Source organism: Phascolarctos cinereus, unplaced genomic scaffold, assembly GCF_003287225.1.
Source record: "Phascolarctos cinereus isolate Bilbo 61053 unplaced genomic scaffold, phaCin_HiC Scaffold_1;HRSCAF=81, whole genome shotgun sequence".
In the NCBI taxonomy this organism is placed as follows: Eukaryota; Metazoa; Chordata; class Mammalia; order Diprotodontia; family Phascolarctidae; genus Phascolarctos; species Phascolarctos cinereus.
Window position 1 is genome coordinate 273,324,938 of NW_027555514.1, and position 72,089 is coordinate 273,397,026.

Genomic DNA, 72,089 nt, shown 5'->3' on the forward strand with positions numbered 1-72,089 from the left:
TCCAAGGTCATTCAATGCATCTGCAGCCATCGCCTGTCATCCTGACTTGTGTCTTGCCACTGGACTTTGATGACTCTGGCAGAGGGAGGCTGAGGACTTTGTGCAGCTCTGCCTCACTGAAATCCAATTCATGTGTGAGTCAAGACATCATCCCATGATGTTTACTGGTCCTCTTCGAAAAACGAAGGATGAACAACCCAAAACTCTACTGATGCAAATTACTATAGCCCCAGAACCCAAATGAAAAGTAGATACTCGAGAAAAGTTTAGAGCCATCCCTAGTAGTAGGGGGAGGTGGTAGGAGAAAGACCCATCCCTGCTGGCTTTCACCTAACATTAAGAGTAGACCTGCGGAGCACACAGGCTGCCCACCAGTGATCTGTCACTCTTGCCATGCGACCAAGACATCTTTCAAATAAAAATTTTGAATTGAAAAGCAAGTCATAATCTGGACAATAGAGAGTTTTTCATCCACTTGGCTTTTCCAGTGTGGGTGGTTAAGTCATAACCTTTGGAGTGGTAACAGATCTCTCCTAGGTGGCTCTGCAACATCCCCAGGTCTGATCTGTAAAAAGGCGCATCTGGAGGACAAAGACCCAGATGAGTCCAGTCCCTGCCTTCAAGGAGCTTACATTGTATTACAGTCATACCACGGGACGTAGATAAATATATACAAGGTGGGGGCAGCTAGGTGGTGCAGTGGATAGAGCACCGGCCCTGTATTCAGGAGGACCTGAGTTCAAATCCGGCCTCAGACACATAACACTTATTATAACACTTACTTAGCTGTGTGACTCTGGGCAAGTCACTTAACCCCATTCATTGCCTAACCAAAAAAAAAATACTCTAAATATATACAAGGTAATTTGAGAGCATGAACAACTAGGGGGTCAAGAAAGGAGTTGGCCCCTGAGCTGAACTTTGAAGGAAGCTAAAGATTCTGGAACTGTGAAGTGAGGAGAGATTGCTTTCCAGGCACAGGGGATGGCTTCTGCAAAGCTGAACAGAGAGGGGAGAGGGAATGCTGAGTTTGGAGAACAGCAAGTTGGTCATTTGGATTAGGAAGGAGAGTAGATGAAAGAGATTAGCTTGTGAAGGAAGAGCTTTAAAAACCAGGCTAACGAGTTTGGTTTTTATCTACAGACAACAGAGAGCCATCTTTGTGACTTCAGAAAAGTCACTTCACCTCTCTGGGGCTTCAGTTTCCTTGATGTGTAGAACGGGGTGGCTGGACAAGATAATCTCTAAAGTCCCTTTCTAGCTCTTATGATCCTAAGACATTTGAGCAGGAGAGTGATGTTATTAGGACTACTTGGTAAAACCTTGCCTGCCCGTCCCAAGGTACTAAGTGACATATATTGGACTCAAAGTTTCATAGGAATGATTGGAACGTCTTTACTTAGGGGAAGGGCAGATTGGAAACAAACTATCTTAAACTCTTTGTGAACTCCCAACTCCTCCCCTCCACCAAATCCTTATCTCCTGCCAACTTCCTTATTTTTCTTGAGGGCAGCATGTGCTTTCTAATTGCCCAGAATTGGACACTAAGTCATCTTTGACTTTTTCCTTCTTCCTCTTCCAATCCATGGCCAAGTGGTGTAGATTCTACCTAGATATCTCTTACTTCTGTCCTCTTTTCTACACCCACTACCACCGTCCTATTCACCTCCGGACTGAATTTTATGAATAGGCTCCTAATTGATCTACCTACCTCTTTACACTCTTCATTTCAGTCACTTTTTCACCCAGCTGCCAAAATAAAGGGTTGGTGTAATTTTGTCACTGCTCAGAAACCTTCAGACTTCTAGGAAGTGGGAGGACCAATTCACAAAATTCAGGTCTCTCTCCTACTCATTAAGGTAAAGGCAAGTCTATAGACAATTCTCACCTCCCTCCTACACTCCCTTTCCCACCTTCCCCCAGGATGTCTGGCAGAACTGAGTCAGTGTTCAGAATGAAGTGGTGAATTTCTGCCTGTACTCAGATTTGTTCAGACCACACCTAAGAGTATTGTGTTAGGTCCAGGGGCCTGCCACATTTTAGGGAGCATTTTGACAAACCTTGGAGTGTGTCCAAAGGACATCCGCCAAGAGGTGCCTCAAAACCATGCTGAGAACGGGCTCCCCAGCCTGAGGATATTCAGCTTGGGGACTTGGAGGGGGTTGGAGCTAGATGAGGTCGAGTGTTCAGGCATTCGACTTATTCTGCTTGGCTCCAACAAACAAAACAATGAGCAATTGGTGGAAAATAGTTCTGATAACTATGTGTTATTAGGCATTTCCCACGCTCTTCCAGATATCTAGATGTGGCATGGGATGCCTCTGGAAGAAGTGGGTCCCCCCCCCCATTAAATGTCATCGAAGCAAAGGTAGATGACCACAGAGGGTCTGCAGGGTTTTTGACAGCACCGAGAATCTGATTCTGGAACAGGCCAGCCTATTCCGGTCTCAGGGTAGAAAGATCTGAAAGCGGAAAGTTGTGGTTGCCAGTGGTAGGATGAGCAGAGCTGCTGGATTAGAATTCCTAACATTGGTTGGTCAGGAAAGTGAGTTTAAAACACCCTCCTCCCCAAGGTTAAAATTTATCAGGGCTTTCAGATTTCTACAGCTTTCCAACCCCAGGCAGACTGAGTATTTCAGTATACAAATCACTCAATGGATGACCAGCATTAACACTGCCCTGGACATAAAAGTCAGGGCCAATGTCATCACCTCCGAGTTCGCCATGTGGAATCTAGGGAGTATAATATACTTTAGCTAGATGCTGTCAACAAACATTGGAGGGGAGCCAAAGAAACCAGTTGGGAGGGTAAGTCACCATGGAGACAAATTCCTCTAGAACTCCAGAAATGCTTGTTTTGATTATGCCTAGAACTTCATGTTTCTAGAAAAAGGTAAGACATCCTATGTAGTGGGGGTTCCCAGCCTGTCTGGTGTCCTAGCTTCCTTGGGCAGTGGGTCTGGCCCTCCGCAGAAGCAGATTTTAAAATGCATGAAATAAAATATAGTCCCTGGGGCAGCTAAGCGGCAGAGTGGATAGAGCACCGGCCCTGGAGTCAGGAGAACCCGAGTTCAAATCCGGCCTTAGACATATAACACTCACTAGCTGTGTGACTCTGGGCAAGTCACCTAACCCCAATTGCCTCACCAAATAAATAAACAAATAAATAAAATACAGTCCCACATTTCGTCTCAGGGAAGTAAAATGACTTGTCCAGTCAAACCAGATATTAAGTAGTAGAGCCAACATTCAAACCCACAGCCTCTGGCTTCTCCCACTTCGTCATATGCTCATTGCCAGCTGCCCCCACCCCACACCTGTCCCCTTGGTATTGCTGCCAGCTCTGTGGAAAGCTCTTCCTCTGTTCTTATCCAATGTTTCCCCTGCTGTCTCTGCTCCGCCCATACAGCATAGGGAAAAAAAGACCCTCGACAGGGCTTAGCCTGGCATTGTAGCTTCATTTACAGATGAGGCATTGAGGCTCAGAGAGGCTGGTCAAGCTGCCAGTGGTCACACAGCTAGTTGTGGCAGAGGCGGGATGTGAGTCCAGGTGGGTATTTCTGATTCCAGGACACGATAGGTCTACATTGTTCTCTTTACTAACGGAGAGGGGGCAATCTTTTGCAGCTAAAGCGAGGGTTTGTTCACAGCTTCCAGACAGGTGAAGGGAATATCGGAGTGTTGTCCAAGCCTGGCTGTGGGGTGGCCAAGTCTTAGGAGGAAAGGGGGGGAAAAGAGCCTCAAAGGGGTGAAAATTGAGGCTAGAGGAAGGCTGATGGAGAGTGGAGCAGTTTGGTGTGGAGCGAACATGTCAGCTACAAAGGGTTTGAGGATGAACCAATGAACTTTGACTGGGCCTCCTTCACTCTGCCAAGTGGCATTACCCGGTTGAGTTTGGCAGTGGGGCTCCCACTGGCCAGCGCTTCCTACAGCTGCCGGCTCCTGTTATCAATCAGTCAGCGAGAGTGAAGGGGACAACAGCTGGCCTGCATTAACGGAGATAACTTCTGAAAAGTCTCATCTGGAATTCTCGACTTGTGAAAGCTTCACCGGGCCACTGTTCCTACGCGAATCGGGGCTTTTATCCCTGTCAAGTTGAATTCCAGCCCACACTCCTTTCTGTAGGGGCAGCGTCTTCCTAACCCTTTCTAACCCAAATTTGCACGTTTATATCAGCTTCCCCTTGCTTCATTCCTCGCTTTACTCTTGCACGAGGCCCTTGGGGACTTGGAACCAACTTGGAGGAGCTGAAACGTTGGCTTGTTTTTGCCACGTCTTCTCGGCCAAATAATTTGCACGGTACTGTATGGGGAAGTGTTGGCAAGGGATCTCCTTCCTTTTGAGGGAACAGAGGTCAATGGCTGTTAAAGAACGGATTTTATATGAAAGGCTGCCTTTGAAATGATACAGAGAACAAACAGGGTTAGCTCTGTTTGGGTACAGGATTCAGAGAAGTGATGGTGCAGTGGATACAAGGCTATACGAGTGACAACCTGGATTATCTAAAATCCGTCTCTGATACTTCCTTAGCTGTGTGACTGTGGGTAAATTATATAACCCCTTCGAGCCTCTTTACTCAACTGCCCAATGGGACTGGTACCCATCTTGCCTTCCTCAAACTCAACAGTGCTGTGTCAATAAAACAGCAATGACTGTCTTTTCTTCATGTTCACCTTCTTATCCTGAAAGGTAACTTTTTCAAGGCTCAGAGAATACAGCTGTAAATGCTGGGAACTTGAATGTGAAATATTAAAAACATATTTTACCTACAATTTTGTAAGACTTGAGAATGCTGATTAATCCAATAGCCAGCGCTCCTGCCAGGTGATGGGCTCAGGCTGCAGAATGAGACATCTATTGTTTGCATGTGACTAATGCAGGAAGAGATATTTGTAAAAAGGGCTTAGCACAGTGCCTGGCACAGAGCAGGCACTATACGTGCATATTCCCTTCCCTTTGGTTATGCATGTTTTACAAAGGCTCCCCTCCCCCAATTGTGGGTGTGGAGGTGAAAGGGAGAGAAAATAAATTTTTGTTCATTGAAAAAAAATGTTTTTAAATAATAAAGTAGGTTAAACACAATACACACACACACACGTGTATGTGTGTGTGTGTGTGTGTATAGAGAGAGAGAGAAGGAGGGAGAGGGGGGAGAGAGAGGAAGAGGGCAAAGAGAGAGAGAGAGAGAGAAGATGAGGGAGAGAGGGGAGAGAGAAAGAGAGAGAGATTCACAATGTCTGGGCAGGGGCAACGGCAGTTGTGCTGTTGCCTTAAATCAATCAGCCCACGCATTCTTTTGTGAGTGTTTTGTTATTTGTCTCCTCCCCCCCCCCATCACTGGGGTCTGTGAAGTCTTTTGGGTTCAATTTCTTACAAAGGTAACCCAGCGGATTATAAGTGCATGAACACCACCCCTGGTTTACCTGCCTGACCCCGAAAACATCCTGCTCTAACTCACCTGAGCCCAGAGATCTCTGTGGGACCAACTGTCCGGTGACCTAAGCAGGCAGCTCTAGAGAAATAACCTTTCGCCTGGTGCCTTGGTCTTTGGAGAAGGCTGACCTCTAAAAGCACAATATGGAAAATCGTGAGTGGTCATCCTTGGGTGTTGGGACAGTCAGAGAAAGCCCACCAATACCATTACATGCGGCATTAGAGGCGTTGCCTCGTTTTTCACCTACAGGACCAGGGCTCTTTCCACTGTACCTTGTTACTTCATGTGGGATGTGAAATCAAAGGAACCTGGGTTCAAAGCCCAGCTCTGTTACTCCTTTTGTGTGACGTTGAGCAAGACATATTTCCCTCCCCTGTAAACGAGGGGGTTGGTTGCTTCCAGCTCCGCTTCTCAATCAATCATCCATACAGGCTGGTGTGGTCCGAGGGAAAAAACACCAGACTTGGGAGTTAGAAGGCCTGAGTTCTATGAATCTGGCTCTGGCATTTACTAGCTATGTGATCAGGGGCAAAGAAGTCACCTAATCTCTCTGACTAATCAAAACCAGCGGAACACTTTACATCACGACCACAGTAATCTGCAGTGAAAAACCTCAAGATTCTGACTAATGAAATGACCAATCGTGATTTCGTAGTACTGATGGTAAAGCACGCCTCTCACCTCTAAACCGAAGGGTGGTAGACTAGGGGTGAGGAATGTGAAATACATTTTTCAGACAAGAGAAGCTAGGTAGTATAGTGGATAAAGCCCCAGTTCCAGCTTCTGACACTTAGTAGATGTGACCCTGGGCAAGTCACTTCACCCTGTTTGCCTCAGTTTCCCCATCTGTAAATTGAGCTGGAGAAAGAAATGGCAAACCACTCCAGTATGTCTGGCAAGATACCCCACGTGGGATCACGAGAGTCAGACCTGACTGAAAAAAACAACTAAACAATAGGATCTCTCTGAGTCTGTTTTCTCATCCGGAAAATGGGAATCAATCGTGATTATTGAAGCTTCAAGGTACCGTGTAAAGTGACTTGTAAGCCCCTAAATGCTGTAATCATTCCTATCCATGGCAGGTACTGAACAATCCCTGTGTGCTTAGTCTGAAAACTATCAAAGCATTTGTGGTTGATTAATACATACTGCCTACAGGGTAGAAACTCTTGTTATTCAGTGAGTTAGCGAAGTCAGAGGAGGTCCAAGGGCCCACCCACAAAGTGCATGTGGTCAGAAGCCCCCGAGGGCAGCGCCACCCGACCGCTGTGCACTGGCACAGCACTGAAGACCCAGGCGGAGCAAGGAGATCTGTAAAGCCTGCCTTGGGCACAGCTGTTTGACCTCTTGGCTTTTCTGAGTCTGTTTCCTCATCTGTAAAAACAGGACGGAAAGGAGCCTGGTATGAGCACTAACAAGGTGGTTTGGCGACTTTTAAAGCACTAGACTGGTGCTGGCCATTATTATTAGCCAAGCTTTGGACAGGGGGCTGGTACTGGACTGGGGATAGCAGGTCGGAAAGGGATGGCCAGAAGCCAGAGCAGGGACTCCGATCTCACCGCTTTCTCTACATGTGTCATATGGAAGAACTGAGGGGGGAAAGGAGAAGGGGAGACCCTTCAGGCACTGCCGCTGACTGCTTCTTATCCCACACGATTAACGTTAACGCGATGCCTCTTCCTAAATCTGACTCCTGTCTCACCCTGAGCTTGCTGGGTAGACTGGGGTCGGAACCACCAGACGCTACACCTACCTCCTGGGGCAGCTAGCCGGGGCAGTGGATAGAGCTCTGGCCCTGGAGTCAGGAGGACCCGAGTTCAAATGCGACCTCAGACACGTGACACTTTCTAGCTGTGTGACCCTGGGCAAGTCACTTAACCTCGACTGCCTCACCAAAAAGCAAAAAGACAAACAACAAAACTACACCTACCTCCAAGAGAAATGACATCTTGCTTGGACTGGTAAGCCAAAAAAAAATCATTTTTCTTGCACTTTAAAGGCTTACAAAGTGTATTCCTCACAACAATCCCATCAGCTCATCTTGAATTCCCAACCCAGGCCAACTCTAAAAGCATGTGGGGGTGACCTCCCCAGCGTGGGTCTCAAAGATTGTATCTGAGGTGGAATTTGAACCCAGGTCTTCCTGACTTGGGGGCCAGCAACCTATTTCCTAAGCCATGGTGTCCCTACATACATTGTTACTAGTGGTAACTCTTGATTTCATTCAGATTCCTAACTGGCCCTGGAAGGAAAAAGATTAGGGGGATCGAGCCATTTATTAGGGCAATGGCAGAAATCATGTGGTCTAAAATTAAAATGTAAATTATTTTAATAGCTCCCTAATGTTAACCCCCAAATCTTCCTTTCACCCACTGTACTGTTGATATATGTGAACTGAACCGTACTGATAATGTATAACATATATTAAGAGCAGTCTTATCTATCATCTACCCATCAAACTACCAATCATCTCTCATCTATTATCCACCAATTCATCATCTATATCATCTATCAACATCAGCTATCCATCTCCCAATCCATCAACTATTGATATTTCTGACCAGCATTATCTGCAGCCGTCACGGTACTATCAGACTGCCATGTCCATTTCCCAAAAGAACAGAAGACTGGATCCTGAAAGCCGGATATTATGGCAGTCCCCGAGTCTAGCGTGTCATCCAAAGTGACATGGCTGTCACCTGTTATTCCCATTTTAACATCCTGCATTTAGCACACGGCAATAATGATGCCTCGATTTCAGTCTGTCTATAAAATAACAACGGTAAAAATAGAATCAGCTACACCACTGGAATGTACTGGCCAAGGTTCAGTCCTTGGCAAATGGTGATTTTGTATTATACCATAACTATACACATACATGTGTTTTTATTCTATATAATGCACATTCCTGACTAAGAGAGCTCCCTACACTTATGAAAATCACAGGTCTAGTCAAACTATGGAATTACAAATTTTTATGTTAGCTTTGCTTAGACATTATCCCAATAATTTACCCTGGTTTCTGTGCATATATGTGTATATGTGTGTATGTATACACACTAATATAAAACATATATATACACACACACACACAGAGATACATATACGTGTAAACATTTTGTGTTTAAGAGCTATTTACATGGAAATATTGTTCCCAGGGGTACATTTCTATATAGGGGAAATATTTACAGTTGGGAGTTTGCTTATTCTCCAAAAGAATAACTATAAAAGCTGTCTCCAGTACCCTTTTAATGTAGTTTTGAGATGGAATAAAACCATCCAATCACCCATAAGGCAGGGAGTAAGAAGATTCCATACGACGTTTATGTCCAGGCAGCATGAAGCTGCAATGGGAGTCAGAAGACCTGCGTTCAAATGCTGCCTCAGAAGGACAACCGGTACCCTTGTGACCTTCAAGTCATTTCCCTTCCTGGGTCTGTTTTTTTATCTGTAAAATGAGGGGGCCTGGGTGGACTAGATGTTGGCAACAATGACCTTTGACCAAATAACAAGGCAATGGTGACTGCTTTTCAATGAAGAATTTGCTTTGGGGGGGGATTATGCAATTGTCACAGGTCAGGTGGCAATCCCCACCACAGATGGACACAGATCTGAAGGGGGTGGGTGATCCTGGACAAGTCACCTAACTTTCCCAATGATCTTGTCAGTATTTGCATTCCAAACACTGATGAAATCCCAGCCGTGTTCCCCAGTTAGCGGCAGGGCTAAGGAGGCAGCCGGTTCCCTAGGACTAAAGTTGGAGGGTGTCAGACTGCACTGAGAGAAGGCTGACCAGCGACCTACCCTAGGTTACAAGCACTGCCACCCAGAAGGTTTTCTCCTGCCAGTGTGGCCAAGGATAAAAAAGGAGAGAAAGTCCCCATTCGACAAGAGTGAGGCACCGTCGCTAGCTTTTAACGATCAGCTGCCATCTTACAATCAATCGGTGGCCCTGTGGGCCAGTTCCTTATGTTAAGAGAGGAGGACCAGGCCCAGAGGTTAGTGCTCTGACCAGGGACTAGAACCTGGTCTCCTGACACGGGCCAGTGATCCATGTCACACCACAGAAAGTCAGGACGCCTCACGAGTTTCATTTTGGGAGTGTCATGGGATGGGATGGGCACACGTGTGCCATAGATACATTGAAACGGTAATAGATTAATGACTCAAAGGGCACTCTGAACCACAGGTAAACTAACTATTCCCTGAAGGCCCTTGAACAGAGCAGGTGTAAAATCCCTTCTCCCTGCATGTGTGAATCCCCTTCTTTAAAGATCTGTTAACTTGTGAAACATCCATTAGCCAAAGTAGATGCCTGCTCTGTTCTAATATAAAAGCAATTCTGCTGACACCACTAAAGCAGGAGCTACAATTAATCCCTATCCAATAAAACAGGGTGGAAAATATAAATCCCCATTAGAAAAACATGGTCATACCCTCAGATACCAACACCCCTCCCTCCCCCTCCCCCCAAAAGAAAAGAAAGCTAAGAACAAGCAGTTTGCTAAGTTATACCAAGTTCCGTTATCTAATGAGTTTATTGCAAAGACAGAGACAACAAACCCAGTCCGAGCCCTCTCTTTCCCACTTAGCACTCACCTGCCACCAGTACATTCATTCACTCATCGACTCATTCACTCACTCGCTCACACATGCACTAAATATATCTGTACACAGGGTGTCGTTAACGGTTCTTAAAGTTCCCCTAGTATAACAGGAAACTTGAACATTTCAATTAAAAAGTAAAAAAGGGCTCATTTGCCACCAGATTATAAAACTTCTCTTCTAGAAGAGGATGTTGTTGTATTTTAAGATTTTGCTCTGAAAAAAACCATACACAAAATGAAAAGGATGTCACTTCAATAGCACTATGACCAAATGAAATTTAACATATTAATGAGATAAAATAATATTCATAAATTAAAGAAACTCAAAGATAAATCTGGCCAAACGAAGACCTTCAACGACTAATTCAAAATAACATACTCTATTAACAGGCACAATAAACAGTGTTGCTAATTGCAGAAACACTGTTAATGGGCATATGGGATCTTTAAATGTAATAGACTGGACAATGCTTGGTTAGGGATTAACATTTAGTCTTCAAAATTACACAAAAGGCCCCCGGCTCTCTCCCCCCAAACATTTGTAGCCACTCAAGTTGTAAATGGTTTACTGAAAAAAAAAAGGAGAAAAAAAACCTTTAAAAATTAAATTTCAATAAATATGTCAACAGCTAAAAATCTCGCTAAGGTTATCATGCACGACATTACACAACCAAGACCAACTGAATTTTATAATAAAGGCAACTTGCATTCAAAATGAACTCTACCCTCATACTTTATTAAAAGGGCAAACATCATGAATTAACCCAGCTGTTTACTTGAATTATACAAAAGTAACATGATTCAATATGAAAATAAGAAACTGTCTACAAATCTCCGACAGTAATAAATCGCAATATACAATGCATACAGGAGTCATACAGAGCAACAAACTCTTGTACAAAACAAAAATATTTTAATACCTTTAAAATCCAAATTTTTTTTCATTGAAATCATTCATGAAAAAAGATTCTCCAGTCGGAATTCACACCTCAATTAGTCAAGCATCAGGGAAGCTACATTAGAGCTATTTAATATACAGAGAGACATTTCTCTTCCCCAAGGTGTTGCATGTAATGTCTCTGCTTTAGAACTGTCCACTTCTCTCCCATCTTTTTATATTTTCAGTTCCAACTTTTCTTGAAATCATGAGAATTGAATTTGTTGAACACCAGAAATCTAAAAAAGAGAATTACTTTTTTAAAATAGTCTCCATTCATAGCAAGGCCTCTTTTTTGCTAAATGAATTAGAAACAGACACTATACCTGTTGATATGATGTTGTATACACCATAACATTCTGTTGCTGGCCATCTGTGGTTATTAAACCGGCTGGTAATTGATTAGCTATAAAAGACAAAACACATTTTTAAGGGACCCATTTTACAGCTGTGTTTCTAGTCAAGTTCCAAGATCCCACAGTTCCAGCTCAAAAGCCCCAGGCTCTATTTCCAGTCCCCTCAATGGCCGTGTGATCTTCCACGAGGAAATTAATCCCCCATTTAAAACACTTGACCCCTCCTTTCTTCCTATGTCACATCAGGGTAATCCATCAAGAAACACTTATTAAGCACCTACCACATACCACGTGCCAGGCACTTTGCAAGGATCTGGGTAGAGAAAGCCGAAAATGAAATGTCCTACAAGTGGTGACATTCTCTCAGAGGAGATAACAAATACACAGATGTGGAAATATAAAGCGCTGCCACGCCCCCCCCCCATAAGTTCTTTGAGGACGGGGCTGTTTTACTAGTGAACGACTTTATGTGCCAAGTAGGCATTTGTATCTGTTCCTAGGCGTACACCAGTAAACCTATCGCCCTTAGTATCAAATACAATTCCCTCTAGAGATGCTTAATTCTGAGGTCTGTATTTTAAAAATATTTTGATAACTATTTCAATCTAAGTGGTTTCCTGCATAACCCTTTATTCTAGACATTTATAAACACCAGTCTGGGGAGGGCTCCACAGGCCTTAGACTGTCAAAGGGGTCCAAAGGCTACAAGGTAGCAAGTAGAAAACACGACCAAAAATGGACATGGCCTGGACTACACTTTGGCAGCAAGTCAAGATGGCTGGAGAGGAAGCCTTGAGTCAGGAGCCCAAGCAGGAAGCCACGTGTAGAGAGGAGGGGGCCCGGCACCAGGCAGGTGAGAGAGAAGAGGATGAACGTTAACAGACGTGGCGGGGAGCAAGCAGACCCATGGGGGAGGGTTGCTGAGGCCGCCAACACAAACAGGCAGAGGATCGGCAGTGCCCAGGCAGACACCAACAGAGAGGAGGAGGTGGGGAGGAGGTGAGTGTTCTTTTGTTTAGACCAAGTGTGGGATGTCCAGTTCCATGTGTTCAGCAGGCTGCTGATGGCATGAGCCTGGAGCTCAGGAGAGAGATGAGGACTAGATTGTAGTTCATTAAACCCACGAGAACAGAAGAAGCTGCCAAGGGCCCAGAGGCACCCCCAGTGAGGGCTTAGAGGGCATACACACACACATACGGGAAAACCCAGAAAAGGAGGCCGAGGAGTCCTCAGAGGGAAGGAGGATGACCAAGAGAGCACAGAGAATCCTTAGGAGGGATGCGCAGGCCTCCGCCAGGCCAAATGATGCGACTGAGAGGGATGCACCAGACGTGGTCATGCAAAGATCCCCGCTCTCTCTGCAGAGAACAGTTTCATCTGACTCGTAAACAGACATTTTACTCTACAAACATTAAAGTATTTGGTGCTTTTTTCCTTTCTCTTTCATTCTAAGGAAATTATGATCCTAGTTTAGAGGGTGGGAAGTTTTTCTCCTTACATTTTTCTTCACAAAAATCCCTACCCTAAGGTCCAGCTTGAAGGCACTGCAGTCAGACTCCACGCTTCACTCAGCACAAGGAGGCCCAGCCCACCGCGTGGCTGGGAAGAAGGAACAAGAAACGTGCTCTCCAATTACGCATGATGGGCCGTTAAAACTCTCAATTCCACTTGCTCTGCTCAAAACTTAAGGGATAATGAAGTAAGCTTTAAATCTCCTAGTCAAGATAGATTATGAGCAGATGAGATGAACCTGTCTTATCATGACCACAGGCTCATCCAGTAACCCAGTAAAGTTTTGGGCAGCACTGTAGTGCACAGAGCGCTGGGCCTGGAGTCAGGAAGACTTGTCTCCCCAAGTTCAAATCTGGCCTCAGACACTTACTAGCTGTGTGATCTTGGGGGAGTCAGTTAACCTGTTTCTCATCTGTACAATGAGCTGGAGAAGGAAATGGCAAACCCCTCCAGTATCTTTGCCAAGAAAACTCCAAATGGGGTCATGGAGAGTTGGACACGACTGAAACAACTCAACAATGGGAAAGCCTGGTAAATCCTTCTCAGAATGTGACTAAATGCCTATTATAAAATACATTAAGATTACAAAGGAAGCCAATTAATGTTGAAATACAATTAACAAAATATGTTTTAAAGTTGAAAAACCAAGTTCTTAGCCCCAGGTTAAGCAGCCCTCAATGAGGGTCTGTGACTGAACTTCCTCCACAGAGCCAGCACGTGAAATGCCAGGAACACAGCCAGCGCTCATCACTGCCCTTCTCAAGGTTTCCCCAAGGACCCAGGCATACCTGCTGAACTGACTCTGAATAAGGCCATGTGAGAACATGCATTCAAAATGATTTGGTTCCATCCAGTTCTGTCTAAACAAGACCCTATGATGCTTCCCACCATCTCAAGACCAGGACACGATGACAGCCATCAGACGGGGCCCTGCAGGGGACTTACTAAAAGCTTCTTCCGTGAGCTCCTCACTCAGCCCGTCTGTGGTCGTGACTGCTCCGCCGATCCCCTTCTCTCCTTTCATTGCCTGGGAGAAAAGCCAAATGTAATTCAGAAAGAAAAGACCCTTTGCAAAGGGACTCCTCCACTGACTTCTTCCTTAAAACCAGGCATGGGGCGGGGTGGGGGGAAGGGGTGTCGGTTCACCAAGATACAGCATGTAACATTTCCTAATGACTGACTGATGATGAGACTAAGGCCATTTTTAACACAAGCATATAATCACTTTGAGATCCTTCTAGCAATCCTTTATTGCTTTTTCAGATTTTTGAAAATAAGATTTTTGCTTCCAGACCAGGACACAAATACTGACTTTATTCAATAATCAGGAAGTTCACTAATTCATTCACTATTACTCAAAGGCCAAATGCGCACCCTATCCCTCCAGCCTTGGAATGTGTTCCCTATGTCCATATGCCACGGTGACCCATGTCACAAAGAGCAAACTCAGCGTGTGGGTTCCTAATTCCCTCTACAGAAACAGGAGAGCTAGAATCTCAGGCAGTTATTGTGAGTTTCATTTCACAGCGACACGCCACAAGTCCCAATTATACATTCTAAATGGCAGCTGAGGACCACATCGACCTCTAAGGACCCTGCCAGGTCTGATGGGTGATCCTCAAGTTCTGGGCAACTGCTACATGTGGAATCCATTTTCCTCTTTACATTTGATAACAAGAACCTGGGCCTAAGAAGTAGCACAAAAGTCATCAGTGATTCCTAACCAAAGCAGGGTGTCTTTGCCAACAAAGACTCATGGGTGGAGAGGCTGGGAGTCCTGTAGGATGGAAGGCTGTGAGCAACGGCCCTTGGAGGGGAGCACGCCCTACTAAGAAGCCAATCACCGTCCTCAGGACATGCCGCCGGCTCCCGGGGGACCGAGGAGGGAGCCAGGAGACTGCCACATTAGAGCGTAACCAAACCTTTGGGTTTTTTCCCCTTCTTTATTTTTAAAGATTAACTTTAACTTCCAGGGACAAATACCAGTAACCAAAACAAAAGCATGAGAAAATTAAACAAATTTAAACCACAAAGACTGCTAATGTTCATTTGTCTTCTCTCAACTCCCAAGATACCTACACGACACTGTGGAGGAATACCCATGTTTGCAGCTCCCAGATCCCTTCAAAGATCTTTCCTTGTTTTCTGAGGGTTAATTAATGAGACTGTTTTGTAGGAAAAGTTTGTCAGTCTTGGCATTTTTCACTTCTTTTGTGCTTTGGCGCAACTGACCCTGTTTCATCGTGGACTTGAATGTTCTTCAAACACATGGGTATGCCCTACTCTCCAAGAGCCGCTGCAATACTAATACTTCTAACAGTCACTCAAGTGTGCTCCTCTTCAATGGCTACAACTTTTGCATGTACCTATTCTTTAAAAACCACAGAATTTAAAATAGAACAAAAAAAGAGCAACGAAATGTATGGCGTATGGCACTTAACAGACAGAACTAACTTCACTCAACCTGGCTTCATCTAGTCAAAGTCAAACGTTCTGAGTCAGTCAACTGTCAAAAGATGTAGACCCACCTGCACATGCTGTCAAAATTTCAGTTTGTTTTTACCACTGAGGCTGGCCCAGAGAGGTCACATGACTTACACAAGATCCCACAGCCTGGGCATTAACCTCTGGTCCTACTGCTCCAAATCCAGCATGCTTCCATGGCCTACGCTGCTAATAACCTTCTGGGTGAAAGGGCAGGCACACACCGTTGAAGCTCTGAAAGCATGATTATTCTATGGAGCTTTCTAAAAGGGAGGACCAACACAATGCCCCTGGGAGCATTACCAAGGGCCTGCCGATTTTATCACGGCTGCATCTCGAATAACTGTGCTCTTTTATTTATCTTTGCAAATCTGATGGGTGCCAAATGGATCTCAGAGTTGTTTTAATTTCCGTTTGTCTGATTTAATAAGGCTCTTTCCTTTCAGACTTGCTTATTCATATCCTTTTCATCACTTATCCGCTGGTGAACAGCTCTTTTAAAAGTGCGTTCCTTATAAACTCTAAATATGACTTTCATTGAAAGTTTAATGCAAAGATCTTCACCTTTCCTCTCCTCCTCCCAGCTTGTTTCTCTCCTTGTCTTAGAGGCATGCAAATACTTTTAAATTTTAATGTAATCAAATATACTCTATATAGCTAGAGTAAGTCCTATCCCCTTCATCCTATAGATAAAGAAACTGGGTCCAAAGGAGGCCAGGCCAAAGAGGTAGTTAGCCATCAGAGTAGGTCTCCCGATGACAGAGTCAACGCTTTTCCTAGTGCACTGTCTACGTTACTGCTTGGTAAGAAGATACACCCTTCTTCATAGTTGTGAAAAACATTTTTTCTTGTCCTCCAGTTTTCCTGGGACACATTATGTGGCACAAGAAAATTAAAAGACTAGAAAATATAATTTCTACGTTATTTAATTTACTTGGAATTTGTTGTGGCAGATGATAGTATGAGATTACTGGTTTATTCCCATTTTCCACCATTCTACCATTCAGTTTCCCAACAATTTTATTGAATAAATGACATCCAAGTGTTCTGAGACTAGATATTCTACACTAGGCAGTTACTTTATATACAACTGGTTTTAACTCACTAGTCTAAATCTAGTTCACTGATATCCATTTTTAATTTTTTATCCAGTATCAGAGTTTTTATCATTATTGCTTCATATTATGAGTTGAGACTCTACTATAAAGGTATACAAAGTCCTTTGCTTTTTCTCTTTCCTACTCTCCCTTTATATTCTCGATCTTTTAAAAGTTCTTCTGTATCAACTTTGTAATTATTTTATCTAATTCTACAAAGCATATCCAGGAAACGTGTTGATCATGTAGCATGAAATTTATAGATCAATTTGTGAAGGATGACATCATGTTACAAAAGTATACATTATGCTCAATCTCTCAAATTATCTGGTCATTATTTTAGTCGTACTTATTTTAAAGTTGATCTTATTTATGAATCCTGTATTTACACAAGGGAAGTTAAATTTATAGGTACTTATAGTTATGATTTGAAATGCTATGTCCTTATCTTTTTAAAATTTTTATTGGTGACATAGAAATACTAATACTAACACTAGGCTCTTTCTTTCCTCCTATGGTATATAATCCAAAGATCTCAAGTTTTCTCCCTGAACATTTGGCCCTTCTAAGTATGTGATCTTTGCCTGCGAAAAGCTTTTCAAACCTTATTTCAAGTCACTTTGCTTTGCTGCACATTTGACTGTTTCTGCCACGTTGTTTTCAGCATCATTTGACTGATCCCACACTTTTAGTTAAGTGTACTACTGCGTTCCCCATCCTGCTTTTCTGTTGCCAGTTTGTCTCTTGTCCCGCTTTTAATAATGCGGCTCTCTCATAACCAACACGATGTCTCCTGACCGGAAGCCAAGTCTCCTTTCTTTGCATTTTAAAGATCTGTCTGCTGTTGTCTCAGGCTAAATCCAGCTTCATTTCTGGGATCAGCTGGAATCTGTCATCTTTTCTGTTGGACAGTCTCAATTCTCACTCTGCCATCCTGTCAGAACCACACAAATAGGTTTTCATACAGAAGATAACGTTGTGGGAGAAGAGACTGCCCGCCCCCAAGAGAAAACCTGAAGTGTCCAACTCCCTTTTTGGAGCTGGAGAAATGTACATGATCTCACCAGTCTACCTGCGTGGGCCATTAACAAAAACTATTCAAATGAGAGGACGAGCAACACAAAACCAAAACTTGTAAGGAAGACCATATCGAGGTGACAACTTCCCTAGCCTCCTGTCACAGAAAGAAATGAATGACCAGAGGCAGACGCTGTAACTTTGCCGTTCAACTCAGTTTTCGCCTGAATAAGTGAAGATAAAAGTAAACATCAGTGACAAGACTGTGTCTAAAAAAGTGCTGTGTATACTGTTGGTTATGCAAATTGGACTTTTTGATATGCATATGACAAACAGAAATGTCAAGGCTGTATTGACTTTCTTTGCTGGCAACACTTAGGAAACATTTTCCTCACCTCTCTGAATTTCTGAAGGTAAAGCTTCAAAGGTTCCACGTAACTGTCAAAACCCAAAGTCGACATTGCAAATAGAATGTCCTCTCCATTGATGGTCTTCCGCTTTTCCTGGTGACACCTTTCACTGGCTTCTGATGTGATAAAGCTGATGAATTCACTCACACACTCTTGTACGCACTCCTTAGCATCCTTAGCAATCTGACAACGAGGGAAAGTCAGGGTAAATCTCTGCATACATCTCCCACGCCCCTCCCAACCTGCAAAAGTAAAGGCCTATGCAGCACAGCGACACATTATTCAAATCATAGTTAGTGCCTCTATTGCCCTGTGAACTGAATTTTATTAAGAACAACACAGTGTGTGCTACCTGCTGCTTTCAAGGCCAGGGGCATATAACATATGAATGCAAATGGTAGGGAGTCTCAATAGTCCTATTTACAGAAACAGCTATGAACAGAAGAACTTACTATCAGACAGCAACTATGACATGTCATCAACTGCCCCTCTAGGAGGTAGCTCAAATCATATTTTCTTTTTTTTCCCTTTTTTTAGGCAATTGGGGTTAAGTGACTTTCCCAGGGTCACACAGCTTGTAAGTGTCAAGCGTTTGGTCTGAGATCAGATTTGAACTGACTTATCCACTATGCCACCTAGCTGCCCCTCAAATCCTATTTTTTAAAGAGGCAAAAGAGTCCCACATGTCTTAGGAGCAGAACCATTCTGTTATGTACCCTATAATTCAAAATGCTGGGCTCTGGAATCTAAAATCTCTTAAAAAGTCTAAATCTCTTCTTTTTACTGGTTTTATGAGAAATACAGACTGAAATGTGAATTCACTGACATTTATGGTAAAACTACCTCCTATGACATTAGTGAATTCACATTTTGGTCAGTGTTCATGATAATCTAGAGAGACTATTTAGAGAAGAGTTTAACTTGAGGTCCATGAACTTGGATGGGGAAAAAAATTACTTTTATTTTCACTAACATCTAACTGAAATTTAGCATTATTTCCTTTAAGGTTACAACTGTACCTACTTGAGGTCCATGAACTTGGATGGGGAAAAAAATTACTTTTATTTTCACTAACATCTAACTGAAATTTAGCATTATTTCCTTTAAGGTTACAACTGTACGTACCCAAAGGGCTCATAAAACTGTGTATAGCCTATATCCCAAAAAGATAAAAAAACAAAAAGGAAAAAGACCTATATGTAAAAAAATACTGAAAGCAGCTCTTCTTCTGGTGGCAAAGAATTAGAAATTGAAGGGATACCTCAACTGGGGATTGGCTGAATAAGTCACGGTATATGATTGTGATGAAATACTATTGTGCTGTAAGAGATGATGAGCAGGATGCTCTCAGAAAAACCAGGAAAGACTTACATAAACTGATACAAAGCAAAGTGAACAAAACCAGGAGAACATCGTTCACAGCAAAACTGTAGGATGATCAACTGTGAATGACTTAGCTATTCTCAGCAATACGATGAGCCAAACAATTCCAAAGGACTCATGCTGAAAAAGGCTATCCATTCCCAGAGAAGGAGCTGATGGAGTCTGAATGAAGATTGGAGCAGACTTTTTTTTTAAACAGTTTTTATTTTTTCCAATTACATGTAAAGACCATTTTTAACATTCATTTAAAAAAATTTTTGAATTCCAAATTTTCTCCCTCCCCTCCCTAAAATGGTAAGCAATTTCATATAGGTTATAAATGTGCAATCAGAAGCATCCTTTTTTTAAACTTTATTTTTCTTAGGGTTTTTTTTGTCTATGTTCTCTTTCACAACATGACTAATATGGAAATATGTTTTGCATGACTGCAACACATACAAACTATATCCAAATTGCTTGCCTTCTCAATGAGGGGGGAGGGAAGAGAGAGAGAGAATTTGAAACTCAAACATCTTAAAAAATAAATGTTGAAAATTGTCTTTACATATAATTAGGAAAAAAAAATATTAAAATTTTTTTAAAAAAGAATGTAGGTCACCAACATTATGCTGAGAAGTGGTTCACAGATTTGAATGGCCAAAGAATCTAAGAAACCAAAAAAGTTCAGAATCTTTGATTTGGAGCCAGAAAGGCATCAAGAGGTCATTTACAGTCTGACAGATGAGCAAGCTGTCCCCTGAGCTTGAGTGACTCTGCCCAAAGTCACACAAATAACAGGCACCAGGGGTAGGATTTGAACGCAGGTCCTCTGACTTTAGGGCTGGTGCACTCTTGTTCCTCTGCACCAATCCTCCGGTGGCTGCCCAGCCCAAGGGAAACATTTCTGAGTACAGAGACAGGGACATGGTTGGAGATGGGGTCTTGGACCATAAAGCACAACCAAAACAAGTGGGACCGCTCGGCTTCTCCCACCACACATACACAGTGCCAGCAAAAAAACCAAATCAAAAAACAAGCCACACAATTGGAACAGCTGGTGTCATCTCACACCCTTTTAAAACAGGTGCTTTCCTCTCCTTTCAGGGCTCAACAAGTGGCTGAAGGATGCACTTCAAGAGAACAGAATTTCCTGAGTGGATCAGGGACGACAGGAACTGAGCTTGGCGAGATTCTCCCTGGAAGTCCGGGGCTCTGCCATGGGCTGCACTGCTCAGGGGTCCTCCCCAGGCGTGGCTCTGAATGGTGGAGGGGGTTCTCCATGAACAGATGGCCGGGGGACCTCAACACATACTGGTCTGACCACAGACGACAACAACTCTTGCCCACACACCGCTTTTTCAAGTGTGCACCTCTATAATGACTCAATAAAGTAAATCATCACTGCACAAATACAGAATTGGCCAAAGAAAATTCCTAGAAAAATGGGGGTTGGAAAGCAAACCACCAAACCAAACACTAGAACCACCTGAGTGTTTCCCCCCACTAAATGCAACATAACCAAGTCTATTCAAAAGTGTCTGGGCCGCTCTGGCTCCCAACAGCAGCTGAGCACTCATCGAAGGCGGGTTGTGGCTGTCAGCCAGCAGGTCTCCAGTTATCCTCAAGTAGCTTTCTTTAAGCATAAGCAAGAGACACGGTCTTTCAATCAGGACCTGCAACCACAGGTTTCATGCTCCATTTTCAATCAGGAGAGACATTCTTTGAAATTTATCAATTTCATGCAAAAACAGCAGGACAAAATCACCAAGCCATACTTTGGCAAATGTATAAAAAAAAAAGGCATGCAGTCAGAATCATGGATTCTGGGAGCCACTGGGAACCACTGGGTTCAGGGAGGAAGCTTTTTGAGAAAGAAAAGCCAGTTCAAAGACATCCTCCCCACTCTGGATGAGCAAGGTCTGTCTCAAAGTTTCGGCCTGTGGGAATCAGAAGCAGATCTCGGTCCACGTACAGTCTACCAAAGACTCAGAAACTATGTCACTCATGTCATGACACACTCACCATACTCGAGGTACTGAAACTGTATCAAGCCTTCACACTTGCATAAAAACTCATCTATTTTTTATAATACTTCTTATTTCAAAAAAGAACTTCACTGGGTTTTCAAAAAAAATTTCCCCCCCACTACTCGAACCAAAGGTTAAAGGAAAACAGAACATAACCAAAATAGAATAAAACTAAAAGGATACAGTGGGCTGTTTCAGGGAGACTGAGTAATCCTAGCTTTAAAAAACTCTTGTTTCGTGTAAGGCTGAGTAACTAAACAAATGGCCTGCGGCTCTACCAAGGCCTCGCTCACCTTCCCCGTCTGAGGTATGGCGTTCTTCATTATCCTCGCGACGTTGGCGATGGGAAGATAGATGTCCTGTTCTCGAAAGCTCTCTTTGGAACCATTTGTGTCTTCATGATCATTCATGCTGTCTTCTGTGTCTAAAAAAAATGAGACAATTCAGAACCAAAGGTCATTTCAATGTCTGACACAGTGGAAGAAGACAGTCTTCGAAACGGTTTCAATAATCAAGTTAGGAACTGTGCTGGCTTAGTTCTTGACCCGTGGAGCAGAGCTAAAGATAAGTAACCATTCATGCTATTTTCTCAGCCTCACAAAATTCATGCTGTTTCCTTTCCCTAGAATTCCTGCCTCCCTCCACCTCCATCTCTGCCTATTCAAAGGCCTGCCACCCTCCCAAGCCCAGATCAAGCAACAAGCTCCCTATTGCCACAATCCCTCTTCATACCAACTGGCAATAGTCTCTCTCTCTCTCTCTCTCTCTCAACTCTGAACTGTCATCATGCCTACTGACCGCACCATTTATAGAGTGGACAGAATAATACTTGCATTGTCCACCTCACTAGGTTGTCATGAGGGAAGTGCTTTGTGAATTGTCTCCCTCTCTTCTCTTTGACTGGAAGGATGCTGCGGCACCTTGACTCATGCCTTTACATATGCATTCAGTTCAGAGTTTTGGAAAGGATCAGTTAGCTGATGTCACATGCAAATGATTCTATCACAAGAGGGCTCGGACGTGAAAACTAATTACAGGCTTACAGGTTTGGCTAAGGCCAGATATCAGATATAACGATAAAGACACAGGACAATGGCTTGGGTTGTTCCTGATTCAGTTTTCCATCTTTTCCCAAAGTACCACCTTGATTTGGGGGCAGAGTATGAATTTTAAAACAATAAGATTATAAACAATTTTCTTTTTTAAAGAAGACATGGGGCAGCCAGGTGGTGCAGCGGATAGAGCACTGGCCCTGAAGTCAGGAGGACCTGAGTTCAAATCTGGCCTTCGACCAAACACTTGACACTTACTAGCTGTGTGACCCTGGGCAAGTCACTAAATCCCAACTGCCTAATTAAAAAAAAACACAAACAAAAAAACCAAACACAACGAAGACACACAAGTCAGAAAGGAAGGGTATTCTAGTGGGTTTTGAGTTCTCCTCAATAATATGTAACCCTTGGTGGGGCAGGATAGGATTAAGGGAAATAGAGTTGGTTTTTCACAACACATCTACTATGGAAGTGTTTTGCATAACTGCACATGTATAACCTATATTGAGTTGCTTACCTGTTCAATGAGGGTGGGTGGGGAGGGAAGAAGGGAGAAAATTTGGAACCCAAAGTTTTAAAAACACATGTCTAAAAAAAATATTTTCACATGCAACTGGGAAATAAGAAATACAGAAAATGGGGTACAGAAGTCTATTCTGCCCTACAGGAAAATAGAAGGGGAAGGGGATAAGAGAAGGGGGGGAGAGATAGAAGAGAGGGCAGACTAGGGGAAGGGGTATTCAGAATGTATGCCATCTTGGGGTGGGAGGAGGGACGAGATGGGGAGAAAATTTGGAACTCAAAAACTTGTGGAAGTAAATGTTGAAAACTAAAAATAAATAAATTTATATTAAAAAATTTTAAAAAAATTAATATGTAACCTTCCTGGCGGCAGGGACTATTTCATCAGCTTTGATTCCCAGTGCTTAGCACATAGTAGGTGTTTAGCACACAGCAGGTATTTAATTTTAACTGAAAAGAGGAAACTGTTTATAAAGTGCTACTCAGGCTTTAAAGAGCCTGTCACAAACACCACATAGGTAACTGCCAGATATCCCTGGGTTTTATTAACCAGGAAGGAAAAATAAAGAAAAGGCAAGGACGAAGAGAAAGGACAACATTATATTAATGAAATGAAGTTTACACTTTTTAAACAGCAGTTTTCTTACCATCATGAGGCTGTATCACATAGTGGCTGCTACCAATGTAGTCTGAAATTCCTAACTGCGATGCATCTGTGGTCGAACTATCTCCATCCATCTATTTGAAAAAAGCAGCAACAAAAAAAGCTCTTTCAATGCTCTACGGGAGAGATTACTTTCCAAAGTACAAGGTGGGGGGCAGTGCTCTTAAACTGTCAGCTGAGTGGTCAACTGGACTTGTTCACAGCTTTAAGCCTAACTAAACACAAATATTGGTGATTTTCCACTGGGAGGCCTTTTATTTATTTCCTTACCACTAGAGACTTCCTGATCTTGGAAAATAAGAAGAATGAAATCAGAAGAAAAAGTAACCCCTTTCCTCTAAATAACCTGTGTCCCCTAGTATTGCCACGCCTGCCTCCATCCCCTTTTCACGTGAACACCCGGCTAAGTTGATGTGCTAGCAGGTACACCTGAGGCAGCTGTGTGCTAACCTGGAATAAGAGCTCTGCCTGGAGTCAGGACAACCTGGGTTCAAATCCAATCTCGACACTTAGTAGCTGTGCGGCCCTGGGCAAGTCTATCGGTCTCAGTTTCCTCAGTTATAAAACAGGGATAATAACAGCGGTTGTGAGGATCAGATGAACCATCTATAAAGTGCTTAGGATGGTGCCTGGCACAGGCACGCAACATCAACTTAATAAATGCTTGTTCCCTTCTCTGCTGTCTCCCTCTGCTGCCCCCAGTACCTTCTACACTTAAGACAAAAATGTTTCCTGTTGTGCAGATAGGCCCCTGTACCCTAGCAGACTCACAGTACTACGAGGGGCAAAGCATTCTTAACAGATTTCTAGCTCTTGGATCTAACACAGTCAACAGGCACCTGCTTTTGATTTCTTTCCCAAGGGTGACACCTGACATGATCAGCAGCTAGGCAGAAATTTCGTGAAGGACAGAATATCAATATCTAAAATTTCACTTAGAAGTAGATAAAGGATTTCTAACAAGGCTTTGTAAGCCATTAAGAGGCTGTCTGCATTCTCCAAAGGACCTTCTAGATCAGTCTAGCCTAGCAGTAAGCTTCTTCAGAGCAAGAACAACGTCTGATCTGGCTTTGTATTTCCTTCAGAACGTTATAAAGAATCAATGTTTATTGAAGGAATCAAGAGGCTGCATGAGGTGCTTGGAAAAGGGACAAGGTTATGTATGGAAAATGCTTCAGAAGTGAGGCTAAACATCCGAGTCACCATACTATCTCTGTCTCCCAGGGATCACAGCGTATTTTACTGTCTTCTATTTCCTGGTCAAAAGTGAATTTCTCCTGGGAGGCAAGGGCTAACAGAATTAAGGACCAGAAAGTAGACTATTTGTAGAGATTACAGGAAACGGAATCACTTAGCTATTTCCACCCTACTTTTAAATACCACTCAACCCTATTATCAGTACCTCTCAGATATTTAGTTGAATAGTATGATTTCACAGAAAAAAACTACCATCAAGAAAAGTGGTAGAAACCTTTCAAAGTTACCTAGTTCAAGCCCATCATTTTATAGGTGAGGAAAGTGAGTCCCAGAAAGGTTAAGTGACTTGCTTTAGGCTATACAAGTGGTATGAGCAGAGCAAGAATTCAAATCCAGCGCTCATTCAAAAACAAAGCCTGTAGTTTAAAACAAACAAACCCAAAAACAACCACAAAAAAGCCTTATAGCCTAGATGGAAAAATACAACTGCTAGAGACAAATCTACTAAAAAAAAAAAAGAGAAGCCTCTTTAATTTGGTTTTTGGCTAACTTCAGTCAGAAACATTTAGAGATTTCCTGGTCTGGTGCACAGGAGGATAAGAGAGCCCTCCAAATTCACTTAAAGGGACATCCTTAGCATAAGTCAATGGACACATGTCTGCTGTAGCCACAGCATTTTAATCGGAACCCTAACAACACCTTTGTACCTTAATTTGCTCAGCTAAAGTTTAAAATAATAACAGTATCTACTACATTGGGTTGCTAAAATGATTAATGAAATACTTTCACCTTATTAAAAGGCACTTTAAAAAGTATTTAAAAGTTAAGCCAATCCCCAGTGGTTCAAATCTAATAGCTCTTTCACTAGTACAGTGTAGGGCCCTAAACACGTCACATCATTTTCAAAGGCTCAAAGAATCATAGATTTGCAGCTGGAAAGGGGCCTCAGCATTCTTCGTCAGTCTAATACTTTTATTTTACAAAGGAGGAAATGGAGGCCCAGTCCTCTTTCCAGTCTCCTTATCCTCATTCCAATTTACTCATCAGCAAAATCACCACCGTGAAATGACAGAAAAGTCAAAACCCTTCAGGACTAAAGCATTAATGCTTTTGGACACCTCTAACAAACACATATAAAGAGACAAAGTAACACACAGTAGTATGATACACAGGATTACATTTAAAAGCTATGGGCACCAGAGCCCTACACTGTTTTTTTGGGAGTAGTCAAAGGCATGTTGACAAAGTGGTCCTTTTTGCATATTCCCCCATATTTCATTAAATGCAGATTCTTTAAAGAAATGTTAGAGACTGTAGTACTTCACTGCAAACACGATGATTTTATTATTTCAATTATTTGCTAAATATGTGGCCTGGGTTTCAGAACCATGCCAACAACCCAAGGCTGACACCATCTCCTCCGTTAACTCAAAATGTGAAGTAACCCTGCTAATTCCAAGTGCTTGATGGAAGATATAATCAAAAACCAACTGACCTTTAACACAGGCATAAATGAGCTCATCTGTGATCTACACACAGTGACTGGAACAGTCTTCTAGGTGTTCCTAGCTGGAAATGCTGCAGCTGGCAGCTCACTTAGAGGAGTAAAAGGCAAACCTGCAGGCATGCAGCAGAGCAAATAATTACTTCACACAATATAAAAAGGAAGCACAACTGTTCCGAGGTCTAGGAGGCTTTCTTGTATCCCCCTCAGGCTGCCACGGGGCTCGATGATAAAACTCTAGGCCCCTTCCAGCTGCCCTGAGTGAGTTACTCCTTTTGTCTCTCAGAAACCCATCCACAAGCACACTAAAGGTTTAAAATCAGCATTTTAAATTGGAAACGCACTGCACAAATTATTCATTATTCTTTGGAATTATTCTACAACCCATGCCTTAATCACTGCTACTTCATTTAGTGAACTTCATCCAAAAGGGCTGAATACTGGTACTGCTTCAAAGATCCATTCAACGGTAGAGTCTGAACCGGGACTCAGTGCCCTTTCTTGGTTTTGTTATTTATCCTCAACTGCCACTGGAATGTGCCAACGCCTGGCAGGACTGTGGCGCCCCCAGAGTCTAGCACTGGGCCTGGCATCCAGCAGGCACTGGAGGAGTACAAACTGAACAGAACCTTCGAGGCAACGCTGAAAAGTGTCCGGACACCTGCCAGTATCAAATGTGAGCCTGAAGGTCAAGATTACTCCCGGTACCAGCTCGGAACTTAAGGCAGAATTAAGCTGAGGGTCAGAAAACCTTTAATTACCTAATCTATCTATTCTTTCTCCAGTCATTAACTGTTAATCAAAGCTCACTGAAAGTATTTAAGAAATGTCATTTATGGACATTAGAGGCCTGAAATGCAGCCAGTTTTTAAAACATAAAAAGCCTTATAGATAATAACAGAAGATATGTGCTGCACATAGTAGAATAAAACATCATGGTATGAGAAACAACATTAGGGACTGTGCCGGGTCTAGAGCCTTAAGTCTTATACCTCCATGAAAATCTCTTCTGATTAATTCTCATCCACTTTATGATCTCCTCCAGCCCAAAGCAGTCTCTATTCTTTGGGAAGGACACAGACACTTATTACAACAGGGACTGGGCCCTTTTTGCGTCAGGGATCCCTTCTCAGAATGAGGTTTTTCAACGCATGGGATTACAAAAGAAACTGCTTACAGCTGCCAACGTTTTTTCAAAGTGCCCAGACCCCAAGTGAGGAAGGTGAGAAGGGAAGCCCTGAGAGCTCCATCATCTCCTCCTCTAGATCACTGACGCATTGCTTTGCTCATAGTAGACACCTAACAAAAATGTGTCAAACTACTCAGGGAATGATCTTTTAAAAATCTGAAGTTAACAGAAAGATAATTCCTATAGATGTACGATGACTTTCAAAAATGTGCAAAACAGGCTGTGTTGAACCTTACTGAAATCAATTTAAATCACTAAATCTTACTCAAGTTTTCATTCTAATAAATGATTTCCTTCTAAAAATATTACTTGAAATAAACAGATCTGAGGCTGGGAAATCACTTCAGTTTTGTGGTAGCAACATTTGATCTGTTATAGAATGACTTCTTTGGGGATGCTAAGTTTCATTCTAGACTGAGGTAGCACAACCTCTGTCTCAGCCATCTCTCTCTCCTTTAGACTTCCATCTCTAATAGTCTACTTAGACTGCAACTCTTTACAAATAACACTGAAGCCATCAATTTCTCAACATTCAGAGGGTCTAGTAATTTTCTTTATTCCCTTCAGGTGAGATTCAGGGCAAGAAAGCTTAAAAAGGAAAAACTTCTTTAACCTCAGAATGTGAAGATTTGAAGTTAAGGAAAGTTGAATACTATGACATGTTCCATTTTAGCCTCATTCATCTAGCACTTGCTTCCATGGTTCCCCTCTCAGCCTTCCCTCCAATCATGGAAGAAGAGTTCTCTTATTCTGCCCACTGGAACCTAGCCACAGGACAGCAGCACCTTTTCTTCTCCTTCAGGGCCTCAGCCCCACACTGCCCTTTCTATTTTCTTAATAAGAGCTGAGACTCCTATAGCTCTTTAGAGTTTGCAAAACACTGGGCAAAGATTCTTTCTCTCCTAAGGCTCCAACCTTTCTTCCCTCAAATGTGTGATTCTAGTGGAAAGACCACTGGTCTGAAAGGCAGACAACCTGCATGTGAAGGTCAGACCTAACACTGACCACAAGCAAGAAAGTCACTTGACTGCCGAGTTCCTTAAGTTCCTGATCAGTAAAATGGGGATATGAATACTTCACTGGGTTGTTTGAAGAACAGCACTTTTGGTAAAAAGCTCAAGTTCTGCATGAACAGAAATTGTTTCTTTTTTCTAAGCAAGGTCTTCCTGCTGTTCTTCCAACAACTCCTTCCTGTCCCCTGGAACAGGAGGGCTCACTCCCTGCCTCATTTCTGACCTCCACCATGACCCAAAACGAGCCAGTGAATCCTGGCTCAATCCAGTGGTCAGTGGCCACAGTGCTCATCCTCAAAACCTCCCTAGCTGGCCATGAAGCTGCCCCTTCCTTTCTCCTATCTCCCTGGCTAGCACCTTTCCTGTTTGCCCCTAAATGTGGCCAGCCTTTCCCTTCTCTTTTCATGTTGACTTTGCTTGAATTCATCCAATTTCATGGCTCAAGATGCCAAATCGAGAATTCCCTGCCCCAGTCCAATAAAATGACCATCGCTCACATTCAACAGTCCCAAATTGAATCCACCTTCCCTAACAAAACTAGCTTCTTACATTCCACCGTCCTTTCTGTGAGTTGCACAAGAGACAAGCTGCTCCTTCAATCCTCGTCTTGACATCGAGCTCTTTTTTTCATGTGCCCTTTGAAATTTCTCTTGGTTTCAGGGGAGGATTCAACTGGGAGAATGATCAAATGAGTGGGATGTACAAACAAAAGGCATCCAAAAGACATGTTTTCAGCTTTTCCTCTTCATTCCTCTGAATCACATCACCCCGGCCCTGCATCTTCTAGCTGGTCTCACCCATTCTAGTCACTTCCTCTTCCAATCCACCTTACTGTGGAGAGGCACCTTCCCAGAACTAGTCATCATGTCAGTTCCTGATTCCCAAGACCTTGCAGCAGCCCCTTTGTTGCTCTCCTCTGCCCATCACATGCCCCCACCCCAGCCAGCCATCAGTATTTCCTGGCATTCCCCAATCCAGTGCTGTTCTCTAGTGGGGAAGATCTACTCACTAACTTCCCACCCTTCTCCCCCGAACAAAACATCACCCCTTCCCTACCTCTGCTTACATACAGCCTAACAAAAACCTGCTCAAGTAGGTGGCCAAAGCTTTGTACCAGATTAAGAGGTCAGGGAGTTAACAAGTGCTGTTAAACTTGGAAGAGGAGATTGGAACCCAGATCTCTCCCTCCTATCTGCTCCAACTCTGAGCCTTCAGCTAGCAAATACTTGTATGGATTTACAGGAACAACAAAAATCTTCTAGGAACTAAACTTATCTTCATAAACAACTTTAGGAACCACACAGCCCAAGGATGGTGAGCTCAAGAGTAGCTGGGCCTTGAGCCAGATATGAACCAACGTTTCTCCAGCATCTATTAATAACAAAAAGCAGGAATCCATGCTGAGGATGGACCTTTATTTTTGCTTTCTGTTCTTCCTCAACTGCGCTGCATGTCTAGAATGGTACCAGTACCCAGATCAGTACTCAAATGTTTGCTGAATAAAGACACTTTTAGAGAAAATGACACCCATAAAGTTATACTGTCGTGCCAACAAACCTCTGGATTTTCTTCCTGCGCCCACCAGAGGCAAAGGGCAGAAAGTGAGAGAGCAATGACACAAAGTCATAAGGGAACTTGGAGCAGCAGAAAGCTAATCAGACTGGGAGGTAAGATACAGGAATTCTAAGGCCCTTTCACTTCACTGGGCCTCGGTTTCCTCAAATGAAAAACCAGGTGGTTGGTGTAACTTTCTCTAAGGCCTTTCCATCTCTAACAATCTACTTAGAGTTCAGCTGTTTATAAATAACACTGAAGCCATCAATTCCTCAACATTCAGAGAGTCTAGTAATTTTCTTTATCCCCTTCAGGTGAGATTCAGTGCAAGAAAGCTTAAAAAGGACAAACTAACCTCAGAATGAAGATGTGAAGTTAAATAAGTTCTTATAAATGAGAAGATTATGTTGCTCAAAGAATAAAACAAAATAACAAAAAAGGAAATTAAGCTTATGATTTAAAAGTAACACTTTACTGTACTATGGACAGAAGTGACCTCACCAGCCCCTTGATCTCAGTACAAATAGCAGAAAGATTAGAATTAGAACTGGATCTTCCCCATTTTTCACTCCCATTTCAAATGTAAAACTAGCTGGAAACTCCTCTCTCTTCCAAATACACAAAGATCCAACCTACATCTCTTACTGTAATATAGATTCTTCAGGCTTTATTTTTTTTAGTATGCATTCATCAAAGAAGCAAAACCAGACAATTTTTGTCTTACCAAATGCTCTAACAAAGGGCTAGACAGCAACTCATGGCATTCTGAAACGTGCTACAGAGGAAAAGGTAATTTCCTAATTGATTATAGAGTAATGCCCTTTTCATATCTAATTGTCCAGGAATTGTCCCCCTTACCTCTCCCCACTCAACTTCCTCGGCCAGAATACAATGCTGCTTCATCAGCTAGCCAAAACATTCCCAGAACAAAGACCTAAAAACTAGTGAAGGGTTTTACATTTAAAATAAAAAGACTGGGGGTCAAATTAAGGCTGATTCCACCTGCTACCTTGTGACCTTGGACAAGTCATCTCACTTCTTCCAGAACTGTTTCCTCCACTGTAAAATATGAGGGCTGGATTCCATGACATCAGAAGTCCTTTTTCTCTCTATACTTGAATAAAAAGGCCAAACCACACCAAGTTCTCCTGCCTCATACAGCAGTTTGCATTTTAAAAACACACATACACACACATACACACACACACACAAGCAATGCATATTTTTGTGCAACTATATTTCGTCCTTTTAAAAAAATTGCTGAGTTCTATATAAAGGCTTAAAGGAACTCACACATCTGTTTAACGTTTGAAGAAATGCAAATTTTTATCTAAGAAAAGCACTAGCCTAGCAGCCTTCCTTGGCACCAGCAACTAGGATTTTGCAACAAGATAATCCTTAAATTAAGGTACAAGGGCTAGAGGGAAGGCATAACTGCCTTTTAGAGCATTCGGATCAAAGTTTCAGCACCACAAAGAGGCAACAATCTAGCTCATGACTCCTCGATGATTGCTACTTTCCACCTTAGAATGCTGATCATACCACAGTGTCAATGGGCTAGACTTTGAACAGCATTTGCATACTGAAAATTTCTGGGAACATCCTTATTGTCTGCTGGGCTTCTGGGTGTGACCCCCTCCCCATTTTTCTTTTAAAGGGTCAGACGCTGCCGAACCTTTTCCCAACAACTGGTTTTTCTTCTACCAATACTTAATTGAAAGTATCATTTGCAGGTACTAGGAAAAGCTCTGTTCTCTCCTGTCCAGAGCCTCAACTAAAAGTCTACTTCTTTGCCAAAGTCCACCTCCAAAACCTTTCACATTCTGGGAACCACAAGAGGGGATTCACATTCATTATTTTCTTCTCCATGACTTTTCTCCATAGCGGCGGGGGGGGGGGGGAGGAGAGAGGGGATTGAACCAATGCTTAAATGCATACATGTGTACATGACACAAATGAACGCCTCCATACTCTGTCCTCGGGAAGAATTTTAGGAGTGGTGGAAGCAATCCCTGCCAGACCCAGATACAGGCCAGCACCTGGAAGGCTGGACAGTAGTAAGAGCTAAAGCAAAGTAACTGAAAGAAGATGGGGGGAGGTGTAGAGTAGAGGAAGAGAGGGAAACAGTGTCCTGACTGCACAGACCACAAACCAATGGGCTCATCCTTTTAACCCCTCTCTCCTAAGCCACTATTCACCCTCGAGGCTCTGGAAAAGGAGAGGAAGGATCTACTTTCCTGCTCCCCTCTATCCAAGGCCTCCCTCTCCCCTTTCTCTAGGGCTCTAGGTTTGGGGAGAAGGTTAAGAACTCTCCTGCTCCCCCCTCACTCAGCAGGGCTGTTCAATGTCAGAAAAGCAGGGTTTGGGGAAATCCAAGCACTTCAGTCAAGAGACCTCTGGTCTCCATTCCTTCTCTATAAAATGGGGTGGGGGTGGGCCTCGACAGCCTCTATAAATCTATGATCCTATGTCCCCAATCTCGCCCAGTGTACTGTCACCCCCTTGACCCCGGCTGCCCTCAATGACTGCGTTCTAAAGCACAGAGAGTACTTTGCACATATTAAAGCATCCAATAAATGCTTGTTGGATTGACGTGGGAGGCAGGGAAGGCAGTGCTGGCCTCTACCACCACCCTCCAAAAGAACTCATCCTTTTAACCCTGGTTTCTCACCAAGTGTCCTTAACAGAAGTCTGGTAAGGCCTATGGACTCCTTGACAGAATCCTGTGTTTAAAGGTGTAAATTGTTAACACACAGGATTACAAAGGAAACCAATGATACTGAAACATAACCAATTTCAGACTCCAGGTTAATAACTCCTAATCAGAACTCTCTCAGCACAGGGCTAAGACAGAGATTCTGAACAGAAGTAGGAAAAGGAGGGAGCGGTTCCCCCCAATAGCACCCCAAACCAGAACACTCCTCTTTCTGATGCTCCTTCTGCTAAAGTACCCTCCCCCCCATCCAGGAGTAGAGGTCCCTCACTTCTATGGATCTCTTCTCAGAATGTCAGAACTAGGAAAAGCATAAAATAAAACCGAGAGGATTACAAAGGAAACCAATTACGTAATTTTTTTCTCATCGAAATTCACCGATCTCTTGATAGCTAGGGGGTCCACGAACCCCAGGTTCCTGGAGAGTTGAGAAACCGGGAATGCCTTGCATACAGCACGGGATTAATGGTTTGGGAAAGCGGGTAAGGGCCTGCTCCCCAATCTCCCCAAAGCGGACAGACGGCTCAGTGCCTTCAACCCGACTCCCTGAAACTTACCCAAACACCCTAGAAAGCCGACAAAGGCGTGCTCTGCACACAGTACGCACTGGATGGCTCGCTGCACTGCACTGGAGACAGGTTGAGAAAAGGAGAGGAAGGTTGCTCTCTGCCCCCCCGCCCCCCCCCCCCCCCCCCCCCGTCTTAATCTGCCCAAACGTACCTTCCCCCAAAAGGAGGTCAAAGGAGAGGCCCGGGTGGAGAGGAGGCAGACAAATTCGGGGAGGGGGCGGACGGGGGAACTTACAACACTTACGACCCCCGCCCTGACAACAAGCTAGGCCCACCCGCCGACAAGCACTGATTAGGCTCTTACTGTGTGCCAGGCACTGTGCCAAGGCCGGGGATAGAGATGCAGCGGACCGAGCGGTGGGCAAGGCAGGGGGCAGGCAGAGGGGTTATGTACGGGGGACTGAAGGGCAGGACCCCCCCCAGCCACAGCCCCCTACCACATCAGCTCGGGGAGGGGGCGGCGCTCCCTCTCGGACCCTTCCCAGGAGGACGGAGCGTCCGGCCCGGGCGCTTGCCCCCTCCCGTCAGACCCGCCGCGGCCCCCTCGGGTCCCCGTCCCCCCCCGGAGCGCCCCCCGCCCCCCGCGCTCATCCCTTTAACCCCGGAGGAGACAAAGCGGGGGCCCGGACCCCTCCCCGCCGCGGGCCCGGGGCCGTCGTGGCGGCGGCGCGCCGCGGGGGGCCGGCCCCCCGCTGGGGGAGGGGCGCCCGGGCCCCCCCGCCCGCGCCCCCTCCCCCCGGGCCGCGCCAGGCTCCGCCGCGGCCGCCAGGCCCCGCCGCCCGGGCCTCATCCGCGGGCGGCCGGCACAAAGGGCGGCCCGGCGCTGTGAGGGGCCCGCGGCGGGCGGACAGCTCATTCGAGCGGCGGCGGAGTGGCTCGAGCCGCGATCATTGGCCGAAGGCAGGCACCAACCTCCGCTGCAGCCCTGGTTGGCTCCCGTCTCCAATCGGCTGTTTGGTTGGACGGAAAATGGCTGCGAAGGAACCAGTCCCAGCGCGGAGCCCCGCTTCCAGGGCCCGGCCTCCCCTCCCGCCGCCGTCGCGCCGCCGCGCCGCCGCCGCCGCCGCCGCCGCCGCCTCCGCCGCGCCCGCGCTCTTCCCGGAGCCCGGCCACCCGCCCTCCGCACGCGCGGGCGCGAGGCCGCGGGGGCGCGCGGGCCCCGCCGCAAGCCCCGCCCCCGCTGGCCTGGGGCTGCGCGCGCCGCCGCTCCCGAGCGCGAGCCGGAGCCGAGCCGAGCCGAGCAGACTGTAGCTTGCTTCTTCTTCTGCAGCTGCTGCTGAGCCGCGGCGCGCGCCTCCCGGCCCCCCCCCCCCCCCCCGCATCCTGCCTGCTGCCTGGGGGAGGACCGAGGAAGACCCGCGGGCTCCGGAGCCCAGCTCGAGAGTGTTTGGTGTCTGCCCCCGGCAAGCCCTCGGAAGACTAAAGCCCTCCCCTCGCTCGCTTCCTTCTACCCGACTAATGCAAGCACAGGCCCGCTAGCAGGCAACCCTTCTCTCCGCCTCGTGCTGAGCGATTTGCAAACAGCTCGCTACAGTTTGCCGAGGTGCCTGCCGCTGTTACCCGCGGTGTACAGTTGGCGGACGAGTCAAGTGACTCGTCCAACCTCGCGCAGCTAGTAAGTATTTGAAGCCAGTTATGAACATAGCTCTTCCTCTGTATATCCGTTCTAAATACCCATGAACTATCTATGACAGACTTTGGAGGCCCGAGACTTTTATTTATTTTTTAGACCATAGTAGGTGTATAATGAATGCTTTGTGATGGAGGCGGCCGCCTCCCGCTTCCCAGACTTGGTACAGGCTGTGTACCCCCCGAGCCTGGCTCCAGCAGAACCCCTCTGCTCGTGTCTGCTTCTTAGAATCCCTACCTTCCTTCAGAGCTCACCGTGATGGGCCACTTTCTGCATAAGGCCTTTCCTAAGTGCCTCCTCTCCTTCGCTAGAAATGACCTTATTTGGTGTTTGTTTTTGAGGGGCCCACAGGTTTAGGTAGTCTAGACACCCTCTGCAGGTGCATTTGTGACCTAGGTCCTTCCCTTCCGGAGAGTCTATCCTGAGACTTGCGCACAGTCACAGGGCTCTCTATCCACACGTTATATTTATTTAACTGAGTATGTGCTGGCGCACTAACCATTACCTTTCAAGTGCCCACCACATAGAAGACACTTTGTATCTGCTGATTGTTGTCATATCTACCTTATTAGGCTGTGTGAGGCTCAGATGAGATAATGTCACTTTTTTCAACAGCTTCAAAGTCAGTTATTGCTGTAGATGAGGACGGAGACTTGAAGTGATTTGTCCAGTAATGAGTGGTGGAGGGGAGATTTGGAGTCATTTTGCCCTGACTCTGCCATAAGCACATTCCCTCCACTCTTCCATGCTTGCCTCTTAGTTGTTTGAGCTTCTCACTTCAGGGCGTTAACCTTCCCATATGTTATTCAGTCGTGACCCCATTTGGGGTTTTCTTGTCAAAGATCAGTACTGGAGTGATTTGCCATTGTTTTCTCCAGCTGCTTTTACAGCTGAGGAAACTGAGGCAAACAGGGTGAAGTGACTTGCCCAGGGTCACACAGCTAGTTAGTGTCTGAGGCCACATTTGAACTCAGGAAGATGAGTTCCGGACTCCAGGCCCAGCACTCTATCCACTTCTGCCCCCTGTACACTGTAGGTGTCTTATATAAACCCAAATGTAAATACGTTCTCCCATCCCTTAAAATGGAAGCTCCTTGAGGGAAGGAACGATTTTGTTTTTGTCTCAGTAGCTCCAGCAACTAGTCTGTTAGTCAGTAAACATTTATTAAGCACCTACTATGTACCTGACACTTTGGATACAAAGAACAGTTTGTGCTGTTAGGAGCTTAAAGTCTAATGGGGGAGAGAGCATATAAACAATTGTACAAACAAGATATGGGCGTAAAGGATAAACTGGAGGTAATTAACAGGGAAAGCATTCTAATTAAGGGGGATCAGGAAAGGCTTCCTGTAGAAGGTAGGGTTTTATTGGGGACTTGAAGGAAGCCAAGGAAGTCTGGAAGCCCATAAGCAGAGATGAGAAGGAGGGAGAGAATTCGATGCCAGTGAAGATGCCCAGAGCTGGGAAAATAAGAGTATCTTGTTCTGGGAGTCCGGTATTGCAGAGTGAGGTGACAAGAGTCTGCACCAGGGTGATGACCGTGTCAGAGGAGAAAGGGGGGTGTGTTTGAGAGATGGTTGAAGATAAAGTCAACAGGCCTTGGGCTCATTAATTATGGAGAGGTATGAGATAGTGAGGAGTCGAGGATGACATTTAGGTTTCCAGTCGAGGTAATAGAGAACTTAGGAATCAGGGGAGGGTTTGGAAGGGAGATAATGAGTTTAATTTTGGATGTGTTAAGTTTAAGATATATGTGAGGCATGGGGCGGTGTCATGAAAACCTAGAGAGAAGAAAAGATGGCAGAAGGCTGAAGATTGAGAAAAGGCTAGTAGAATCGGCGATTCATTAGTAACTTTGGAAAGGCATTTTTCAGTTGAATGAATGGGACTTAGATGCCAGACTGCAAAAAGTTAAGAAGAAAATGGGAAGAAAGAAAGGGGAGGCAGAGATATAGGACAATAACTAGTGAGGAAAGAGATGAAGGGAGGGTTTGGGAGAGATGACGAGACACTGGTAGGTTTGTAGACAGTGGGGAAGTAACAGTCAGAAAGGGAGAGATGTTGGTCTCAGACACTTGACACTTACTAGCTGTGTGATCCTGGGTAAGTCCCTTAACTCTGATTGCCTCATCAAAAAGTGAAAAAAAAAAAAGAGAGAGACTGCAGATGAATGAGAGAATGGGGATAATAGAGGGACAGTCTGCTGAAGAAGAGGATAGAATGGGATCACTTGTGCAGTTGGGGGAATTTACCTTGGCACCCCCTTCATGTGAGACAGGGGCAATGGAGGGCAGAGTTGTGGAAGGCATCCTAGTGATTGGAGGGGGAGAAGGAAGAAGCTCTCCATGAGTGGCCTTGGTGTTTTTCCGGTGACCAATGAGGCAATATTCTCAGCCGAGAGGATAGCAGAGTAGAAAGAACTCAATGCTGTGAAGTGCTTGGAGGATTTCAAGGGGAATTCCTGGGTTTAGGCTTTATTACCTATGTGGTAACCCACAAAGGATGATAATTAACTGTACCTTTGTTTTTTCATCTGTAAAATGGGGATAATAATAGTACTTACCTTCCAGAGCTACAATGAAGGAGTACTTTGTAAACCCCAAAGTGTTATACAAATGTGAACTGATCCCCTCCAGCTTTGTTTAGGACCCTGATTTCATCAGAGCAAGGGGCTCTAAGTATAGACTAGACAGTGTAGACACTCCCACTCCCACCCCCACTGATTAATTTCTGTTCAGTTTGATTCTACAAGCATATATTAAGCAACTAGGGAGGCAAAATTATAAGTGGAAAGAAGATTGTTTTTTGAGTTGGAGCTCCGATTTCAAATTCCTTCTCTGACCACTTACTACCTGTGTGAATTTGGGCAATGAATTTCACTTCATCGGAGTGCCTCAGTTTCCACATCAATAAAATGAGGAAGTTGGACCGAATGACCTCTAAAGGACCTGGCAACTTGATGCTACTTACACTCCTACCCACTATAAATGATCACTTAGGTCTTAAAGAGTTTCTTAGGCCCTCGAGAAGTCAAGCTGATTTGTCCCAGGTTGCATAGCCAGCATATTGTAAAGGCCAAATTGGAACCCAGGTTTTCCTGACTCTAAGGCCACTCTTTGTATCCACTCGCTATGGAGGACTTTTTTTTAGTTGACCACCATGCATTTAAGCCTTACAGGATTTATTATAAAATAAAGAAGAAGTGAGGAAAAGAAGAAGGCCCCCTTTTTTAGTGTAGAGGGTGGCTCTGCCTTTCCAACACAAGGATTTTTGGTCGGATTTCTCCCCCTCCGGCTGAAATCAGAAAAGCTTCCTTTGGCTTTATTTTTAGAAAGTCGGTCAGTCTTTTCATTTCCTGATTTTTTTTTTTGCACGCGACCATTGGGCGCTTGGAGGAAGCCAAGTGATAACAAAATCTCAACATTAATTTGTTAAAGTCTTGCTTCTTTGCTGCCCTATTCATTTGCTCACCTAGGTGAAAGAGGTCGGTGAAAACCATGGCTTCTCTTAAGGGGAGCTTCTTTTCATAAATATTTCAATTCAATTCAATTCAGCAAGCATGAATGAAGCAACTGTTCTGTAAAGCTCTTCACAATGTGGCCCCTCCAGTCTTCCTTCAAAACTCGGCCCTGACATTACCTCCTTCTGGGAACCTTTCCTGATTTCCCCCAACCTTCCCATGCAAAATTACCTGGCCCTGTTGATGTATGTGGTTTTCTCCATGTGCCTAATTGTGTGCATTTTGTCTTCTCCTGCCCCTTAGAATGTAAGCTCCTTGAGGGCAGGAACTGGGCTTTGGTTTTACAGGGCTGAGTATGTGGTAAGAACAATGAAAAGTGCTTGACTGATTAATTGACTGTGCTAGTATTTTATTTCCTCTGAGTAGCAATCAATCAATGAGCGTTTATTATAGTATTAAATGCTATGCTAGTTGCTATAGCTACATTGTTACCAATTATCTCTAAAATCACTAAAAGGTTCAGCCTGTCAATTAATGCAAGAATTTTAAAATAACTTAAAAAATAATTTTACTAGAATTTACAATAATTTCTGCATCTGTGCAAATATACTTTGAATAAAAATAATTAAGGCAAATACTGTGAAATAAACATTTTTATCCTATCTCTGATATGTTGCAAATGCACTGTATCAATTGGTGTAACTTGGTCCTTCTGGGTATTTTTGAATTCTTCTATTATCTGCCAAATCTAATCCTCATCCTTGACCTCTTGGCAGCCACTGACCTCAGGATCTCCCCCTTCTCCATATTTCCCTTTTCTTTTTATGTTTGTTTTTTTTTCCCCCAGCACTTCTCTCCCCAGAATCTCCTCCTACATGCTTGAACTCTTCCTCTTGGTCTTCTTTGCTGGATCTTCACCCAAGCCATGCCATGTAACCATGGGGATCTCCTAACACTCTCATCTCTTTTGTTGTCCCTCTAAACTCTCTTGATGATCTCATCAGCTTCCATGGATTCAATGATCATCTTCCTGTTGATGATTTTTTTTTAAAAGTATGCTTCGATCTGCATCCAAACTCCATGGTTCTTTCTTTGGATGTGGATAGCATTTTCCATCATGAGACCTTTGGAGATGTCTTAGATCCTTGCATTGCTGAGAAGGGCTAAGTCTATCAATGTTAGTCATCACACAGTGTGGCAGTGTTCTCCTGGTTCTGCTCACTTCACTCAGCATCAGTTCGTATAACTCTTTCCAGGTTTTTCTGAAGTCTGCCTGCTCATCATTTCTTATAGCACAATAGTATTCCATTATTCCATTCCATTATATTCATATACCACAACTTGTTCAGCCATTCCCCAATTGATGGACATCCTCTCAATTTCCAATTCTATGCCACCACAGAAAGAGCTGCTATAAATATTTTTGTACATGTGGGTCCTTTTCTCATTTTTCTGGTCTCTTTGGGAAACAGCCCTAGAAGTACTATTGTGGGTCAAAGGGTATGCACATTTTTATAGCCCTTTGGGCATAGTTCCAAATTGTTCTCCAAAATGGTTGGATCATTTCACAACTCCACCAACAATGCATTAGTGTTCCAGTTTTCCCATCTTCTCCAACATTTATCATTTTCCTGTTTTATCAGGTTGGCCAATCTGATAGGTGTGATGTGGTACCTCAGAGTTGTTTTGATTTGCATTTCTCTAATCAGTGGTGATTCAGAGCATTTTTTCATATGACTCTAGATGGCCTTTATTCCTTCCTCTGAAAACTGCCTGTTCATATCCTTTGTATGTCGATGATTCTTAGATCTGTTTGTCCAGCCCTAACTTCTCTCCTGACCTCTGGTCTCACATCTCTAACTGCATAGAGGACATCTTAAACCACTCTGGTCTAAACCCTCCCCTCTTTTGAACTTTTGTATTTTTGACAAGGGTGCCACCGTCTCAGTCACCAAAACTGGCAGCCTCCTCCTCACTCTCTCTACACCCCACATATCCAGTCTGTCAGTTATACCCTCACAACATCCCTCGTGTGTAGACCCCCTTCTTTCTGCTGACACTGCCCTGACCCTGGTGCAGGCCTCGGTGGCTTCAGGTCTTTTTGTTCCTCTCTCTTCTTCGTCCCTCTTCCCTCCAGCCCATCCTCCTCTCAGCTGCCAAAGTGATCATCCTACTGAGCAGGGCTGACCACCTCCCCCCTCCTACTCGGTAAACTCTGGCTCACAGTTACCTCCAGGATCCAATTTAACGTCTCCTGTTTGTAGGAATGCACCGCGCCAGCTCCGAGGGCCCTAGCCAATTGGTCGTTTTTCAGGGTGAGCCTCTCTCCCTTGGAAAAGAAGTAAATGCTACAAATCACGGTTTTGTGGATTGTTTCGTTGACTCTCTAGACTTGAGAAAGTGATGAAGAGAATGTTAATAATGAAGATTAAACTTAAAAGTATGTCAGAGGTTGTTAATCATTTCCCTTTGTCTGTTTGGCTTTGAAAGCCCTGCTCAACCTGTCCCCTTCCCATCTCTCTAGTTCTCTTACATCTTACTTCCCCTTCTTTCCCATCTACACCCCAATTCTATGGTCTAGAAACTTGGACCTTCTTGCTAACCCATGGATGTGATGCCCCATCTCCTGCATCTGTGTCTTTTTGATGGCTGCTCTCCGTGCTAGGAATGGTATGCTTCTTCATCTCTGCCTCCAGGCTTTCCTGGCCTCCTTTGAGTCTCAGCTCACATCTCACTTTCTGCTATAAGCTTTGTGCACCCCCCTTAATGCTCAAGCCTTCCTTCAGAAATTACCTCCCGTTTGCCTTGTATCTATCTATCCGTCCATCTATCCATCTTCTGTCTCTCTGTATGTTTGACTGTCCATCCATTCATCCATCCGTCCATCCATCTATCTGTCTGTTTATCCATCCATCCATCCATCCATCCATCCATCTATCTATCTTCTGCCTCTCTGTATGTTTGACTGTCCATCCATCTATCCATCTGTCTATCTGTCTATCCATCTGTCTACCTATCCATCCATCCATCTGTCCATGTATATCTACCTATCTATATACAGACTGACATACAGATAGATATTTAGAATATAGATAGATGTATAGATAGATGCATAGATGGTTGGGTGGATAGATGGATGGATGGATCTCATAGGTACCAAGTTGTTTGCATATTGTTACCCTAATCAAAATATGAATCCTTGAGGTCAGGGACTGTTTTCCCTTTTCTTTGTACTCACAGTGTTTAGTACCTTCCCTACTACTAGGAGGTGCTTCCAAAGTGTTTGTTTACTTGACTTGAGTACTGGGGATGCAAACACAAAACAAAAAACAAATCCCCAAACCAAATGGTCCTTGCCCTCAAGGAACTTATTTCTGGTAATGTTAGAATCTCTAGTCTATTCCATTGCGCCTATGAAGCCCCATTGTCTACATGAAACCCTTCCTAGTTTCTCGTGCGCTTCCCCATGTTCTAGTATTTTTCTTGTATATATGCCTACATTGCCTCCCCAGATGGAATGTGAACCTGTTGAGGTCAGAGACAGTGTTTCACTTCTCTCCCAGCCTCCCTAGTGCCAGGTGGGGGGAATTTTGACCTTGGGATATTATGGTGCCTGCTGCACTTTTTTGCAATCTGTCTCTGATGTGTGAAACTACTGGGTTTTTCCTAATCTAATTAAGCAGTTTTTCTTCTTTTACAAATGAGGTTTAAGTGATTTATTAACAGATGAATCTAAGAGGAGGTACCTCTTGAATTCAGTCCTCAAATAAAGCTGTTAAATAGTAACAGGAGGTCAATGAGTAGAGGCTGTGCCCAAAGACTTTAGAACATCCCCGATAATTCTATTCTATAGGGCTTTAAGATTTGCAAAGTGCTTTTCTCACAATACTCCCCTGAAGTAGGTAGTATAAGTATGATTATCCACTTCGCAGATGAGGACACAGAGGGTCTCAGAGGTTAAATGACTTACCCATGGGGATATGTAGCAGATATGATTTCCACATCAATGATCATGCAATATAATAATAGCCATAAGCAAGAAAGAATGAAAGAATGAAAGAAAGAAAGGAAGGAAGGAAGGAAGGAAGGAAGGAAGGAAGGAAGGAAGGAAGGAAGGAAGGGAAAGAAAGAAAGAAATGCACAAAAGAGAAAGAATCCAGAAGGGTTTAAGGAAAACAAGGAAGACATTTTTGTTACTGTCTTCTCAGAGTTAATGTACACATTGTTTAAATGAATTGTAAAAATGCTTCCCATGCTATTCCTATTATACTCCATTTCCTTAGAGAGCTGCAATGTGGACAGAAAATTAGTGAAGGCTTCTGGGAGAAAGTGGCATTTGATTTGGATTTTAAAGGGGAGGTAGGAATTCTCCAGGAAAGAGGAGGGAAGGCTTTGGAGGCCTAAGGAGATGCCTGGAGTCAGGAAACTCAGGGCATGGTTGTGGAAGCCCAAGGAATCCCATTGGATTGCCGTATAGGATACATGGAGGGGAGGGGTAGGAAATAAAGCTGGAGTGGTAGGTAGTGACAGAGCATGGAGTGCCTTAAGTGCCCCGCAAAGAATTTGACTGAATGAAGAGTCACAAATGATTATTGAGCAGAGAAATAACATGATCAGATCATCATAATAGCTGCCATTTACATAATACTTAAAGATTTAAGAAGGGCAGTTAGGTAGTGGAGTAATTAGAGAACTGGGCCTGGAGTCAGGAAGACTCATCTGGCCTCAAGACACTTACTAGCTGTGTGACCCTGTGTGAGTCACTTAACCCTGTTTGCCTCAGTTTCTTCCTCTGTAAAATGAACTGCAAAAGGAAATGGCAAACTACTCCAGTATCTCTGCCAAGAAAACTGCAAATCGGGTCACCAGGAGTTGGATACGACCGAACAACAGCTTAAGGTTTAAGAGCCACTTCACATATGTGATCTCATTTGGTCTTTACAACAACCCATTGCCAGTGCTATTATTTTTCAGATGCATTTTTATTGACATTTTCCCCATATCACCTAGATTTCCCCCTGTATCCATCCTTTTCCCCTCCCAGAGAATCATCCCCAATTACAAAGTTTTTTTTTTTAGAAAAAGAACAGAATAAAATTATCCATTCTAATCAATTCTTCCCTCCCAAAAAATCTGACATTTTATACAGTGCTCTACACCTGTGACCCTTCACCTCTGCAAAGGAGCAGGGGGTGGTTTCTTCTTCTTCTCTTCTTTGGGGCCAAGCTTGTTCTTATGCAACCTTCAGTTGGTAAGTGCTATCATCATCCTTATTCTGCACTTGGGACAGCTGAGAGAGATTGTCTTGCCCACAGTTACATACCTAACAAGCATCTGAAGGAAGATTCAAATCTAGTATCTTCCTGACTAAGGGCAGCTAGGTGGCTGGAGTCAGGAAGAGCTGAGTTCCAATCCAGCCTCTGATACTTCCTAGCTGTGTGACCCTGGACAAGTCACTTAGCCCTGTTTGCCTCAGGTTCCTCATCTGTAAAATGAGCTGGAGAAGGAAATGGCAACACTCCAGTATCTTTGCCGAGAAAACCCCAAGTGGGGTCACAAAGAGTCTAACACAGCTGAAAAAACAACTGAACAAAATCTTCCTGATTCTTAACCACCATATCCAACTGCCTCTCATAAGGTCGTAGAACATAGATAGGAGGAAACTTAGAGATCAACCAGTCTAACTATCCCATTTTACAGATGAAGAAATTGAGGCTCAGAGAGGTCATAGCACCAATGGATCACAGGTGTAGAACTAGAAGGAGATTTAAAGACAGCTAGTCCTATCCTTTCATAGTCCAGATGAGGACACAGGCCAAGACGTAAATTAACTTAACCAAGGTCACGCGGGCAGGAAAATCCAAATTGGGTTCTGTGACTCCTAGTTCAGTGGCCTTTCCCATGCTGTCACCTACGAAGAGTATCATGCCAGAGGAGGAAGGGCAGGTAAGACAGAAGATCCTGTTAGGATTCTATTGAAACAGTCCCAAGCAGGTAATGTTAAAAGCCTTTGAGTGAATGTTTTTGTTTGTCCTTTGTTCTCGAAGAGGATCATGACATCAGGAAGCTGGTACCATGACTTGCAAGTGAATGGGATTTAACTGAGGCAGGGCTGTGCAAAGTCACCAGCCTCACTTTCTCCTCCGGAGCCATCTGGGTCCGGTGTCAGGATATAGATCAGGATGACTGGAGATGGCCCTGGATGCAGTGGGGGACCTTGGCTTTTTGAAGCTAAATTCTTTCCCAGGTCTCGAGTTTGACTGAGGCAACACCCATTCAGTGATTAAGGCTAGGTAAGAAATGAGGCAAAAGACAACCTCTTTTACCTACTTAAAGAAAAAAGAAAAAAAAAACAATTTAGGAGGGTAAGATCCTCAGGGTTCTGGCCAGAACAGAAACAATTGCTGTTTACACTTACTTAGAGCCATCAGAATCCAAACAATGACCAAGTGAAGCTTGGACTGGAACCCATTGTTGGCCAGTCAGTGAAAGCCAGAATGATTTGGATTTAAGGCATGGACCATTAAAAAAAGAAAGTTCTATTAAGACAAATTTATAAGAACACAAGCCATTCCCCAATTGATAAATGGTCAAAGAAATATCAACAGAGAGTTCTCAGATGAAGAAATTAAAGCCATCTATAGTCATATGAAAAAATGCTCTAAATCTCTGTTGATTAGAGAAATGCAAATCAAAACAACTCTGAGGTACCACATCACACCTATCAGATTGGCTAACATGACAAAACAGGAAAATGATAAATGTTGGAGAGGATGTGGGAAAATTGGAATGCTAATACATTGTTGGTGGAGTTGTGAAATGATCCAACCATTTTGGAGAACAATTTGGAACTATGCCCAAAGGGCTACAAAAATGTGCATACCCTTTGATCCAGCAATAGCACTTCTAGGGCTATATCCCAAAGAGATCAAATAAATGGGAAAAGGACCCACATGTACAAAAATTATTTATGGCAGCTCTTTTTGTGGTGACAAACAGTTGGAAATTAAGGGGATGCCCATCCATTGGTGAATGACTGAGCAAGTTGTGGTATATGAACAGAATGGAATACTATTGTGCTATAAGAAATGATGAACAGTCTGGCTTCAGAAAAACCTGGAAACTTGTGTGGTCTGATGCTGAGTGAAGTGAGCAGAACCAAGAGGACTTTGTACACAATAGCAGCCACGTTATGCAATGACTAATATTGTTACACTGAACCCTTCTCAGCATTAGGAGGATCTAAGACATCTCCAGAGGCCTCGGGATGGAAAATGCTGTCCACATCCAAAGAAAGAACTATGGAAGTCGAATCGCTGTCACGTATTTTTACCTTCTGTTGAGTTTTGTTTCATCTTTCTGATGGTTCCTCCTATTGGTTTTAATTTTTACTTACAAGTTCACTAATGTGAAAATATGTTTAATGGGTATGTAAATGTAAAGCCTATGTCAGATTGTGCGGCATCTTAGGGAGGGTGGGGGGGAGAAAAAGGGAGAAAAATTTTCAACTCAAAAGCATATGGAAAAAAAATTAAAAAAATAAAAATTAAAAAAAAAAATTCTAGCCCATAAAACACAAGATATCTTGCTAGGTTTCAGTGATCAAAATTTTGGGCAGAGCACGTGCAAGTAAGGGTATGATTCCCTATAAAGACAGCAAGGATGTTAGAGTTGTAGGGGGAGGGAGAGGAGGTGGGCAGGGAACTAACTGGCTAAGAGAAAGGTCAAAGCTGGTCACTGCTAGCCTCTGAGAGCAAGAGAGTGAATGAATGGAGTTAATGTGATCAGACATAGCAAAGTCAGTGCATTTTGTTTTGTGCATGTCCTGTGGACAATTAAAATGAAAGTCTGGAGCTAAGAAGAGAAGTCAGGTCTGAGGGTCGCTATGGATAGTTTTCTTTTTCCAGCCCCCTTTCAGTCTTTATTTTGAACTTACTGTGGTGTTAGGCATTATGGAAGAAAGAAGGCTAATGCCTTCCCATCTACTCTGTGAATGTCTTTGTATGTACCTAAGTTATTTACAAGTTTTTCCCCAATTAGAATATAAGTTCCTGGAGGACAGGCCCTGTTTTTGACTTTCTTTTTCAGCATCGAACACAGTTCCTGGCACTTCATAAAAAGCTTATTGGCTTGCTGACTGATTGACTGTTGAAGACAGTCCTTGACCTCATCTGACAGAGGAAAGCAGTTTTGGTGATACAATCAGAAAACAATTGGATACAAAATGATGTAATAACTATAAATGCAGCTGGAATTCCTGGAGTAACCGTGAGGGCTGGGATAATGAGAAAGGACTTCACAGAGGGGGTGAGGCTTAATCTTGATCTGGAATAATAAAATTTAGGAGAAGAAGGAGCATTGTTTAACTGGGAAGAATAGCAGAATAGTAGAGGGGAAATCAGGCAAGACATGTGAAATGGAAGTTTAGAGGGGGGAGGACCTTAGAGATTATCTTGGCTGAGCTTCCATTGCTCTGTAACTGTCATATATGGGCCACAAGAAAGCTGCCCCAAACTCGAGGCTTGTTAGAGGTTCAGACCATGCAAGACCAGTGCATGCAAGTCATAGAAAGGATGCTCCTTGAGGGCGTAGGCAGTGGTTGTATACCTGACAGAGGGCTGACCCTGAATGGTGGAGGACCTCAACTCGAGTCAGCCTGGACACATCCTGGCCGTGTGACCCTGGGCAATCGCTTACCTTCTTGGTACCCTAGGCAGTTTCAGAGGAGGTGCTGACCTATGCTGGTAATAGAGTTTCCTCATCAGAGAGTTCCCTTAAACCAAGAAAACACAGCACCTAGAAAATAATAGACACTTAATAAATGCTTATAGATGGATGTATTACTATAGGGGTGGGGAACCTTTGGCCTCGAGGCCACATGTAGCCCTCTAGGTCCTCAAGTACGGCCCTTTGACCGAATCCAAATGTCACAGAACAAATCCCCTCAATAAAAGGATTTGTTCTGTAAAACTTGGACTCAGTAAAAAGGCTGCACGCAAGCACCTACGTGACCTTGAGGGCACAGATTCCCCACCTCGTGAGTTTCCTTTTACCAGTCAGTCAAAGTGAATAAATGAAAATAATTTGTCAAGGAATTATTATGTGCCAGACATCATGCTGAGTGCTAGCCATACAAATACAAAAGGGGGACAGGCCATGACCTCAAGGAGCTTACATTCTAATGGGGAAGAGAGAGGGAGGAAGGAGATAATAAGCATTTATACAATGCCTACTGTATGCCAGACATTTCACAAATACTATCTCATCTGATCTTCATAAACAACCCTGGAAAGTAGATTCTGTTATTATCCCTATTTTACAGTTGAGGAAACTGAGGCAAACAATGGTTAAGTGACTTACCCAGAGTCACAGAACTACTAAGTGCCTAAGGTCAGATTTGAACTCAAGTCTGCCTGACTCCAAGTCCAGAGTACCTATCCATTGCTTCACCAGCTGGCTCTAAATATAAAATACAGGGGCAGGTAGGGGGCGCAGTGGATAGAGTACTGACCCTGGAGTCAGGAGAACCTGAGTTCAAGTCCAGTCTGAGACCAAATACTTGACACTTACTAGCTGTGTGACCCTGGGCAAGTCACTTAACCCCAACTGCCTCACCAAACAAACAAACAAACAAACATGTAGGGCAGTGATGGCAAGGGAAGGGTGCTGTGGTTTGAAAAGCCGTAAAGATAGTGAGGGAGCAATAAGGTTATCAATTAATACCCTTTTTCCAGAGGCTATATTAGTGGTAATTTGATTAGAGTTCTCAGAATAAGAGGTGGAGAGGGGTGGGGAAGGGAGATGGGAAGGCCAGGAGGTTTAAAATCAGGCTGCATGTTCCTGGGGAGTGAAGAGCTGAGTAAGTAGATTATCATACCTTGACAAGCTTGGCCCTTGGTGGCCCAGTTTGGAAGACACATTTTATTTTATTTATACACACACACACACACACACACACACACATACATATATATATTTTCCAATTACATGTAAAAACAATTTAAAATTCATTTCTTAAAATTTTGAATTCCAAATTCTCTCCCTCCTTCCACTCCACCCTCATTGAGAAGGCAAGCAAATTTGATATAGATTATATTTGTGTGCAGTCATGCAAAACACATTTCCATATTAGCCATGTTGCAAAAAAACTGAAAACAAATAGGAACTCGTCCCCCAAATAAATAAAGAAGATTAAAAAAAGTATGTTTCAGTCTGTGTTCAGGCTCCATCAGTTCTTTCTTTGGAGGTGGATAGCATTTTTTTTATCATGAAGTCCTTCAGGATTATCTTGGATCATGGGGCAGTGAGGTGACACAGTGGATAGAGCACCAGCCCTGGATTCAGGATGGCCTGAGTTCAAATCCGGCCTTGGACACATAACACTTACTAGCTGTGTGACCCTGGGCAAGTCACTTAACCCCATTGCCTAAAACAACAAAAACAAAAACAAAAAACCCAAAAACAGAATTGTCTTGGCTCATTGAGAGTGGCTAAGCCATTCAGAGTTGATCATCCTACGGATGTTGCCGTTACTTTGTACAATGTTCTCCTGGTTCTGCTCATTTCACTTTGCTTCAGTTCATATAAGTCTTCTCAGGTTTTTCTGAAGCCTTTTTGCTCATCATTTCTTTAGCACAATAATATTCCATTCCATTCATATATTATGGCTTGTTCAGCCATTCTGCACTGATGGGCATCTCTTCAATTTCCAATTCTTTGCCTTCACAAAAAGAGCTGCTATAAATATTTTTGTACATATAGATTTTTTTTTAATCTTTTTGGGATATAGACCTAGTAGTAGTATTGCTGGGTCAAAGGATATGCACAGTTTTGTAGCTGTATGGGCAGAGTTCCAAATTGCTGTCCAGAATGGTTGAATCAGTTTGCAATTCCTCCACCAGTGCATTAGTGTCCCGCTTTTCCCACATCCCCTCTGGTATTGGTTGTTTCCCTTTTCTGTCACTTTAGCCAATCTGATAGGTATGAGGTGGTACCTGAGTGGTGTTTTAATTTGCATTTCTCTAGACAATAGCAATTTAGAGCATTTTTTCATATGACTATAGATAACTTTGATTTCTTCATTTGAAAATTGCCAGTTCATATCTTTTGACCATTTATCAACTGAGGAATGACTCATATCTCCACTCTCTGTATTTGAGAAATGAGGCCTTTATCAGAGGAACTTGCTGTAAATTTTTTTTTCACACTTTTCAGCTTTCCTTCTAACTGGCTGCATTGGTTTAGTTTGTGCAAAAACTTTAAATTTAATGTAATCAGAATTATCCCTTTTACTCCCATAACGCTCTCTATCTCTTCTTTTGTCATAACTTCCTCTCTTAGGCATAGATTTAACAGGTAAAATATTCCATGCTCCCCTAATTTGCTTATGATATCACCTTTTATGTCTAAATCGTGTCTCCATTTTGACCTTATCTTGGTATACGGTGTGAGATGTTGGTCTATATCTAGTTTCTGCCAAATGGCTTTCCAGTTTTCCAAGCAGTTTTTGTCAAATAGTGAGTTCTTATCCTAAAAACTTGGAACTTTGGGTTTATAAAACACTAGATTGCTATGGTCATTGACTGCTATGTTTTATGTACCTAATCTATTCCATTGCTCCACCACTCTATTTCTTAGCCAGTACCAGATTGTTTTGATGATTACTGCTTTGTAATACAGTTTGAGATCTAGTATGGCTAGGCCACCTTTCTTCACATTTGATATTCTTGACCTTTTGTTCTTCCAGATGAATTTTGTTATTTTTTTCTAGCTCTATAAAATAATATTTTTGGTAGTTTAACTGGTATAGCTCTGAATAAGTAAATTAATTTAGGTAGGATTGTCATTTTTATTATAGTCACCTAGCCTACTCAAGAATACTTAATATTTTTTCCAGTTGTTTAGATCTGACTTTATTTGTGTGAAAAGTGTTTTGGAATTGTGTTCATATAGTTCCTGAGTTGGTCTTAGCAGGTAGCCTCCCAAATATTTTATATTGTCTACAGTTATTTTAAATGGGATTTCTCTTTCTATCTCCTCCTGCTGGGTTTTGTTGGTAATATACAGAAATGCTGATGATTTATATGGGTTTATTTTATATCCTGCAACTTTGCTAAAGTTTTAAATTATTTCAACTAGTTTTTTTCATCCATTCTCTAGGATTCTCTAAGTCTACCATGACATCTACAGTAAGTGATCGTTTTATTTCCTTATTGCCTATCTTTTTCCTTCAGTTTATTTTTCTTCTCTTTTTGCTGTTTCTGGTATAATATTGAATAATAGTGGTGATACTGGACATCCTTGCTTCACCTCTGATCTTACTGGGAAGACTTCTAGCTTCTCCCCTTACAGATAATGCTTACTGATGGTTTTAGATAGATACTACTTATCCTTTTAAGGAAAGTTCCATTTATTTCTATGCTTTCTAGTCTCTTTAATAGGAATGAGCATTGTTTTTTGTTAAAAGCTTTTTCTGTATCTGTTGAGATAATCATATGATTTTTGTTGTTTTTATTATTGATAGTTTCCTAATATTGAACCAGCCTTGCATTCCTAGTATAAATCCCACCTGGTCATAGTATATAATCCTTGTGATATATTGCTGTAATTTCCTTGCTAGTGTTTTATTTAAATTTTTTGCATCAATAATCATTAGGGAAATTGTCTATAGTTTTCTTTCTTTGTTTTAGCTTGTCCTGTTTTAGGTATTAGCACCATATTTGTATCATAAAAGATATTTGGTAAGACTCCTTTTTAACTTATTTTTCCAGATAGTTTATATAGTATTGGGATCAATTATTCTTTAAATGTTTAGTGGAATTCACTTATGAACCCATTTTGTCCTAGGGATTTTTTCTTAGGGAGCTCACTTATGGCTTGTTCAATTTCTTTTTCTAAGATAGGGTTATTTAAGTATTCTGTTTCCCCCTTCAGCTAATCTGGGCAATTTATATTTTTGTAACTATTCATCCATTTCACTTAGATTGTTAGATTTATTGGTGTATAATTGGCAAAATAGCTCCTAATAATTACTTTTATTTCCTCTTCATTGGTGGTGAATTTACCCTTTTAATTTTTGTTGCTGGTAATTTGGTTTTCTTTTTTAAAATCAAATTAATGAATGGTTTATCTGTTTTACTGGCAGAGGACACGTTTTTAAACACATTTAATTAAATAGCATAGCAGTACAGTGAGAGGAAGTGATCCACCCACATCCAAATGGGCTACCTCTTCACTGGTTACCATCCTACCCAGGGAAGAGGGCACACGTGTGGAGAATGCACGTAAACAGGGAACATTTGTGTAGACAAATCACAGGTAATTTCTGTGAAGGAGCACACGCCATCATTCCATATGGCCAGGGTATAGCCATAGAGAGCATGTACACAGGGAAATAGTTTTTGTACAATGGGGGAAAAAAAAGCATGAATTTAGTTTCCAGAATTTAAATGCTACTTCTACCAATCATTCCTTAGGTGGTCTTGGACAAATTCCTTAAATCTCTCTGGGCCTCAGTTTCCCCATCTGGAAGATGAATGAATTAAACTAGGTGACCTCCAAGGACCTTTCCACCATTATGTCTATGCTCCTGTGATGCTATGACCTGAGTGACCAGAGTATCTCAGCATTCTGAATGCTTCAGGATTATTCCATGTTCTCTGGTGAGGCCATTATCTGCTTCCTTGCTATTCTCAACTGGAAAGCTGAGCATTATGACTGATCTGTGACTTACTATCTCTGCTGGCCTCTGCTACCATCTGCTAAAGTTTCTTTTTCTTTTTTTTTGGCTAGGCAGTGGGGTTAAGTGACTTGCCCAGGGTCACACAGCTAGTAAGTGTTATGTGTCTGAGGCCGAATTTGAACTCAGGCCATCCTGAATCCAGGGCTGGTGCTCTAACCACTGTGCCATCATCTGCTAAAGTTTCGAGTCAATAAACATTTATCAAGCGCCTACTATATGCCAGGAATTGTGGGAAGAGCTGGGATTACAAGGAAAGGTAGAAGACAACCTCTGTCCTTGAGGAGTTTACAGCCTGTCAGTTATTATCGTCCTCGTGTACTTCCTCTGCCTTTCTTTACCCACAAGTTGGGATTTTAGCGGTAAAACACTCACTAGGCAGGGTTTTTGTTCAGTCATATCTGACTCTTTGTGACACCATTTGGGGTTTTCTTGGCAGAGATACTGGAGTGGTTTGCCATGTCCTTCTCCAACTCATTTTACAGATGAGGAAACTGAGTCAAACAAGGTGGAGTGACTTGCCCAGGGTCACACGGCTAGTAAGCATCTGAGGTCAAATTTGAACTCAGGTCCGACCCCAGGGCCTGTGCTTTTCCACTGTGCCACCTAGCTGCTAGGAAGGGAGACAAAGGTGATTCAGGCATTATGGATAATGTAGAAACTGAATAATAAACAGATTACAACTCTGTACATGAAAATACATAAAATCTTAAGGTACTGAGCATTAACAGTTAAGTCTAGTCAAGTCAATATGCAGATACTCATGAAGTGCCTACTGTGTGCCGGGGACTGTGCTAAGCATGCTATATTGGTGACATGGCACATGCCAATCAGAAGACCTGACCATTATTGGTCTAGATCACTTATGTGATTTGCTTTTAACAGATCATCTATGTTTCTTAGTCCACCTTCACTCATGGGTTCCCATTTCCAACTCCTGGAAACGTTCTCTTGTTTTCCCACCTTATATCTGGTCCAGAGAAGACTCCCCCACTTCCCCCAACTCCCATTCCCTCCCCAGCTGGATGGAACAATAGATAGAGTTCTAGGCCTGGAGTCAGGAAGATCTGAGTTCAAATTCAGCCTCAGACACTTATTAGCTGTGTGACTCTGGGTAAGTCATTTAACTTCTGCCTGCCTCAGTTTCCCCAACTGTAAAATGGGGATGATAATAGCACCTGTCTCACAGAGTTGTTGTGGGGCTCAAATAAGATATTATCTATAAAGCACTTAGCATGGTGCCTCCCCATCCCTCAGGCTTAGAACCTAGGCATGACTCTCAACTCTTCACTATCTCTCATCCCCTGTAGCCAAGCTGTTGCCAAAGCCTATCAGTTTTACCTTCATCTCTTCATAATGTGCCATGCTCCCTTCCCTCCTCTGACACTGCCCCCACCCTGGTCTGGTCCAGGCCCTCACACCTCATATGGACTATTGCAGGGGCTGCTGGTGGGTCTGCCTGCCTCAGGTCTCCCCACTCAGATCCACCCTCCAGCAGCCACCAAGTTAATTTTCCCAAAGCTTGGGTCTGACCCCGTCACCCTCTCCAGCAGCTCATTGTAGCCTCCAGGATCAAAAACAAAGTCCTCTGATGTTCAGAGCCCTTCCTAACACAGCTCTCATCCTGCCTTTCTAGTCTTCTGACACCTGACACATACTCTTTGATCTGGTGACACCAGCCTCCTGGCTGTTTCATGAACAAGCCGCCCCATCTCTCTGCTTGAGGCATTTTCTCTGGCTCTCACCCATCCCTGGGATGCTCTCTGTCCTCATCTTCACCTACTTGCTTTCCCAGCTTCCTTTAAGTCCCAGCTGAAATCCCATCTTCCTCAGGAAGCCTTCTTAAATCTAGTGCCTTCCCTGTCTTGAACCCAGGACCTCTACACTCCTGCAATGATTTGGAATAGCACCCAACATACTATCTGGAGAAGGAAATGGCAAACCACTCCTGTATCTTTGCTGAAAAAACCCCAAATGGGGTCATGAAGAGTTCAATGGGACTGAAAAACAACAATAATCCTTCTCTTAATTATTTCCTATTTTTCCTATATATAGTTTGTTTAAACATATTTGTTTACTTCTTGTCTCCCCCATTAGATTGTGAACTCCCTGAGGACAAGGATTGTCTTTTGCTTCTTTTTGTATCCCTGGTACTTAGCCTAGTGCCTGGCACTTAATAAATGTTGATTTGCTTTCACATAGTAGGCACTATATAAATGCTTATTCCCTCCCCCTCTTCCCTCTTGACATAATAACTTGAGTTTTATGTCCTGACTGGCTTGTGGTTCTGATACTGAAGGAGCCTAGTGACCAAGGAGAGATCTTTACTAAAGAATTTATTTATGTTTCCCTATTACTGGAACCCTCTGAAATTCTTTGCTTAGCTTGAGGTTGCTTTGTAATGCTGAAGGCTGTTGGTCTCAGAGCTCTGACTATGGCTGGCTTGTGCTTCTGGAAATGGTATAGAAATCTTGAACAAAACTCTGTTCTTTTCACTGTATCCTGTTGTTGCACAATATAGAACAAGTATATACATGTATATATGTAACAAGTGTATAGAAACATTATATGAATATATAATTATTTATATATAAATTATAAATTAAATAAATGTAAATCTTTATATAGTGAATAAATATGTACTTATATAAACATAACAAGTATATATGTGCATGTGTATATATATATATAAAACAATATATAAACTATAACAAGACTGGGAAGCATTTGATAATGGGGTTCTGTTTTGTTTACTTAATGAAGCCTCCCAACATCCTCATGCACTGTACATAATAGCAAAGTGGTTTGGAAAGAATACTATATTTGGAATCAAATGATTTGGTTTATAATTCCATTTACCATTTCTGTGACCTTGGCAAATCACTTCACAAAATGGGCCTCAGTTTTCTCATCTATAAAATGCAAGGTTTGAAGTTGTTTCCTTCCAGGTCAGAATCTATAATTTTATGATTATTATCTGTGAAAAGGTGTGCTCCAGTTAGACTTTAGCAAAGGTAGAGATTTCTTACCTAGCCTTCATCACTGAATGGGTGTTGCCTCAGTCAAACTGAGACCTGGGAAAGGCCTCAGCTTAAAGATGCCAGGGTCTTCCACTGCATCTAGGCCGTTGCCAGTTGTCCTGATCTATATATGGCCACTAGACCCAGATGACTCCAGAGGAGAAAGTGAGGCTGGTGACTTTGCACAGCCTTCCCTCACTTAAATCCAATTCACTTGCATCACATGGCATCACCTTCCTGATGTCTTGGTCAAAAGACAACAACAGCTAAGATAGATGTCAAGAGCAAAAACAGGGATAACCAGAAGTAACCAAAGGTCTTTCAGGTATAAATGAACCATTTCACATGTTGGGAGGGATTATGTGGCTTTGAGTCACTCAATTCCAAATGAATATCCTGGTGAAGACAATGAACTTGCCCCAGGGTACAGAATCCAGTGACTCATTTTGCATAAGACCCAATAGGAATCTGGGAAGAATAACAAGATTATCACCATTAAGTAAAGTGGAGTCTCTCAACTGAGAAGAGTTGGTTATGCCTCTCAGCTCTTCAGTGTGTGTGTGTGTGGGGGGTGGTATGGGTTCAGTCAGTCATGTCTGACTCATTGGGACCCCATTTGGAGTTTTCTTGGCAAAGATACTGGAGTGGCTTGTCATTTCCTTCACCAACTCATTTTACAGATGAGGAAACTCAAGCAAATGAGTTTGAAGTGAAGTGACTTGCCCAGGGTCACACAGCTAGTAAATGTCTGAGGCCAGATTTGAACTCAGGAAGAGGAGTCTTCTTGACTTTGGGCATCGCACTCTATCCATTGCACCTAGTCTGTTGTCTGTTGGTTGATTGTTAATGAAAGGTCCATCAGTGGGGGCTCATGAGTTAAAATGTTAGCACTAGTCACCTACAGGTTTATCATTAGAACCAGAGAAAGTTGTTACTTTTCTGGAGACTCATCATGCCAGTATGAGTTAGACTTGGAGGAGTAACCGCCGACGGGGTGCCGCATATGATTGTAATGATAGGTGATCAAAAAAGGTAGAGATGTATACTGGATCATAGGACTTGGACTTGAAGGAAACCTTAGAAATTACGAAGTCCAACCCCTTAATTTTACAAGGCAAGAAACTAAGGCCCAGAAAGAGGAAGGAACATAAGTGGCAAAGCCAAGATGTAACCTTGGGTCTGATGAAATCAGAAACATCAAGATTCTGGGCTCCTCACATAGAGATGCTATAAATGGTCCAGGAACTACCTGCCAAAAATGGATATTTCACTTCTCCACAGAGGTACGTAGTTAGTGAACTCATTAAAGATTGTTGGAATATTAACAAAGCAGTCTTTAAAAATGTCTCCTTGTCCCCTCTGGGGGTGAATAAATATGCAGAACTGATTGAGAATTTTGAAGACGCAACTTGACGATAATTTTATAATGCTGCCAGGCCCAAGCCTTTAGAAAGGCTCCTCCTTAAAGAGGAGAGGAGAATGTCTTCTCTCCTCTCTCTCATTTATAGTAACAGATTTGAATTATATTGAGGACTCAAAAGAAAGGAAGCCCGTGATTAACAGAGAACCAGGGTTAATTTTTTTTATTATATTGAGGGCTAATAAATATTTCCTCATTATAAAAACATATAAAACAGCTTCCATGAGTCATTTCAGAATTGTTTGGAGTTAGCACCCACTATTGAAGGATTGCATAGGGATTAGCAGAGCCCCGAGGGAAGGAAATTGAAGAAGGGCAAATTTTGCTGGAGATTTGGGGAAGGGAGGGATCAGGGCTTGCCACACCACTTGGGAGGTGATGCAGAGTGAAGAAAACATGAGCAAGAGATCAACAGACATGATCATCACCATATTGTATAGGAACCCAACTCTGGAAAAACATCGATTGATCAAAAAAATCATTAAGTACCTACCATGGGCCAAACCTTATTCTAGGCTCATGGGGGATGGATTTACAAAACTAGAACAATCCCTGCCTTCTAGTAGCTTCTCAGATCAAGGTGATGACCAGTTTTGACTCCAGATGATTGTTGATGAAGTTCACCGCTCTCCTCTAGCTAGGAGTTGGTGGGCTACAGGCGCGGAATAAGGCATACTCTCTCAGATGTGATCAGTGTGCCATTTTGCCAGTGGAGAATGGTTTGGGGGAATGACAGTGTTTTGAAGGTAAGCATCAATAAAATACTAAAGGAAAAGGTCAGGAGAAGAGAAGATTTAAGGAGGGCCGTGAAAATTGACTTCAATATGCGAAGGGCTGTCCTGTGGAAAAGGGATACACTTGTTCTACTTGGTGCCAAAGGATGGAATGAGGGTCAACAGATAGAGGCTGCCAAGGTAAATCAAGGCTTCGTGCAAGAAAAAGCATCTTATGCTCAGTGAAGTGAGCAGAACCAGGGGAATGTTGTACACAGTAACAGCCACATTGTGTGATGACTGACTTTGATAGACTTAGCTGTTCTCAGCAATGCAAGGATTTAAGACATCTCCAAAAGTCTCATGATGGAAAATGCTATCGATATGTAGAGAAAGAACATGGAGTCTGAACGCAATGGAAGCTTACCATTTGCTCTCTTTTTTGTCATTGTTTGTTTTATTTCTTTCTTGTGGTTCCCCTATTGGTTCTAATTCTTCTTTACATTCATGACTAATGGGAAAATATGTTTAATAGGAATGTATATGTAGAGCCCATCTCAGATTGCGCGCCATCTTGGGGAGGGGGGAGGAGAGGGAAGGGGAGAAAATTTGAAACTCAAAATCGTATGGAAGTGAATGTTGAAAACTAAAAATAAATAAATTTTTTTGAAAAGAAAAAGCATCTTAATTACTGGAGCTTTGTGACTTAATTTGGTACAGGGAAAGGGGGTGGCAAGGAGAGTCAATGGGAAGAAACTGATATGAAAAAGGGGGGAAAAGCATCACTAAAGCATTTTAACATCAAACAAAATAGAGCTGTCATGGCAGTGAATAGATGGCTGGATTTGGAGTCAGGAAGTTGTTCAATCATGTCTAACTCTTCGTGACCCCATTTGGGGTTTTCTGGGCAAAGATACTGGAGTGGTTTCCCATTTCCTTCTGCAGCTCATTTGAAAGATGAGGAAATTGAGGCAAACAAGGTTAAGTGACTTACCCAGTGTCCAAAGCCAGATTTGAACTCATGAAGATGAGTCTTCCTGATTCCAAGCCCAATAATCTATCCACTGCAATACCTAGCTGCCGTTAAGACCTGGGTTCAAAATCTGCCTCAGACATTTACTAGCTGTGTGACCCTGCACAAGTCACTTAACCCTGTTTGCTTCAATTTCCTCATCTGTGGAGTGAGCCGCAGAAGGAAATGGCAAACCACTCCACTCAGCTAAGAAATCACCAAATGGGGTCATGAAGAGTCAGACATCACTGAACAGCAATTACAATGTTCCAGGCACTGTGCTAAGTGCTTTTCAATTATTATCTCATTTTATCCTCACAACAACCCTGACAGATAGATACTATTCTTATCTCCATTTTACAGATAAGGAAACTGAGGCAAACAGAGGTTAAGTGACATGCCCAGGGTGACACAGCCAGTAAAATGTCTGAAGCTGGATTTGAACGCAGGTCCTCCTGACTTCATGTTTGGCATTCTATCCACTGTGCCTCCTAGCTGCCTCATTAGTAGGATTTGAATCCAGATCTTCCTGACTCCCTGTGTCTTACTGCTTCTTGACAGGGGGGAAACACGTGCTCATATGACATAAATTTACTATTGAAGAATTAATCTAAAACGAGAGGCCACTTGGATAGTATGACATAATGGGTACATTTTTGTCTAGAAAGATATGGGTTCCAGACCTGCCATTGATACATATTGGCTGTGTGACCCTGGGCAATTTACTTAATCCTGCAGTTATTTATTAATTACCTCTCGGTGCCATAGGCAAGTATCCCCAGCAAATATCCCCCTAAATTGTAGAGTTAATTCCAATCTGCTTTGCTAGAGTTTTCTCCTCTTTCTGCCAATGGAATCGTAGGTCTGGTCTAGTCTAGTCTTAAAATGAGAACCAAGAAAAAGTATCAAAAAGATACACATCCCTTCGGGATCTCAAAGGTGATAATATTGCAATTTGTATCACACATACACATGTATGTGTGTGTTTGTATATATCTCCCCTTTCCCCTTAGGTAACATAATCTTTTATTGGTACCCCACACCTCCAGCATCTAGTACTGGATTCTATGCACAGTAGGAAAATAATAAATGTATATTGAATATTATTTATTGTAAAATCTACATAAAAAGTGAATTCCCAATATATCACCTCAATCTGAGTGAAGTGAGCAGAACCAGGAGAACATTGTACACAGTAACAGCCGCATTGTGCATTGACTAGCTTGGATAGACTGAACCCTTCTCAGCAATTGCAAGGATCTAAGTAAGACATCTCCAAAGGTCTCATGATGGAAAATGCTATCCACATCCAAAGAAAAAACTTTGGAGTTTGAATGCAGATCGAAGCATACCATTTGCTATTTTTTTCTTCTGTTGTGTTTTGTTTCCTCTTTCTGGTGGTTCCTCCTATTGGCTCTAATTCTTACTTATAACATCACTAATGTGAAAATATGTTTAGTAGGAATGTATAAGTATAGCCTATATCAGATTGCCTGTCATCTTGGGGAGGGAGATGGGGAGGGAGAGGGAGAAAAATTTGAAGCTCAGAAGCTTATGGAAGTGATTGTTGATAATTCAAAATAAATAAATTTAAAAATATGTCACCTAAAAATTCCCCCAAATTTCAGTGATGAGACACATGGCTCAGCTCATCAATAGAATTAGCAGTGCCCTTTACTGGGCATTGCTGCCCAGAAGGTTGATTCCTTTAGTGAAATTTAAATCTTTTTAAAAATTTATTTTATATATGTATATATATATATATATATATATAATTTATTTATTTTTAGTTTTCAACATTTACTTCCACAAGATTTTGAATTCCGTATTTTCACCCCATCTTGCCCCTCCCCCCACCCCAAGATGGCATGCATTCTGAATACCCTTTCCCCTAGTCTGCCCTCCCTTCTATCTCCCCCCCCTTCTTTTATCCCCTTCTCCTTCTATTTTCTTGTAGGGCAGGATAGATTTCTGTTGAAATTTAAATCTTGAAATAATGCCAGATGTTTCTGGTGAACCCCCACACAAAGCCACCTTTTGTGTCTCTGACATGGAAGTGACCCTGGGATCTCAATAGCTAGTCTACCAGCATACAAGCTCTGACAGGTGCTACCAGTCAGGAAAGGCAGTGAGTCTTGGGTCAGACCACAGTCTTATGTGCCTTTTGTTCATGGCTCAGACTAGGTAAGTCCCCATCAACAGAAGGCTGGCCTCCTGGTGATGGTTTTGTTATTCACCACAGAAATTCATAAATGCTCTCTAATTAGGCATAGAATTATGGGATGAATCATCCACCCACACTGAATCCAAATACATTTTTAGGCACTTTCTATAAGCAAGACGTCATGGCAAAAAATAAATTGCAAGAGAAAATGAAGTTTTCATCATCTCACAAGTTTGTAATATATTTTGGTTTAAAAAAAGCAAAGGATGTGGGGGACCTTGTCTGGTATATGACTAGGCTTCAGTGCTCTCTGTCTCATTTGCTTATATGATTGTGTTCTAGAGTGATATGTGGTAAAGGCAGCTAGGTGACTCAGTGAATAGCACACTGGGCTTGGAATCAGGAAGACTCCTCTTCATGAGTTCACATCCAGCCTCAGATACTAACTGTGTGACCCTGAGCAAGTCACTTCACTTTGTTTGCCTCTCTTTCCTCAAATGTAAAATGAACTGGAAAGGAAATGGCAAACCATTCCAATATCTTTGCCAAGAAAACCCCAAATGGGGTCATGAAGAGTTGCTTGGACACAACTGAAAACAACTAAACTAGAAGAACAATAGATTTCTGCATGAGAATCCCAGGAAAGGGGCTAGATAACACTGAATACTTTAGTATCCCCTAAATCAGCCATATCAGGGCAGCTGGATGGCACAGTGGATAGAGAGCATTGGCCCTGGAGTCAAGAGAACCTGAGTTCAAATCCGGCCTCAGGTACTTACAAGCTGTGTGACCCTAGGCAAGTCACTTGACGCTGATTGCCTCCAAAAAATAAAAATCAGCCATATCAAGCATGGCTTCTCAGGTTCATGGAATCCTCTGATTTGGTGCTGATCACTTGGTCCCACTCTCTCCTTACAGCAAAGGCAACTGAGGTGCAGAAAGAATAATTGTTTTGTTCTGTCACATTGTTAGAAGGCAGCTTAGCTGGGATTTGAATCCAGGTTCTCTGATTCCCAGTCTGATGCTCTTTCCTGAGGGCAGAATTACACTTTCTGGCTCTGCTAACTTCACACCTTCTACCACAAGCTCTTCCCTGATTCCCCCTAATTTTAGCGTCTTCCTTCTGAGATTATCTCCAACGTAGCTTGTGTATATTCTTTATACATTTTCTCTTTAGAATATTTTCTCTTTCATTAAACTCTAAGCAACTTGAGGACAAGAACTGTACTGAAGTTTTTTTGCCGTTGTATCCCCAGTGTTAAGGACAATGCCAGCACATAGTAGGTGCTTAATAAATGCTCGTTGACTTTCAGAAGGTGTTTTAATGGGGTCCCATCCTTGCCACCAGAATGAGTCTTCGGTCAAGGGCTGTACAAGTCTTCAGCTATGATTGAACTTAATTTAGAAAGTCATCACAGGTCGAGGGGGAAAATCTAAAAAAATTGAAAATAAAGAATAATAATAGAGCCTCAGGGCTAGCATGCCTGGTGTGGATGTCCTTAGTTCTCAAAGAGGAGCAACGAGATGGAGAGGGCCGTGTCCTGACTTTCGAGTGGATTGGATTTAAGTGAGGCAGGCTGTGCAAAGGCATCAGCCTCGCTCTATCCTCCAGAGTCACTGGGGTCCAGTGGCAAGAGGTAAGCAAAGATGGCTGGCCATGGCTGTCAGGTATGAATGCAGGTAGTAGCACAAAGTATCTGAGAGTGATTGGAATGCATAAAGCTCTGGACTTGGTGAGACTGAGGTCTGAATCCTGCTTCAGGCTCTTGCTAAAGTAGGGAAGAAAAGAAGCACTTATTAACAGCTACTATGTGCCAGGCACTGTGTACTGTACAAATATTATCTTATTCGACCTTAAAAAAAACACTGGGAGGTGGGCGCAGTTACAATCTCCATTTTACATTTGAGGAAACTGAGGCAGACAGAAGTTAAGTGACTTGTCCCTGGTCACACAACTAATATGTTTTTGAACTCAAGTCTTTTTGACTTAAGGAATAGTGCTCTATCCATTGTACCACCTAGCTCTGTGACCTTGGACGAGTCACCTACATTTTTGCAGTTTTCTTCTCAGTAAAATTAGGAGTTGGACTCCTCTAATTTTGCTTTACCTCTGATCCTGTCTTCACTTTCTTAGGGGCCCTTAGTTGAAGAGTGCCTGCTAATTTGCATGAGTTAATTAAATGAACCTAGAGCAATGAAGTGAAGAAAAGCAGTTGTAGAGAGTGAGCTTCCTGAGAAAGTGAGAGTCAGTGATGCTGGCTACAAACTGTCCTCCTCGCCTGGCCCTTTGGGTAGCCCAGCAGCCTCTGAATAATCAGCCTTAGTGTGTGTGATCCGTGTGTGCTCACTGTTCTGGGTAAAGTATGATCTGGGACCAGCTAGATTCCTAGGATTAAGTGAATTTGCACTCACTCCCTCACCACTGAGGACAGCTGATTCCCTGGTGAAGGTACAGAGCCTTGTACCTTGACTGCCCCAGGGAGAAGTGCAGAGCTACTGGACACCGGGCCCTGAGAGTGTTGCTCCAGGTGGTGAGAAAGGTGCCACTGCACTTCAGATGGCAAGGTGTCCCATATGGATAAATGAGTGGGATTGGAAGCATGGCCTTTGGCCAGCTTGTTTGCCCTACATGTAAAGACCCAGAAATCTCTGCTTATCTAAGTCACATCCTTAAGGATTTCCTCAAGTCCCCCCTCTTCCTGAAGCCTTCGCCCACCGCCCAGGCCCCCTGAGTGCTGCCTCTTTTGAGCCCCTCAGTCATCTTTGGTCTATGCGCTTCACTGGGCACTTGGCACAGGTACCTTGGATGGTTCTTTCATAACACTAGTAATACTGTAACCCTTGTTTGAGGCGTTCTTCCAGGATGTGAAGGGCTCAGGTCAGAGCTTTAACTAGGAAAATTTTAATATTTTCCTCTGGGGCAAAACTACTACAATGGGGAGGTAGTAAACTGGTAGAAGGCATCTAGTCTAATCCCCTAATTTTATGAGTGAGTAAACCGAGATCTGGAGTAGTTAAGTGACTGGTATAATAATATTGTTGTTGTTCAGTTGTTTTTCAGTCATGTCTGACTCTTTATGGCCCCATTTGGGGTTTTCTTGGCAAAGATACTGGAGGGGATTGCCATTTCCTTCTCCAGCTCACTTTACATATGAGGAAACTGAGGCAGAGTAAAGTGACTTACCCAAGGTCACACAGCTAGTGTCTAAGGCTGGATTTGACCTCATGAAGATAGGTCTTTCTGACTTCAGGTCCATCACTCTATCCACTGAACCACCTAGCTGAATAATAATAATAATAACAATAATAATGATAGCATCGACTCCAGGTCATCACTCTATCTACTGTACCACCTAGCTGAATAATAATAATAATGATGATGATGATGATGATGATGATGATAGCATTGATTCCAGGTCCATTATTCTTTCCACTGCACCACCTAGGTGAATAATGATGATGATGAGGACAATAGCGGCTGGCATTTATACAGAACCTCAAGCTTTGCCAGAAGCTAACAAATACTATCTTATTTTACCCTCACAACAACTTCAGGGTATAGGTGCTGTTCTAATCCCCATTTTGCAGCAGAGGAAACTGAGGCATTCAGAACGTAAACGATTTGTCCAGATTCTTCCCGACTCCAGGTCCAAGCTGTATCCACTACACCAGCTAGCTGCCAAAGTGCCAAATGCTAGCTGAAGGACACGGCAATAGGTCGCAAGTGCCAGAGGCAGGATCTGAACCCAGGTCATGGGATCACAAGTCTAAGGCTGGAACAACCCCAGCGGCCATCTCATCCAACCTTCTCATAATACAAGTGAGAAAACTGAGACCATGACAGCATAAGTCCCTTGTGAGAGGTCAGGCAGGTGGAAAGAGGAGAGAGGTGAACCCAGAAGCTTTACCTCCAAATCGGACACTTCGAGGTAAGTGAGGGGGTTACCAGGGTTGTCAGTCTGCCCTCACCCACATTGACATCCCTTGGCAGAGCCTTATTTGCTGCGGGCTAGTTGTAGCTCTGGCCAGGTGTCCTTTGAGACTGTCCTCAGAGAGCTGCTCAGGACACAGACAGCAGTGACCTGCCCAGGGTCACACAGCCAGTCTGTGTCAGAGGCAGGACTTGAACCCAGGTTTTCCTGGGATGGAGGCCAGCTTTCTGTCCGCTGAGCTGTGCTATGTTTAAGCATTCTGGCCCAAGCATCCTTTGAGTGGGTTCTTTGTCACTTCTTTGGTTCAGTGTGTTATTCTCCTTGAATCATGGACTAAATCTGAAGACAATGGAGGAAGAAAACCCCTTCTGCTGCTGCAGGGCCACACCCTCTCTGCAACTCACAGTCTTAAGAGAGTTGTCTAGAGCTCTGAGAGAAGTTAATTAACTTACCCAGGGTGACACAGCCAGTCTGTATCAGAGGCAGGACTTGAACCCAAGACATCCTGACATCAAAGCTGACTCTATCCATAAGCCATCCTACCTTTTAGCATTCAATAAATATTTGTGAAAGATGATGTTCTCACTATGTCCTCCTCTCTGTGACTCAGTTTCCTCATTTATAAAATGGGAATGATAATAGTATCTGCTATAACTACTCCACAGGACTATTGTGAAGCTCAAATGATGTAATGTACACAATGTTCAGTTGTTTCAGTTGTCCCTGACCCCATTTGGGGTTTTCTTGGCAAAGATACTCGAGTGGTTTGCCATAGTCTTCTCCAGCTCATTTTACACATGGGGAAACTGAGGTAAACAAGGTTAAGTGACTCACGCAGGGTCACACAGCTAGTAAATATCTGAGATCGGCTTTGAACTCAGAGAGATGAGTCTTCCTGCCTCTATTCCAGGTGTTCTGTGCACTGTGATGTCTGTCACCCGGCAGTAGATTACATTTAAAAATTATTGGTGCCCTGAACAGCTGTGTGGTATAGGAGATTGAACACTGGGCTTGAAATCAGGAAGACCTGAATTTGACAGAGATATTGAAGAGAGAGAGAAAAAAGAGAAGAGAGGGAGAAAGAGAAGAGAAAGAGAGGGAGGGAAAAGAGAGGACAAAGAGAAATGAGAGGAAGGGAAAAGAGAGGAGACAGAGAAGAGAAAGAGAGAGAGAAGGAGGGAGGGAAAAGAGAGAAAAGGAGAAAGAAAAGAGAAAGAGGAGAAAGAGAAGAGAGAGAGAGGGAAAAGAGAGGAGAGAGGGGGAGGAAAAAGTGAGAGAGAAGGAGAAAAAGAAGAGAGGGAGGGAAAAGACAAGGAAAGAGGAGAGAGGGAGGGAGGGAAAAGAGGAGAAAGAGAAGAGAGAGAAAGAGGGAGGGAGGGAAAAGAGAGAGAAGGAGAAAGAAGAGAGGGAGGGAGGGAAAAGAGAGAAAGATGGAGAGACAGAAGCAAAGATGGTGTTGAATACTAAGGAGTGAGAGTGAGGGAGAAAGGGCAATTCCAAAGAGCTGATCCTGTTTTGGCTGTTTGGGAAGCAAGTCAGGCAGAGGCAGAGAACCTGCACCTTCATAGCTGACTGACAAGGTCCTGGGTCTCCCTGCTGATTCCTATGGAACAGTCTCAGTCTTTTGGGAGCTGTGATGACAAAGACCTGGCCTAACTATTAGAGTGGATGATTGGTGTGGTTCTGAGCCCCCAGCAGCCTTTGCAAGAGAACAGGGAGGCTCAGAAGGAAACTGTGGGAGAGAAGAGGTATCAGACTGACTAACAGAGCTGTTGTGCTGAGCTCATTGTTGTATGCCTGTGGAACCTGGACAATCTACCAGCACCATGCCAGGAAGTGGAATTGCCCTTCTGAGCGCGTATTGGTCTGATCAGCCAGTGGGACACACTGTGCCTTGACTCCAGCATAGTGATGCCGTTTTGGTCCTCTTCCAGAATAAAGGCCAACAGCCAACCAGCCAGCCAAGTGGCTTAGCTTCCTGGACTTTCCCTCATCCTCCAGCAGATGGAGCTTGTTCCCTTATCCAGGGGACTAGTGTCTCTAGTAACTAGACCTGAGAGGGAGAATTCTCTGGTATTTCACTTGGCTTAGGGGAATTTGTAGCTTAAAACCCACCTCCAGACCTGAGTGCCCCCTTTTTTTGAAACCTTTTATGTGCAATTTCCATAGAATCAGGCTTCACATGTAAAATATGTCCCAGGGGGAGGGGGATGAGGGAGGCGCAGAGAAATCATTGCCCCTGGCACCTTATAAGTGAATCTCTCTCTCTCTCTCTCTCTCTCTCTCTCTCTCTCTCTTCTCTCTCTCTCTCTCTCTCCCTCTCTCTTTCTCCCCCCCCCCCATTGCATTTATGCTCACAGTGGCCTACTAACTAGGACCTTACTGGAGCCAGGTCATTGGGCTCTAGAGGGTCAGAGAGCTGGTTGTGAAAGTTTTAGTGTGAACATTTATGTCTCACAAATCAGAAAACACTGCAAATTAGGGCTTGATTTATGTTTTTTTTTAATTGCCTAGATTTAAGAAAATGATGGAGAAATTAGTAATAATGCAGATTAAACTTAAAAGTATGCCATAGGTGCATTGTTTTTGAGAGTCAGTTATTAAATATTTCCCAGCACATCCCTGAGACTATCCCACCCAGTGCCTTAGTGTTGTGTCTCTACACTTCTGTCAATACTTCCCATTGGGCCTAGGAGGCCTAGGGACTTCACATAGAGAGGAAAATGAGGAGAGAGGGGAGAAAGAGAGAGAGAGAGAGAGAGAGAGAGAGAGAGAGAGAGAGAGAGAGGAAGAGGAAAGGAGAAAAGGGGAGGGGAGAGGAGAGGAAGGGAGAGACAGAAAGGAAAACAGGGAAAGGGAGAGAGAAAAAAAGGGAGAGAGAAGAGGAGAGGAGAAGAGAAAAGGGGAGAGGAGAGGAATGGAGAGACAGAAGAAGAGAGACAAAGAAAGAGAGGAAGACAGAGCAAAGAGGAGGGACAGAGAGGGCAGAGAGAGAAGAGGAGAGGAGAAAAGGGGAGAAGAGAGAGAGAGGGAGAGACAGAAGGAGTGAGAGAAAGAGGAAGACAGGAGAGACAGTGAGAGGAGAGGAGAAAAGGGGAGAGGAGAGGAGAGGAAGAGAGAGACAGAAAGAGAGAGATAAAGGAGAGAGGGAGAGATCCTGAGATCCCACACAGAGCACTCTGTTCTCTTCCATATCCATGGTTACACTTGTCCAGCTGGGCAGGGCTATTCAAATTCTCCAGGACTGTTTCCCCTGCGAGAGGGGTGGGGGTGGGGGGAAGGGGGGAGCCATCTACTCCTCTCAGAGGAGGGAAAGGTTTACAGTACTCCCTCAGGGTGGAAAAGGATTTTAGAGACCATCTAGCTAAACTTCCTCTCCTCTGCCATTTTACAGATGAGGAAATGAAGGTCTAGAGAGGTTAATAAATATTTTTTAAAATTTATTGAATTATTGGATCAGCTTCATTTGTTTCCACTGGAGAAAAATCATCATTCAGAAGAAAGGACTTTTAAATTTCCCCAGCACTCAAGTATCCCTTTTGATTCATTTATAAGAAGAAACTGCATTCTTTCTGGGAATTGCAATTCACTAAGCACTTACTGGAGAAGAAGATGAAAGTAGGACAAGGAAAAAAAAAAGCCAACCCAGAGAGGAGAATGAGTCAGTGCTCAAAGGCTGAGGACTCATTCCAGTTGCAAGCAGGGCCAAGCGCTGGAGTAACCTCCTTCCGTGTTTATTCCTGCATGAACATTAGTTCTACTAAGCTGTTGTCCGTGAGGCTCCTGTCTGGGCCTCTGCCTTGGCCTGGTTGCTTTTCCACCAGCTGTCCCCCAGGCCTATGTTTCCATTCCTCCTCATTTCTGCCTCCTGGCTTCCTTCAATTTTCAGGTAAAATCCCACCTTCTACAGGAAGCTTTTCCCCATCCCTCTTAATTCTAGTTTTTGTTAATTATCTCTAATTTATTCTGTATATACCTTTTTGCTAGTCATAGCTAACATACAGCAGTTGCTATATTTATACCATATTTATATAGCACTTACTACGTGCCAGGCGCTGTCAGGCGCTTTACAATAATCTCATTTGAGCTTCACAGTAAACCCTGGAGCAGGTACTATTATGCCCATTTTACAGATGAGGAAACTGAGGCAAGCAGTGGTTTAAGCGACTTGCCCAGGTTCACGTAGCTCGTAAGTATCTGAGGCCAGATTTGAATTCAGGAAGACTCATCTTCCTGCCTCCAGACCCGGCACTCTGTGCATTGTATCTTGCTGCTGTATGTTGGCTGACCTACTGACTGATAAAGGAATGACATCGTGCACCTCTCAGGAGGAGAGAGGGAGCCAGGGTGGAGTGCTGCACTGGGGACCAGGCAGCCTTCCAGGCTTCTGGGAGGTGATGGTTAGGAGAAGGAAGAGGAGGCGTTGAGAGCTAGGTCTTTTCTTTTTTTTTCTTTTTTTTTTTTTCTGAGGCAATGGAGTGAAGTGACTTGCCCAGGGTCACATAGCTAGTAAGTGTCAAGGGTGCGAGGTCACATTTGAACTCAGGTCTTTCTGAATCCAGGGCCAGTGCTCTATCCACTGTGCCAACTAGCTGCCCCCAAGCTAGGTCTTAATCACACACACACAAGCAGAAACTCTAAGGTGCTCCTAATAGAACCACCATCACCATTGCTCCCAAGACATTCCCCCTTCACATGTCACCACGGCAACGTGCTGAGACTGGCTGCCTGGCAACAGTGCCCTGTATCGCTCCCATCCCTTCCCTGTGGCTACCTCTTCCCCTTCTGAGATATTGCCATCCTGCGTGGTTGCTTTGGTTTCCTCTGTCACTCCACCTGCTCCCAGTCTCTACACCTGGTTCTGATCAAGGCTGCCCTAGATGTTATTTTAGTCTGATGTACCAGTACAAAACTGCCAGGATTCCAGAGTTGGTGGGAATGAGCTACTGTCGTAGCCTTGGCTCTGGAGTCAGCCCACCTAGGTTTGACTTCCATCTCTCACACTTACTGCCTCTATGACCCTGACCTTGAGCAAGTCAGTGTCTCTGCTGAGCCTCAGTTTCCTCTCCTGTAAGATGAGAAGGTTGGATTCATTCAACTGCCCCTGAGATTCTTCTAGTGCTAGATCTGTGAGTCTCTGAAACGTCATCAAGTCCAAACCTTCCCTCACCAAGAATCCATCTATATACAGCATTTAGCACCTCCATGGCACATCATCGATGCTTAATAAATAGTTACTGACTGACCAAAACCACCTCCCCCCACATCCACAGCATTTTCCTGTTCATTCATTTCAGTCCTCCAGGCACTAAGTGGCTACCTCTGTGTGGCTCTGGGGATGCAAAGACAGAACATGAAATCATTCCTGCCCTCAAGGACTTTTTAAGAGGACCAATGACATGAGGAGGGTGATATCTTCACTTGCAAGTGAATTGGATTTAAGTGAGGCAGAGCTGTGCAAAGGCATCAGCCTCGCTCTCTCCTGCAGGGTCATCAGAGTCCAATGGCAAGACATAGGTCAGGACCACTGGCCATGGCCCTGATCAAGGACTTTACCTTCTACTGGGTGTCATGCATCAGAGAAACAGATAAGAAAATCCCAACTAATTGGAAAAACGCTATTACTCACTCATTAAACATCCCTTAGTAAGTTAATAGGCAGGTTCCATCAAGTCTTCGAGTTCCGACTCTGGCTGTATGGCTCTGGACAAGTTATACTTAACCTTTCAGGATCTAGGAACTCTAAGACCATAAGCTGCAGGGAAAATTCCAATTGGCATTGGGGCTAGGAGTACCCTACACCAATGAGACCGTAGGTTCAGAGCCAAAAAAGAAAAGAGGGGTGGCGAATACTGTTAAATGATAGTTGTTATTTAGTTGTTTCAGACTTTTTGTGACCCCATTTGGGGTTTTCTTGGTAAAGATACTGGAGTGGTTTTCCATTTCCTTCTGTAGCTCATTTTACAGATGAGGAAACTGAGGCACACAGGGTTAAGTGACTTGCCCAGGGTCACACAGCTAGTAAGTATCTGAGGCCAGATTTGAACTCAGGAAGATGAGTCTTCCTGATTCCAGGCCTGGCGCTTTATTCACTGTACCACCTAGATGCCCTTGTTAAGTGATAAGATATTTAGATCAGCAAAACATAGTTCTTGTACTCATGAAATTTATAATCTAATAAATCTGGAAATATCATGGGAGAGGATGAGATGCAAGTTGGGGAAGTGTGATTTAGTGGATCTCACACACCCCTAGAGATGATTCTGGCTATGATTTTTATTTTATTTCTATATTTCAAGATACAAAAGTTTGAGAATTTCAGGCAATATTGTAAATAAGCAGGGACTTCTCCCACACCTTAAAGAAGAGATGATTCTATACACCAATATACCATGAAGGAGCTATGATTTCTGTAACATAAAGATGTCCACATATGGTAGCTCCATCCAGCCACACAGATTGACAGGCACCTAGAAATCCATCAAAGTATTGGGAACTGGCCTGATGGAGGTGGCAGAGAAGTAGCCCCATATAGTGGAAAGAGCTGGCGATTTGGAGGACTTGTGTTTGAATCCTTTAGAGTGTAAGCTCCTTGAGGGCAGGGACTATCTTTTGCTTTTTTAGTGTCCCCAGCAAGCTTGGGACAAAGTAGATATTTAATAAATAATTGTTGAATTGAATTGAATTGAATTACAGTGCTACTACCTCTAGGTCCTCCAGTACAACCCTTTGACTGAATCCAAATTTCACAGTCAGAGGACCACACTTGAGGACCTAGAGGGCCACATGTAGCCTGGAGGCCACAGGTTCCCCACCCCTGGCCTAGTCCTTAGTTTCCTCATCTATAAAATACTATGATTAGACTAGATGGCCCAAGATTACATGACTGTTAAGTGTCAAAGGCAGGATTTGAACCCATCTTCCTGACTCTATACGTGGCATTCTACCTACTATACCACCCTGCCTCTATGATTGCATATAATGTAAAAAAAATCCAAAGCTTTTGTGTATTAATTGTATTCAATTTTTTTTTGTCGAATTGTTAATTATTTCAAAAGCTGAAATAAAGGAATTCTACCTGCTGTTTTTCTCAAATTACTAATTAAAGATATTTAAAATTCCTTTTTAAAAAAAAGTGAGTAGATTGTTTTTGAATTTCTTCTTAATTAGTCTGGGGTTTGAAATGGTAGCCTAGAGTAGGTATCTCTCCCCTTTCTCCTCCACCTCCTGGCTCTTGAATTGCTTTGATTATTGGGTTATTTTGGGTGGTTATTTTGGGAATCTCAACACTATTCCCATTTACAAATTATCTAGACTTATTCAGTGTAGAGCACCCTCAAACTAAGTCATAGCCCATTATGATAATTACACTTTAATGATTCTGATTTGTTACCTGATAGGAAGATAGAGATTTGATGGAACTATGAACAATCGATTGGATTCAGAGTTGGGTGCCTTCCAACAGCTCCAGGGAATTGCTTGGAAAAGGTAGAACATGGGGGCAGCTAGGTGGCACAATGGATAGAGCACTGGCCCTGGATTCAGAAGGACATGAGTTCAAATCTGGCCTCAGACACATAACACTTACTAGCTGTGTGACCCTGGGCAAGTCACTTAACCCTATTGCCTAGCCCCCCCCCCAAAAAAAAGGAAAAGGTAGAACATGTCCGGTGATTCAGGACATGAAATGAGTATTCATGTGATAACTTTTCTAGCCCGACTTTCTGTGTAATTGTAGAATCAGAGAGGCAATAAACATTTATTAAACACCTACTGTAT

The 72,089-nt window shown here is 43.3% G+C and overlaps 1 protein-coding gene and 1 long non-coding RNA gene across 9 annotated transcripts; one reads left to right on the forward strand and one right to left on the reverse strand.

Annotated features, from left to right (window-relative positions):
* Positions 1 to 10,756: 10,756 nt before the first annotated feature.
* On the reverse strand, positions 10,757 to 34,267 carry NFYB (nuclear transcription factor Y subunit beta). Of its 8 annotated transcripts, none has more exons than XM_020982382.2 (9): positions 34,133 to 34,267; positions 33,209 to 33,279; positions 26,174 to 26,295; positions 23,465 to 23,555; positions 21,537 to 21,667; positions 17,840 to 18,037; positions 13,792 to 13,873; positions 11,305 to 11,384; positions 10,757 to 11,217 (listed from the first exon to the last, which is right to left on the reverse strand). In XM_020982382.2, the coding sequence occupies exons 3-9, from the start codon at positions 26,198 to 26,200 to the stop codon at positions 11,185 to 11,187; spliced, it is 642 nt and encodes a 213-aa protein (XP_020838041.1). In that variant the 5' UTR covers positions 26,201 to 26,295; positions 33,209 to 33,279; positions 34,133 to 34,267; the 3' UTR covers positions 10,757 to 11,184. The 8 variants fall into 8 exon arrangements, with proteins under 8 accessions (XP_020838041.1, XP_020838042.1, XP_020838040.1 ...); XM_020982383.2 differs by lacking the exon at positions 34,133 to 34,267 and adding an exon at positions 33,525 to 33,740; XM_020982381.2 differs by lacking the exon at positions 34,133 to 34,267 and adding an exon at positions 33,372 to 33,740.
* Positions 34,268 to 34,548: 281 nt separating this feature from the next.
* Positions 34,549 to 54,693, forward strand: LOC110205669 (uncharacterized). The gene is made up of 4 exons (XR_002323641.2): positions 34,549 to 34,835; positions 43,461 to 43,562; positions 50,471 to 50,499; positions 51,787 to 54,693. It is a non-coding gene; the product is annotated as an uncharacterized LOC110205669 (long non-coding RNA).
* Positions 54,694 to 72,089: the final 17,396 nt, after the last annotated feature.

Coding starts and splice junctions, on each gene's coding strand:
- NFYB (XM_020982385.2), bottom strand. CDS start 26,200: ATGAGCTCATTTATGCCTGTGTTAAAG. Junction 21,668..23,464: donor TGTGATACAGCCTCATGATG/GTAAGAAAACTG, acceptor CATTTTTTTTAG/ACACAGAAGACAGCATGAAT. Junction 11,385..13,791: donor GCTCACGGAAGAAGCTTTTA/GTAAGTCCCCTG, acceptor TGTCTTTTATAG/CTAATCAATTACCAGCCGGT.